We start from the raw sequence: 72,089 nt of genomic DNA on the forward strand, positions 1-72,089 counted from the left end.
ATGTTTCCATCTGTGGTCTTCTGGTCTCTTTAGGTGTGTCTCCTGCAGTGTCTCTACATCATAGTGGTGATCGAACAGATATTTCCATATATTTTGTCTTTTGAGAGGTACGTTGAGAACTCTTACGTTCAAGGACACTATATTCATCATCCTAAAGTAATGCAACCGTTTTCTTCACATTGGACAGCGTTGGATCCCTGTCTATGTCTTTTAATCCTGTCCCCAGTTCCTCGCCCCCACAGCCAGAATTACCGTCCCTATACTTTGTGTTCCCTCTCTTTTTTAAGCTCTCGTGCCACCCTTCTATTTTATCCATGTGGTATGCAATGCTTATGTATCTCAACTCCCTACCCATAACCAACTTGTGGGACAATAACTGTCCCAACTTAACTCTACTCATTTGGTGGTTACCCATTAACGTGGGCGGTTTGGACCTGTCCACCACCACGGCTCTTCGCTTGCTGATACATGTCAGGGCACTAGAATCTTCATGACCCTGCAGAAATCTATAAGTAGTGACGTAGAGTCCCTCTTTTCTTAACACAAGCACTGAATCATTTCACCTTAAACAGTTATATCACAGTCTCTCAATCTTAGTCTGCCCTAAAAGAGAGGCAATATGTAGTGTAAGCTCCCAGTAGAGGCATAGGCACGAAATGGCAGCTTGTCAAGTATAGTCTGTCGCTTCTTTGGATTTCGCAGTCGTCGTTGGGTGTGCCACTGATTTTTCTTTTCTAGTTTATTGGAGGTCCCCGGGTGCGATTTATGGTCATCTGCCATGTCTGGGTGTGGCAACTCCTGGAGGTCTAGCATATCCTCCAGGTCTGTTACATGTTATTCTTTATTGTTGGGAGCAAAGAATAGTCTGAAGGGGTATATCCAGCGGTATCTGATTTGCTTGTGGTGCAGTTATTCTGTTACCTGTCTGAATTGTTGAGGACGTTGAAGGGTTGCTTACGTCAAGTACTGATACAAGGTGCAGTTGAATCCTTGATACGTGATCACGTCTTTTTTTTTGGACTGCCTGCAGTTTTTCTTCCTTCACTTTAAATGAATTTAGTTTGACTATGACATCTGTGTACCGGGTCACTCGCCTGGGGCTGATCTCCCCCCCAGTGGCATCACTCTACCTTGATGTTCAAGTGTAAGTAAGTAGTAAGTAATAGTTTATTAGCATAGTTAATTAAAACCATTGCAATTCCTCCATAAAAACACCAATATACACACAATACATTTTTCACCACTTGAATAAAATTACATCTACATAAAATAAGTGTTCTATTTTATATTTCCTATTAAAAAACGTGAGATTTAGTATATTTTAATGAACATTAAAATAATATTCAGATTGTTTTTCATGTCCTCTAAAAGTTTAGCAAAGGGACGAATTCCAGTATTCCCCCTTTCCGCCACCTTACAAAATTTGATACTTTTTAGACAACTGGTAAATAATTCTGCTTGATTTAATAACCTCTAAAAACATAACGAAGGGTCGAATTTCTGCAACTTTTTTTCTACCTCCTTCATGTACTTCACCAAGCTACAGTTCAGCTGCGGGTCACTGGGTGCAAAACAGGCAAGAACTGCCTGTCTTCTTGAGCGTATTCCGCGCTGGTTAAATTGGTATTTCAACAAGCGTTTCCTTCCACCAACAGCTTATCACAGGAGCACAGCAAATGTTGCATATCTTCAGGCGCCATGCTGCATAAACGACAGAGGGAGCCCCCGTTAACCTTCAGCCAGTGTGGGAGATGGCATACGCAAGGTAACAGGCCCAATCTATACTTAAGTAACTTCATTTTATAGTTCTTGAGTACCCGAGGTCAAGGTAGCTCTGTTGACCTTGTTTAGAGTAGGAGTTTAGGATAATCCACCCATGTGACCTCTTGGCAACACACGCTTTATCTTCAATCCATGAAAGGTGTTTTATTGTTTTCTTTACTGATCTTCTGATCGTAGTATGATTAGTAGGGGTATTCCACAGCTCCTGTAACCCTAGATTCACCAGGCTGTTTTTCAAATACTTGGCGGATGGGGATGCCGGATTCCGCTCTAGTTCTGACCATAAGTAGCTGTTTGGGGTTCCTTTTTTTGCCTTCTGGACTTTGTCCCAAGTAGTTATGTAGGTACCCTGTCTTGCCAGAGACTGCTTCTGGCCTCCAAACTCCAGCCTGAGTTGAGCCGGGGAAGTATGTTTTGGCAGGCTGAAGATAGTCCTATATGCCGCTGCCACAGTTCTATCCAGAATCGCTGCATCCCTTCCTCTCTGAACTTCGCTTCCATAAGTAATTGATGTTGAAGTGATCTTTGCCTATAATTTCTCCAAACAGGCCCACTACAAAAACCTCTAGATCTGATCCCTCTGCCCCCTCCTCCAGGTTCTGGATTGTTATATTATCCCATCTGGACCTATTTTCAAGGTCTTTATTTTTCAGTAGAGCTGCGTGGAGTTGAGTTTGGAGGTCTTTTACTGCTTCAAAGTTTCCGTCGCTTTTTGCTCTAGATCAAGAGTTTTTGCGTCCAGACCATAGTTTCCTGGTGTCTATGGAGTCCACGTCCAGTTGCAGAACAGCCGTGTGACCGATTAGTTCTGCCTTTAGTTGGTCGTTGGATGCTGCCACATCCTGCTTGAGCTGCACAAAGTTCTGCTTTAAAGTCTCTAAGAAAGGTCCCAATTCGTCTTTGGTCTGGGCCTTCTTGTGTCTTCCTGCTTGAGAGCGTCTTTTTTCAGTTGGGTGAAATAGATGGACACCCCTTTTGAGGATTTCTTAGGTGGCATATGCGCTGACCCGTGGCCTCCTGCTGATTTCTGCTGGGGGAATTTCTCCTGATGAGTATTTAAGCTTGAGCAAGGAGCTGTATCGGTTGTCTCCTAGGCCTGTTTCTTCTAAACATTCACCATGCATGGGTCAGGCGTGGGTTTGCCTGCTTGCTTTAGAGCTGCTCCATCTGACCCCCTTTCTTAAGCTGTCAGGCTTAGCCTTTTTGTTTTGTTGTTTTGATTTACCTCCCTGGCCACATGGGGTACAGGGTGGGGTAGCTTCTCCCAGTTGTTCCTTTATTGAAGCATTGTGCAACCTCGGGCCATGGCCACCATTTTCACGTCAGGCACCGGCCAGGAGTCTTCTCCACGTATCTCCTCAATGCCTCTGCCGCTTTCAAAACCCACTGTGTTCTCCCTCCCACAGGGACCTGTCTTGCTAAACCCTGGAGGATTCCTCCTACAAAAAAGGAACCCCTTCTAAAGGTTGTATTTAAGGTCTGGGAGAAACGGGGGACAAAAAAGCAAACAATATGTCAAAGGCAACCTCCCACCTGACCTCTATTTCTTAGCTCTTTAAGGGCTACGATCGCTCCTCTGAATTACTACTATATTATCTGAGACATACGCAATTTTACTTTATAAAAAACACCCACCAATTGTCTTTGCTATAACACGATTTTTAAACGGTATGTGGCACATCCGAAGGGCCTATTTAAAGTAGATTCCAGGGGGAGATAAAAATCCAGGAATTTTAGTAGGACAAGCAATTTTGTTCCCATGCCCTGGGCATTTTATTGTAGTCCTATATTTTTATCTTTGAAAACATTTTAGAATGCATTCCATGACAGGATGGCTGCTTTTATTCTCTTTTTAAATTAGTTATGATAGTACTATGTATAATTTTTACATCCCTGACGTACTCCCATGCATTGTGTGTTTTTTCCCCCTCTCATTTGTGGGACGATCATTGTAAAAAAAGATGTTTGTTTGTTGCCCCAATTGTTAATTAATTATAAGTGTATATCATCTGTTTTATTGTTTGCACTTTTATAGCCCTAGCGGACAAAATAAAGTTAAATAAATGGAAAATGGAGAAAAAAGTGTGTTATTTTCTTTTGAATTATTTTCTTTCGAGTTATTTCATTATTAGTGTACAAAAAACATTTAAAACCATATATATTATAAACACTGTTTTCCATTTTTCCTTATTTAGACATCTTTTGTACAATTGCAAATATCATAAACATTTTGAACATTAACTATAATTTTTCTTGATAAAACCCCTCACACTTGATCACATACTCATGCTACCTCTTACATCCACATTCAATCTCTTACAAACCAGCCACACTAACAACCCACCCAAAAACACATACAAAAAATGGTCAAACAAGGGACAAAGATGTTGAAGTCTTTGTGACCATGTTGTGGGTTGAGTACAAACATAAACAGGTCGACATATGTTTCGGTGGTCTTTAACACGTTTTATCCACCTTCTTCAGGACCATACAATTTGACTAATTTTAGGCAAGTGGTAGGGGTATAAACGGAACCAATCTGGAAATCTTCGAAAGCACCACTGCTTCATTAATCAATGATGTAGATGTCACATCAGTGGGGTGTGTAACCTCTTCTATAAACAAGACCTTGAACCTTTAATCCCCACTGATAAAGTAGAGAATTCACCACACCGTTTCTCTTCAGATAACTATTATTAGCCAGGTAGTAATAAGTCCTTTCACTCATTAGGGACAATCCTCAGACCCTGTTTGTAAGTTATTTCATTATCTTATATCAAAGATTATAGAGTCATATCGACTCTGACCTATGTCCACTGTACACGATTGTGATTACCCAATTCTCCTAATGCCCAGTCTTTGTTCATTTTAAATATGCTGCTGGTACTTTACTCGGGTGCTCCAACATCAGGTGCCTACGTCGCGCTAACTGGCATCAGGATTCCTTACCACTTTTGTTGAAGCATCATCTCTGTTGGGCTTCCTACAACGCTGGCTCCTCTGCATCACTTGCGCCTCCGTTGTTCAGTCGTTTACGTCTCCTCCGGTGCGTTATCGAGTCCCGGGTGTTAAGTCGACTTTTCAGACTTTACGCTTTGATTATTTTCTACCAGGGGAGAAGTGGTCAGGAGGGGGCCGCTGCACGGCAACTCCTTCTCGTGCCGGCCCGCTCAGCTATTTTGACTGCTTCTGGGTTGCTCGTCTTCAAGTGTGGATCAACGCTGACTGGCTATTATCCAGGCTTTTGCCGGTCCTTTGTCAGCCCCTGGGCATTCCTGTGAGCAACCCGTGCCTTGCACTATTACAGGCCAAACATATTGATATCACAATAGGTGCTGCAGTCCACAAGTGGCATTTAATTTCCGGGTCCTGAGCTCATTTCTACGCCATATACTAGGGACCTGTTGGTAAGTTAAATATGTCAATAAGGGATAAGAAAATTTGACCATGTTTTTATATAAACAATTTTATTAATATAAAGAAACAATCATTGGGCATATAAAAAGCATTCCATGCATGCAGAGAGAGCGGCAAATCAGAGAATCTCATACATCACATATTTAAGAAGACAGTGCAGTTGTAGCAATCAGGCATTTCCACCCCCCTCCCCGGAACCCCGCCCCCTCCACCTCACGCGGAGTCGATGTCGCTATCTAGCTGCGGTGGCTCGCATATGAATCCTCTATATTCCTTCCATGCACCCCAGATCTTGACCCATTTTCACGGACATTTGCGATTCAGATACACTGTCCGTTCAGCCACCATCGATGAGTCTAGATCTGAACACCATCCCTGAGCACTGGCACCAGAGGAGACCCCCAGAATCTGGCTATATTTCTTTTAGCATACATAATACTCAGTGTGGCCCAGTCCTGCATGGAGTGAGTGAGATCATTGGGCTCCCAAACATTTAGTAAGCAACATCTCGGTTCCGGGACCAGTGAGTCTTTCACCACCTGTAATATGGTACGCACAACCTCAGCCCAGAAGCTGGCAATCCGAGGGCACTCCCAGATGGTATGATAGAATGTCCCCTCCTCGCCGCAGCCCCTCAGACAGTACTTATGTTCAGCTTTCCCTATCTTATGGAGGGTGACCCTAGTGTAATAAACACTGTGTAGAATTTTCAGCTGTATTAATCGGAGCCTAGATGGTATGGCCACCTCTCGTGGAGAGGAGAGCGCAGTCTGCCAATCTGACTCGTCAAACTCTCCCACCTCCGTGGTCCAGGCCGCCCTTAGCTTCAGAGTGGGGTCGGACATGTTATTGATGAGTTTACGATAAACCAACGAGGTCGCCTTTTTGGGCATGTGCTCTGTCAAAAGCCTATCTTCAAGTGAGGTAGATTCAGGTAATTCATCACCAGGTTGAACAAGTGACCTCAGGGCGTGACTAATTTGTAAATATCGGAATCGTTCCGTTTGCGCTAGATCATATTGATCCATGAGTTGTTCAAATGAAAGGATGGCACCCCGCCTCCAGAGGTCTCCCACCATGGAGATACCAATCAAATCCCAGGCCTTGAAACCATTACTGTTGCATAGGCGGCCTAGTCGGCATGACGACCAGAGTGGCGTCATTTGCGTTAGCATGTCTTTACATTCAAGGCGAGCCGGGGCTAAGTACCACAATCTCACCGTGTGGGCCGTAGGGCCAATCAAGGCCTCAGCACTTTTTTGTCGTAAAGTGTGGTCAGCACAGCGCCACGGCCTAGGTCATACCTGTCCGCCTTAACCGCTGGTTCAGTGTGCAGAGCGTGCAGCCACTGGTTTATGATCTTCAACTGGGCCGCCCAGTAATATAGTTGAATATCAGGAAGTGTTATTCCTCATCAAACCAGCCCCTGACCAGTTTATGTTGGGAAATGCGCGCCGGTTTGTCTCCCCACAGGAGACCGGAGACTAGTGCGCCTATGGACCTGAAGTATTTAGGGGGCACAAGAAACGGAGTATTCTCGAGGATATAGAGCAGCCGGGGCAGAGTCATCATTTTAAACAACGCCGCCTTTCCCAGAAGGGTCAGCGGTAAGGTATGCCTGTGTTGTACGTCAATACGAAAATGTTCGAGCGGGGGCGCCAAATTATGGCGATAGAAGGCCTCCTGGTGAGGTGTTACCGAGATATTTAAAGGGCCCGTCAGTGATCACCAATTGACAGTCAGTCGGGAGCTGTGGTTGGGGGCCTTTAAGGACAAATAGAACAGACTTGGACCAGTTAATAGTATACCCGAGGCTCACCCATTGATTTCACAGATGTTAAGGAACACTATGATCGAGCGTCTGGACATGGTTAAATACAAAAGGATATTAACAGCATATAACGATATGCGGTCCTCCCAAGTCTCAGTCCAGCTGAGTCCTTTAATCATGGGGTCCCACCGTATCCATGCTGCCAGCGGCTCAAGGTCCAGGGCAAAAAGCAGGGGCAACAGAGGGCACCCCTGACGTGTGCCTCAGCCGAATTGAAAATCCCTGGAGATATGGCCATTAGCCACAACATGCGCTAGAGGCTTAGTATAAAGCAGCTTCACCCACGCACAGAATTTAGGTCCGAAGCCAAGATGGCAAAGAACCGCAAATAGATAGGGCCACTCAACCATGTCGAACGCCATTCGGGCATCCAGGGAAAGGATCACCGCCGGTTCCGGAAGACTCGGTATCTGTGCCATCACCGCATGGACCCATCGCAGATTAAGGGCAGTATTTCTGTTTGGCATAAACTCAGATTGGTCCGGGTGAATCAGCGTCTCTAGATGTGGGGTCAGCCGGTGGGCTTTCATTTTTGCCAGTATATTTGCTTCCGCATTCAACAAGGAGATTGGGCGATATGATGTGCACACGTCCGGGGGCTTGCCGGGTTTCGGTATAGCAATTATTGTGGCTGTCCGCTGGTCCCGCGGCAATTCCCCCTTACTCAAACTATCCAGAAACATCTCTAGAAGATGCGGAGCTGTTAGGTCAGATACACTCTTATAGAATTCTATAGGGATCCCGTTAGGACCCAGGGCTTTGCCCGATTGTAAAGAATGAACCGCAGCAAGGACCTCGTCCTTCGTGAAATCAGATTCTAGAAGAGAGGCCTCGTCTTCCGACAAAGAAGGCATTTTTATGTCTTTAATATAAGTTTGTGCTTCTTCTGTAGAAATGTGGGAGGTGGGGGTATAGACTTTTTCATAATAGTCAGCTAAGGCATCTACTATGTCTGTTGGGGTGGTGACTACGATGTCTGCTGGGGTGCGGAGTTGCGCTATTGTCCTCTGGGCCCTTTACTTCCTTTCCAACCAGGCCAGGAGCTTCCCTGCCTTATCCCCTACCTCATAAATAGTGTGCTGCGTGCGTTGGAGCCGCTGCCGAACCCGTTCCTGCTTGTATTCAGTGAATTCAATTCGTTTGAGGCGCAGCTGGCGCGCGATTTCCTCAGTGGGGTCGTTTTCGTGTCGTGACTGTAGCACAGCCAGGTCAGCCTCGATCGTCTGCAGGTCATCGTTTGCCACCCGCCTGTGACCCGTTATCGAGGCTATAGCCTGTCCTCTTAGCACCGCCTTGTACGCCTCCCACAGGACACTTGGCGATTGTACCGATTCCGTATTTTCTTGCAAGTAGTGCTTTGTGACTGTAATCAGTTCCTTTCTAATCTGCGGGTTCTGTAAATAACCCGGGGAAATCGGAAAGATACGTCTCCGAGCCGCAACATAGGAGGTAAAGGTCATGGTGACCGGGGAATGATCGGAAATACCTCGCGGGCCTATAATTGTCTCCATCAAGTAAGGTAAACTGTCAGTGGTAAGGAAAAAATAATCAATGCGGGAAAGACTATTGTGAACCCCTGAATGAAAAGTGTACCCGCGATCCCCGGGATGTTTGAACCTCCACCCATCCGTGAGGCCCAGTGCATCTACAAAGCCAGCCAGTCTCGACTTACCCGTCCCCGGTGTCCTGCAGAGGTGGCGGTCCAGCTCATCATTCAGAACTGTGTTAAAGTCGCCCCCTATTATGAGCTCTCCTTCTGGCAGTGTCAGTAAAAATGCACTAAGTGCAGGAAGCGCAACAGCATGAAGGGCCGGTGGTACATATACTGTCACCACATTAAATTTCCTCCCCTCCCATAGGCATGAGAGAGCAGCAAACTGTCCCTGCGTGTCTTTCCAAACCTGTTGCACAATCAAAGGGAAGCGCTTGCGTATTAGGATGCCCACCCCTCTGGAGCACATTGAAAACTCAGAGTGCACTACCATTGTGTATCCCCAGTGGTCCAAAGCTTTACAGGTCGAACCCACCAGGTGCGTCTCTTAAAGCAACACCAGTGCCGGGGCTGTACGGCGTACATACCGCAGCACCAATCACCGTTTAATTTTGTCCCCCAGCCCGTGCACGTTCCAAGTAAGCAAGGTCATAGGAGAGACCGGGGCCAGCAGGGGGCGTTAACATCTGCCGTAGTGCTCACCAATTCCGCTTCTCCCATCATAATCAAAACATCTCTGTGAACCAATCTCCACAGCATGTATCTTAGCAAACAGACCATTGAAATGCAGCCCAAAACTTGAATTAAGAACAAAACTCAGCAACCCTCCCCCCCTTCATCATTACGGTCATAGTTTGTATATTGTCATAGCGAGCAATACCACCGCCCCTCCTTTCCCTTGTAACATCCCTCTTACTCCCCTCCTCCCCCTCCCTGCTCCCCTGCCTGTGGACCCCAAACTGCCCACCCCCCAACATGGCAGAGTGCCTATATCCCCCCCAACCATGCTAAAAACGCAGAGGTGAAGCGAGCCCCTCTGCCCGTGGCAGTCAATAGTGTCAACAGTAAGATACAGCCTTCAATCTAAGATAGAACTCTTAAGAGGGTCGGGCCCCCGCCATTGGCACCTCGTTGCTTGTGGGCCGATGTTAGGCCCTGAAGCCTGGGCCTTGATTTCTGCCCCGCCCCTGGGTCATCACCGTCACTTACGTCGGGGCCCAGAACCGGCGAATGCAGATCTCGGCTTCCTTCACCGCCCCACCACCGCATCCAGGGGTCCGGGCCTAGAGGAGCCGCCAGCCAGGGGGAGGGGGGTCCGCAGGGAACAATCCGCGGCGGCGCTCCGATCAGGATGCTGAAGCCGCCATCTTGCACACCCGGCACCCAAACCGTCCAGGCGGCCGATCAGTGCCTCCAGGGGGCAACGGCCCCTCAAACACTTCCCCGGAGCCTCCGCGAGTGGGCCAGCTATCCAGTCGGGCACTTTGGCTGAAAAATAGTCCGGGACTGCAAGCTGTAGAGAGAAATTGCGCCACGGGCCTGGCAGAGCTCGCCTAAGCTGCGGCCATCACTCTCGGCCGCTAGCCACGCCCCCCCATGACCATGTTTAAAGAGAGAGCATCAGCACTTTTCTCCTGTTTAGCAGGTGTACAGTGTTCAATAACCAACACAAATAGGATCCATAAAAAGGCAAAAAAGCTGGGGTGACCATGCAGAAAAAGGCAGATTTTCTACATATTCAAGTCCCCTGCACTGCATTGTGAATGGTCTCTGTCATGTTTTATGTAAGCCATGTTTCTAAGGTCCGGATGACAATCCTTTTTTTAGGTAGCAAACAGAAACCGGAAAAAGCATTTTACTATGAACAAAGACCTATTTTGCTATTTGGTAACCTATTACCGAATTGGAAAATGGGTTCGTGATTCGGAATTGGGAAGGGGCGTGTTAAGGGAGTGACTTCCTATTAGTCACTCGCAGTGGTATGTGTGAATGTTTTGCAACCGAAATGCAGTCGCAATACATTCTCATTGTTCCACCCGCTTCAGGTAACCCATTCGCAAACTGGAAGGAGTACCCAAAGGACTCCTTGCCCTTTGTGAATGTTTATAAAAACGTTTTTTAGGAGCAGGCAATGCTACAGCTACATTTTTGTTATGCTGTTAGCAAATGGTATTGCTGCCTCTATCAAAGGGTATTGACCGTTCCTGTTTTGATGCATGTGCCTGTGGCTCTGTATATTTGACTGGGAAGAATGTCAATAATCAAACAACAATGACAACAATAATCTTTATTACTTTACCCTCTTCAATGCAGGGGTCCGTGCATCCCAACAGATGGCAGCAAATGACCTCCAAAACATGAAGAAATACAAATCAGAGATTTTGGCAGTTAGCAGCAATTTGTGCATGGATCCGTCTGTGATTGCTGGAACCATTTCTCGTAAATCCCGTGCCGGTGCTACCCTGAATAATGGATGGGGTAATGGAGGAAATGCCTTTGGTTTGATGCAGGTAAGCACCATCACCATCACAGCTGAGGCATGGCGTTCCATATATAATCCTCATCGAGTATTGTGTCTCAAATGTGTGCTTGAACTGGTGATATCGAAATGTAGTACCAATGTTGCTTTGTATTTTAGATTGGCAAAAGCAACAACGAGATCAGAGGTGCTTGGAACAGTAGCGAACATATTTCCCAGGGTACAGAGATTCTAATCAGCATGATCAAGTCAATCAAGAAAAAGTTTTCAAGTTGGTCTGAGAATCAGCACTTGAAAGGTCTGTATCAACACACCTGGAGTTATTTACTACTGATCGCCTTCAGTCTCACTCCCAATCCTTAAACCCCCTCAGGACTCTAGGGGTAACGACTTTCTCGAAAATTGTGTTTCCTAAGCAGTGAAGTCTGCACTTACCTCTGAAAATAAACCTAAGTGAGTTGTGAGACCACTGCTTTATGGTCCTTGAACTAGAAGGGTAGTATTGCAGGGTGGATGGGATTTTAAGCGGTGCAGATTGTTGGTGCAAACTCAAGTACAAGCTGCACTGCAGTGGATAAACCTTTAGTCCCAGACTGAGTCATGACTCAACAAATCAAGAATATATCAATGATAGTTTAGCAATTAGGCCTCACGGTGATAACAGAGAGTGGTAGATTTGCAAACCATGAAGGTTTATTAGCAGATTAGCGAAGATGCAAACACACATCATTTAATGTTGTCAAAAATCAGTAGTGAATAAAGTAATATATAAATTAGTATGATTCAAATCAATTCAAAATAGCAAATACAAAGACAAAGGGCCAGTTGTACGACCCGTTTTTGCATGCGGAAACAGGTTCGCAAACCCGTTTGCGCATGGAAAATCATCATGGGCCATGTACAAAGCCTATTTAGCGGGTCACTAAATAGGTTTTGCGGCATTCCCTTCCAAATATTGAATCTCAAAACTATGTACTAATGTTTTGCAACCGAACATTCGCAATTACCACCTACTTCAAGTAGGTGGTAATACATTCGCAAATGGGAAGGGTTCCTGAAGGGACCCCTTCCCCTTTGCCAATGCAAGTGAAAATATGTTTTAAGGACAGGCAGTTGTCCAAGGGGACCCCTGCGTGCCCTAAATAAATGAAACAAAAACATGTAATTTTTTTTTTAATTACATCCTGTTTTCCTTTAAGAAAAACTGCTGCATTTTTTGAAAAAACTGCTTTATTTCTAAGCAGTCCCAGACATGGTGGTCTGCTGAGCCCAGCAGGCCACCATCCCTGGGAGGGCCTGTCATTCCCAATGGGCTCGCAAATTGCAAGAGGCTCATTAATGTTAATGGGCCTCGCAATTTGCGACCCCATTGGAAATCGCAAACAGTGTTAAACACACTGTTGTACATTTTATTTTGCACCTCACAATTTGCGACTCGCAAGTCACAAATTGTGAGGCGCAAAATAAAATGGTCGTACATCTGGCCCAAAGTGCTTAAGGTTTTTGTGAGAAATTGGAGTGTTGATTGACTCAGATGTTGGCCCAGATCAAGCAAAAGCTGTAAATCCCTGGCAGGGTGAACCACAAGAAGTCACTAAATTAACTTTTGCTTAACCCTGGGTAGCTTGACACAAAAAGCAGTCAGTTTTAACAAAGAGGCAATGTATACGGTTTTTATGCAGCACAAGAACAGTAATAAAGTAAAAACTCAACACAAAAAAATACGTCACCAATTTTGAAAAAGAGAGTAAATTTTAATAAACTATTGACACAAAAACAACAAAACTCCTATCAGTAGAACCAGAGTTATGAATTTCGCGGTTAGGAAGTCACGGAAGTATTGTTTCACATGCGACAAAACACGTGTCGGCCAGTTTTCTTTTGGCTCTCAACTGAAAATTAAAGGACTGAATATTTCTCGACGCTTCAGAAGATAATTTTCTCATCTGTTGCCTTTTATATTGTAGTTCATGTTTATACCGTCATACTGCTCACTTACTATTATGTGTGCCTAGGTCAGTGATTAATGTCATATTGTGAGGGTTTTACCCACACTCGATTGGGGGGTTATAGGTCTTATCCCCTCGCCTAGTTGCATCATACTGATCTCATATCCCTTCGGATTTCTACATATATTAAGCAGAGCACCTAGAAATTTCCCTGACCACTAAAAATCCTTCTTTAGAGTGTGTCTACTTTTATGGAAGTCAAAAATCTCCAGCAGGATATGGGCAGGAATCTGTAGTAGAAGAAAGTTCCAGGAGACCAGCGTCCCATTTAGCGAAGGATCGCTGAACAGGATTTGATGCTGTGCAGAAGAACGTAGGGAGCTACCACAAAGTCAGGCCGACCCGCGACGCACCTAAGGTGGATCGACAAGCAGGGCTGTCCCAGTCTTCCCTTGGTCTCAGAGCAGTTTTTAGCCAAAAATGTCCAAAGGTTGGTATGTTGGCTATCAGGGCACATTTAGCACCATCACAACGGGTCCAGGACTGAAGGGGAACCATTTGGGGGATTAGGACTCACTCAGGCTGAGTCCAGGTGCGGATTCAAGATCGTGGGGGCCTGTTATATCCCTGTAGCTGTGAAGAGGAGGCCAGAAAACTGACCCTTGGAGTCACTCTGGTAGTCCTGGGTTAAGGTGACAAAGCAAAGCTCAGGCAGCAGGGCGGGCCCTTCAGGGTTCAAGGCAGGCTCCAGGCAGCAAAGCAGTCTTCCAAGTGCAGCAAAGCTGTCTTGCGGAGTACATAGCAGGACACAGCAGCAAGCAGTCCTCTGAGAGTCCTTCCACAGGTCCAGAAAGAGAACTGAAGTGTGGGTCTGAGACCCATATTTTTATATCTGCTGCCTTCTTTGATACGTGAGAGGTTTCTAGAGGTTTCACAATTAAATGCTTAGAATCACTTGACTCTCTTGCCCTAGCTCCCAGGTGGATGTAAAGAAAATGTGGGGGTGACAAACCCTTTGTGTGAAGGCAGAACACTGCCTATTCAGTTGCAAGTGGGTCTGTGCCAAGCTCCACCTCCATCCTGGCAGCACATGGCCCATTCAGGCACACCCAATTCCTCTATTGTGTTACTGCCTAGGAGGAATTCATAAAGGCTAACTGCCAACTACACCCAGTCATGTGACACAGGGTAGGTTTCAGGGACCAATGGGCTAAGGGTAGGAAAATTCCTACTTTTAAAAGTGACATTTTCAAAATTGCAATTTACAATCCAACTTTACCATTAAAGAGGATTTTTAATTCCAATTTCATAGATACCAAACATGAAATGCTCATCTGTCCCCAATCAAAAGAAAGCACTTTTTAAATGCAATAAGGCAACCCAATGTTATCCAAGGGATGGCTAGATCTCACAGTAGTGAAAAATTAATGTAGTTGTTTTGCACTACCAGGACAAGTAAAACTTAAAAGTACATGTCCAACATTTTAATTGCAATACACTCTGCTATATGGGCCCCTTATTGCCTACCTTAGGGGTGACAAATTCAATAAAGGGGAGTTTAAGCCTTGGCAAGGGGGTTATATTGCCAAGTCAAATTGGTATTTTAAAGTTACATCAGGCTGCAATAGTAGGCCTGAGACATGTTTTAAGGGGCAACATAAGCAGGTGGCACAATAAGTGGTGCAGGTCCATTAATAGCATTTAATTTACAGGTCCAATATATATAGCATGGCACTTTACAAGGGACTTATAAGTAAATTAAATGTGCAAGTCAAGTGTAAGTGAATATTGCCATGTTTAGTGGAGTGAGTACAAGCACCTTTAGCACTGGTTAACGGTGGTAAAGAGTCCTAAGGCTAACAAAAATGAATTTCAGCAAACTAAATGGTGGGGAACAGACCAAAAGTTTGGGGTAAGGCTGACAGGTATCACAGTTTTCAGAAAGCAAATCAAGCAGGCACAGCTTTCCATGAAGGGAAGCTCCCTAATATGCTTAGCTAAGAAATCAGGTACGTTGGGGATACATCAAGCTGAAGGTGTCAGGAAGTAAAGCCTCTAAAAGGCAGAAACAAATAAAGATTCAGTCAAGTAAGTGAGAATGGATTTGGGCAGAAGTCTAAATCTTTGAGCAGGAGCAAAGGAGTATATCTTCGGAGGACAGTGGAACGGGCACCAGCATCCAACTAACTCATCATTGCATAATCCCATGAAGAGAACCAAACAGGATCAAACATCCCATGATATCTCTGTGTCGGCCCTCTTTCCAGCCATCGCACAACTGAAGTTTCTGCTGCATGACCTTTAAGAGTTATCTCGTAGAGCATGATACATCATGGCCAGCATTTTCTATGTACAGGAACAGCATTTCAGTTTTTAGCTCACCATGGAACACATACCGATAAACATTCACACATACACTGAGACAATAAGAATACAGGTCTAATTAGATCATACTCTTGAAATTTGTCTCCTGAAATGAGAGAAAGGGAAAAAACTGTAAAGCAGCTAAAAGAACATTTAATTTTAGAGTGAATCATGTAAACTGAGGCCTACATTAACAATAGTCAAATTTAACTTAAAAATCACACTCTACATATATATATATAAATGCATGCGGTTCAGATGAATCCAAAGTTGTGCAAATATAAAATTGTGGCAAGGCATCAACAGTAACGTTGATAACTGGTTTATTAGGGCCTTGGGTATTAAGGGTATTATGGGTACCAGGTCGAAGATTGCTAGTGCCGTATCCATGTGGCATGTTGATCCTCATTTTCTGAATCCGAAAAATTCTATGGGGCACATTATCAACAAACTGCGATAAATATCGCAGAGTGCGGTTAGCACGTTTTTTTCTATTGCTGTCTTAGTGCGTTATTATCAACGCTTATCTCAAAGGTGATAAGAAATCCAGCGATAGACTGCGACAATGCTCATTAGCATGTGAAATCCAGCGATGATTTCACAGCGCTAATGAAAAGCTTGGTCATAGACATTAATGCTAAGTCAGGTTTTATTCAGGCATTAGGATTATGCAATAATGGGGGCTTAGCGCGCCTTTCTCTTCGCTTTGCGGGTCCGGATCAGCGTTGATAATACAGCGAAGCTTGGTTCAAAACGTTATTCAATGGAGTTATTGTAAGGAACGCCTACTTTGCATCTGATTAGTGATGTATATCGCTAAGACGGGTAGCGTTAGAAATTCGGCTGCTAACATGCGCTGATGCATGTTAGCGCCGCCTTGTTAATAGGGGGATACTTTAGCTGCAAAAAGTGCCGCTAAAGCGGCGATACTGCCCTTGATAATATGCCCCTATGTGTTTTCCTCTGCAGGAGATTAATTTTGCAACACCCTTGAAAGAGCTCTATATTGTTTTGTCTGTTGCAGCGGAACAAAGTGCTACACTCTGCTTGGCGATAAAGGCAAAGAAAAAATCTAACTTCTATTCACATGGGAGACTACTATTAAGATGACAAGATCATAACACCCCTAGTGGGTGGTGCCAGATGATTTAAAGTGCGGGGTACAGGCCTTTGCATCTCCACACCAGTGAGGAGAATGCATAATGGCTCTCCCTGTGTAAATCAGTGTAGGTTCGCCTGATTGAGACCTCAGATTGCAGTTGGTGTGCATCCCCACACATCCTGTGCCCTTAATTCTACCAAAGAAGCCAACACTCAGAAAAAGCAGCTGATTGTGCTGGTTGCCACGCGACTATGGCACTCCTGAAGGAAAAGTAGTTTCAATCAATTGGCTCGCTCTAAATGTTTGGGGGCAATTGTGAATGTGAATGGTCAGTGTGCTGGAGCCCAATTACTACTAGATTGGATACATAAGCGGGCCTATTTGCATAACAAGTTCACATTTACTTGCAAAGGCTATGTGCACCTGCACAAACAGGAAATGTGGGACCAGAGGCAGAACTTTTGTCTAGCTCCTCAGGAGATCAGAGCAACCCAGTGTCTAGCCATAAATAGTTTGGAAGGATGGAAACTACCAGGCCTGGAAAAATGACTTGCAATCCTCTTTGGGCAGCATGACTCCAGTGTGAAGGCTCATGTTTCTCAGTACTTGTTTTTACATCTTTGATCCCCATGCAATTGAGGTGGGCCTCCGCATGAAGGCCTGGGTACTTCCACAAATGTCCCTGCTGCTGCAATTGCCTGAAAACAGGACAACCCCAGAATTAAGTTCAGAGGACCTTCGGTATCAGAGCTTTATCTTTGCAGCTCATGAAGCCTCTGGACCAAACCACGTCCCAAGTCACATTTCTGATCTCGTGACCATTGCATTGATACTTGCAGTGGTTTTTCATTCCCACCAGAATCTATCAGTATCCTAATTGTTGAGGTCACCCTGGGATACCTAAGTATACAGAGAAGCTGTACCACAAAAACATTGATCCCATCTGCCAGCCCTGTGATAAATAAACTACACAGCATATTAGATTGCTGACAAAATATTGTTTGTCTTCTGTGTGTGCCTTAAGACCTCCTCGCAGCACCCACACCCTGAACCGACACAACAGTTCTGGTTGCATTAGCCTGTATCTGGTACCAAGGATTGTGAATGCCAAAACTCTCGAACCTCAGTGCTCCCAGTCATATCAGCATTGCACCTATCTTGAATGAGTCCAAGCTCCTCACACATCAAAATACGTAAGATTTTACAAAACTGAATCCTGACAGCCTCTGCGTGCACATCTATCGTGCAAGGTTTAGAATCTCTTTACTATAATGCCGGCAGGTAGCATTCAGAGAGATGAGTACTCAAAAGATGACTTTATTTGCCACAACGTTACTGAACGATGCATTTTAGGATACTTTCATAAGGTTTGCAAGATCTTCTCCGGATGGACCGGGAGCGGTGTTAATCCCGTAAGGATGTTAGCACTCCACACCTGAGCCTGGTCAATAAAAAAATCCATTCAACATTATTTAAAGCGCATTAGGCTCCACAAAAAAAGCGGAGAATATTGTAGTATCAAACTATGAAGGTTTATTAAAAGTTATTAGTTTACAGAAGGCACAAATCAGTTTAGCAGGGATGTAATATGGTGCAATCAAATTAGATCAAATTTGACAATGCAGAGGATTGTCTCATAAGGGAAGACCAAGGAAAAGTCAGTCAATCTCTCTGAAAGTGCACACTAAAAAGCTCTTACTCTGCTCTGCTCTTACCTGTGCTAAAACCCCATAAACGTTAACGTCTTATACACCTAAACGCAGTTTCAAGAAGACTATCCAATCAGGTTAAAGCAAAAGGAAACAATTACATTCTCAATATGTTCTCGAGGTTTATCACAATACAAGCTTTTTTCTGCGCCCTTCAAACTTACACTATCTGTAACTGGCTAAGATACCTGGACTAGTCTGCACACTACTGGTGTCTCTTGAATGTGATTTTCATTAATACAACATTCTATGATAAGAAAATTCGATGCTTAGAACTCCAGCTTGCCTAGAAATAAAGTGTTCACATGTGATAAGGCAAAGATGGCAACTAACAATAACACATTTTGATATTCAGGCCTACATTAGCTGCAGTTAAACTAATGGTGAATAAACAGCATTTCTCTCTACAAATAGCAATGGAAATCATTTAGAGGTCGACAGGAGTGGAACTGGAGACCCCTTGCTTGACTTTTCCAAACCCTGGCACTGCTTTTGCAACCCCTGGCCTCAGAGGTTGCAACATCAGTGCAATAATACAGGGACAGGTTTTTTGGGGGTTGTTGGCGCCTTAGCTTTTGTCTCCGGCCCTTTATTAGTTACAATAAAAGTGAATAATAAGTTATTATTCACAATTAGTGTAATAAAAGATGGAGCTCCAGAAGCTGGAACTAGACTTTTACTGGCAGAGTAGGTAAGAAGAGCAATGTTGTCGTTTGCATGTTTGTGGGTGAGAGTTTGTGTGAGCCAGCCTATATGTGTGAACGTGCATATCTGTATGTGTGAGCATGTGTGTGTAGGTGAAAGTGAGCTGGTAAGAGTCAGTAACAGGTAGTGAGTGATAATGAGCGAGATTGAGCCTCAGTAAAGGAGTATGACAGAGTCAGAGTGAGTTAGAGTAAGAGTGACAGTAAGCGAATGTGCGTATGAATGAGAATGAGGGAGTATTAGAGTGAGTCAGAATGAGTGTAATTGCGAGTGAAAATAAGTGAGAGTGCAAGTGGTTGTGAGTAAGTGACAAAGAGTGAGTGAGCGACACTATGAGTGAATGTGAGTGAGCTAGTTTGAATGAATTACAGAGAATGAGTGTGTCAAACTGAGAATAAGTGAGAGTGTGAGGGAACAATGGAGTGAGAGTTTGGGAGAGAGTGAGTGAATAAGAAAGTATGAGTGCGTCTGAGTAAGAATGAGTGAGTATGAGCAAGAAAGAGTGAGTGTGAGCGAGTGAGAACAAATGAGGGCAAGTGAGTGTAAATTAATGAGAATGAAAAAGAACGAGTAAAAGTCAGTGAATGTAAATGAGTATTAGAAAAAATGTAGTATTATGCTTGCAAATTATATGTTTGACCATAGCATACGGAAAGTCATTTTTGCCTTACAGAGTCACCCATGGCAAAATGCTAGCACTGGTATGAAGCAGGTGATTCTTAGCATGACAGGCACCGGTCACAAAATACTGGTAATGGAATATTGGAGGTAATTCTTGGCATAATGAGCACCTATGGAAAAATACTAGTAGTGGCATAGAAGAGGTATGCCTTAGCATATGGGGTACCAGCTGCAAAGTTCTGGCACTGGCATAGGCTATGTGATATTTGACATTAGGGCATCCATGGGATATAAGGGGAGCCCATGACAAAACACTGGCCTGGCATAATGGAGATAATTATTCTCATATAGGGGTAGTCAGAGCACATTTTGAAAACAAAATGAGCGTCAGGTTTCATTGGCTCTGCAAACCGTGAAAGGACTTGAATATTTAATAAGAGCCCCTTCGGAGCTGGGGGCATTTTAGCAACTGTGTGTGAAAAGTGTGCTTTACATGCACCATATGACACAGTATGTTTCTAAGCCCTTCTAGACGAGGTCTGGCACACTCACTTCACTTGTTTGTCACAAATTAGGACAAGTAATACGGCCCACCACTTTCAAAGATTACAGTGGCATCCCAATATATGTGGTATCTAGCACAGAAATGTGTCTGTGTTGCGTTGTTATAATCAAACAGTTACTATGATACCTTCTATTTACTTAACATTTTGTTTACTGTATTTTGGTTACTTGATCTACAAAGCCCTGCAAAAGTAAGACTTAAATCCTTGTCCTCGCTACTCCCCGGAATCTGAAGCTTAAAAGAAGATTCTTGCATTCCATTAATCTGCACAGTCCCTGCAGTTAACAGGCAATAATTTACCCTTACACCTGAAACCACTGCAACCTGGACAACTAACCTGATTATCAAAGAAAGAGCTGCAGACACATTTGATCACTTTCTCACGATAATTCAAATACCTGCAGCCTTCCTTTTCCTGCCCCTTTTTCTCCCTTTAAGGATCTCCCTTTACGCTGTAACCTCTAACCCCATTTCAGACATGGCTATATGCAAATCAGTCTGACCCTGTGCCTCATGGGAACAGTCCAGCCCGAACTGCCAAGCCATGTCTTCCATGGACCGGAAACAAGCATCCTGGGACCGGTTTCGGATTCATAATCCTCATCAGCCAGGCTATCTTGAATCGAGTGGCCAAGTGAGCAAGGGACTCACGTCTGAGCATACCCTGCCACACTTAGGGCGAACAAAGCGAAACAAAAGGGGATGATGGACGGAGCGTTTGAACAAATCAAACACTCACCCCCAGTCAACTGATCTGGGTCTAATCCATCACCATTCTTTAGCCCACTCAGCCACCCCATTTCAGACATGGCTATATGCAAATCAGCTGTACAAAAGGGGGTGGTGATGGACGGAGTATCTGAATCAATCAAACACTCACACCCAGTCAAAAGATCTGGGTTTAATCCATCACCGTTTTTTAGCCCACTCTGCCACCCCAGTTCAGACATGGCTATATGCAAATCAGTCTGACCCTGTGCCTCATGGGAACAGTCCAGCCCAAACTGCCAAGCCATGTCTTCCCTGGACCGGAAACAAGCTTCCGAGGACCGGTTTCTGGCATTCCAGCCGTCTTCAGCCCGGCTTGCTTGAATCCAGTGGCAAAGTGAGCAAGGGACTCACGCCTGAGCATACCCTGCCACACTTATGGCGGCCAAAAGCGGTACAAAAGTGGGTGGTGATGGACGGAGCATCTGAATCAATCAAACACTCACACCCAGTCAAAAGATCTGGGTTTAATCCATCACCGTTCTTTGCCCACTCTGCCACCCCAGTTCAGACATGGCTATATGCAAATCAGTCTGACCCTGTGCCTCATGGGAACAGTCCAGCCCGAACTGCCGAGCCATGTCTTCCCTGGACCGGAAACAAGCTTCCGAGGACCGGTTTCTGGCATTCCAGCCGTCTTCAGCCCGGCTTGCTTGAATCCAGTGGCAAAGTGAGCAAGGGACTGACGTCTGAGCATACCCTGCCACACTTATGGCGGCCAAAAGCAGTACAAAAGGGGGTGGTGATGGACGGAGCATCTGAATCAATCAAACACTCACACCCAGTCAAAAGATCTGGGTTTAATCCATCACCGTTCTTTAGCCCACTCTGCCACCCCCGTTCAGACATGGCTATATGCAAATCAGTCTGACCCTGTGCCTCATGGGAACAGTCCAGCCCGAACTGCCAAGCCATGACTTCCCTGGACCGGAAACAAGCTTCCGAGGACCGGTTTCTGCATTCCAGCCGTCTTCAGCCCAGCTTGCTTGAATCCAGTTGCAAAGTGAGCAAGGGACTCACGTCTGAGCATACCCTGCCACACTTATGGCGGCCAAAAGCGGTACAAAAGGGGGTGGTGATAGACGGAGCATCTGAATCAATCAAACACCCACACCCAGTCAAAAGATCTGGGTTTAATCCATCACCGTTCTTTAGCCCACTCTGCCACCCCAGTTCAGACATGGCTATATGCAAATCAGTCTGACCCTGTGCCTCATGGGAACAGTCCAGCCCGAACTGCCAAGCCATGTCTTCCCTGGACCGGACACAAGCTTCCGAGGACCGGTTTCTGGCATTCCAGCCGTCTTCAGCCCGACTTGCTTGAATCCAGTGGCAAAGTGAGCAAGGGACCCACGTCTGAGCATACCCTGTCACACTTATGGCGGCCAAAAGCGGTACAAAAGGGGGTGGTGATGGACGGAGCATCTGAAACAATCAAACACTCACACCCAGTCAAAAGATCTGGGTTTAATCCATCACCGTTCTTTAGCCCACTCTGCCACCCCAGTTCAGACATGGCTATATGCAAATCCATCTGACCCTGTGCCTCATGGGAACAGTCCAGCCCGAACTGCCAAGCCATATCTTCCCTGGACCGGAAACAAGCTTCAGAGGACCGGTTTCTGACATTCCAGCCGTCTTCAGCCCAGCTTGCTTGAATCCAGTGGCAAAGTGAGCAAGGGACTCACGTCTGAGCATACCCTGTCACACTTATGGCTGCCAAAAGCGGTACAAAAGGGGGTGGTGATGGACGGAGCATCTGAATCAATCAAACACTCACACCCAGTCAAAAGATCTGGGTTTAATCCATCACCGTTCTTTAGCCCACTCTGCCACCCCAGTTCAGACATGGCTATATGCAAATCAGTCTGACCCTGTGCCTCATGGGAACAGTCCAGCCCGAACTGCCAAGCCATGTCTTCCCTGGACCGGAAACAAGCTTCCGAGGACCGGTTTCTGGCATTCCAGACGTCTTCAGCCCGGCTTGCTTGACTCCAGTGGCAAAGTCAGCAAGGGACTCACGTCTGAGCATACCCTGCCACACTTATGGCGGCCAAAAGCGTTACAAAAGAGGGTGGTGATGGACGGAGCATCTGAATCAATCAAACACTCACACCCAGTCAAAAGATCTGGGTTTGATCCATCACCGTTCTTTAGCCCACTCTGCAACCCCAGTTCAGACATGGCCATATGCAAATCAGTCTGACCCTGTGCCTCATGGGAACAGTCCTGCCTGAACTGCCAAGCCATGCCTTCCCTGGACCGGAAACAAACTTCCGAGGACCGGTTTCTGGCATTACAGCTGTCTTCAGCCCAGCTTGCTTGAATCCAGTGGCAAAGTGAGCAAGGGACTCACGTCTGAGCATACCCTGCCACACTTATGGCGGCCAAAGTGGCAGTTCGGGCTGGACTGATCCCATAAGGCACAGGGTCAGACTGATTTGCATATAGCCATGTCTGAACTGGGGTGGCTGAGTGAACTAAAGAATGGTGATGGATTAAACCCAGATCAGTTGACTGGGGGTGAGTGTTTGATTTGTTCAAACACTCCGTCCATCATCCCCTTTTGTATCGGTTTGTTCGCCCTAAGTGTGGCAGGGTATGCTCAGACGTGAGTCCCTTGTTCACTTGGCCACTGGATTCAAGATAGCGGGGCTGATGAGGATTATGAATCCGAAACCGGTCCCAGGATGCTTGTTTCCAGTCCAGGGAAGACATGGCTTGGCAGTTCGGGCTGGACTGTACCCACGAGGCACAGGGTCAGACTGATTTGCATATAGCCATGTCTGAACTGGGGTGGCTGAGTGAACTAAAGAATGGTGATGGATTAAACCCAGATCAGTTGACTGGGGGTGAGTGTTTGATTTGTTCAAACGCTCCATCCATCATCCACTTTTGTATCGCTTTCTTCACCCTAAGTGTGGCAGGGTATGCTCAGACGTGAGTCCCTTGTTCACTTGGCCACTGGATTCAAGATAGCCGGGCTGATGAGGATTATGAATCCGAAACCGGTCCCAGGATGCTTGTTTCCGGTCCAGTGAAGACATGGCTTGGCAGTTCGGGCCGGACTGTACCCACGAGGCACAGGGTCAGACTGATTTGCATATAGCCATGTCTGAACTGGGGTGGCTGAGTGAACTAAAGAATGGTGATGGATTAAACCCAGATCAGTTGACTGTGGATGAGTGTTTGATTTGTTCAAACGCTCTGTCCATCATCCCCTTTTGTATCGCTTTGTTCGCCCTAAGTGTGGCAGGGTATGCTCAGACGTGAGTCCCTTGTTCACTTGGCCACTGGATTCAATATAGCCTGGCTGATGAAGAAATGTAATCTTCATTCTCAGGGAATACTTACTAATAAAAAGAAATTGGCACAGAAGCTGAAAATATGAAAAGACATCCTTATTAAATTTAATAAGTGAGGCCACGTCACACAGAAGCCGTAGCAACTGAATGAGGTAGTCTGAGGAATACTGAGAACAGAGGCCTTTTATATGCTCTCAGGGTTACAAACTTCAGCATACAAGTAAGGGGCAGTCCTAGCTTTTGCAAGCATGCAAAATACCTAACATTCCTTCTTGCACAAGCCGGACAAACCCATAATAAAAGGACCACAACCCATATCATAAACAGACCATAAAAGAAGGAACAGAAAACAGATAAGGGGTGTGTGTGTGCATACCAAACTCTACAATGTCCTGTGCTTTGATCCTCAATCTTGATCAGCTAAAGGGCAGGAACTGGTTTAACAAGGTCGGCTTCAGGTAACAGGGTCAGTTCACTCAGGTCAAACAGGAGTCAGCACAAACTCAAGCTAAGGTCTACATGTCCTTAAAAGACTTGTTTCAGCCACAATCATGGCCTATGTGAGGGCAACCACAAAATGGCTGCCATACACAAAATGGAACCCACGGGTTCAGAATTCACAGAACCTCAGCCCCTCCTTTTGCCCTTACATAGGCAATCACTCAGTCTGTATCTGAATCGATGTCAATATTATCCGTTATTCCCTTCACTAAGGCATTATTACTCGAATTATCTTTCATGGAACGCAAGGGATAGACTTCGTTGGCATAAATAAACATCGTCTGATATGCCCATACAGACCCATTGTAACTAAATGACAGAACCAAATAGGGAATACCTCTATCTGTAGTATGTGGCATAAAACCACACACCCAACAATTTGTGGTGTTCATTACTAACTGGTGTTGATGCAGAAGCTGTACAAAGGAATTATTCACAAATTCCGACCTTCTAATCTGCTCGGGTTCAGGTAAGATATGAAAAGAATGCAAAGAAGTAGTAGTAGGAAAAGACATAGGTTGGGAGGTGGGTGCAAAAGTCAATTGGGTAGTGAAAACAATCCCACCCATCGGAGACAACATCATGCTTAAAAACACTAGAAACCACGTTTTTAAGAACATATAGACAACAGGAGAAAGTAATGACCACTATTACAAACAAAATTTATTGTTTTTCACAACCCTAAGCCGAAAGCAAATCCTAAAATTATCTAGTAACATTTTTATGGCTCTATGGCTCCTATGCATTTCAGTAACTTATTATATGTTCAGGTGAAACAGTGGTGATCCTCATCAATGCTCTGAGGTGAAAAGGGGATACTCTTCCACAAAGAATGGATTTTATTCTGCTTTTCCTAAACAGAATACTACTTTAAAACAATGCCAGTAAAACCATAATGATCAGTCTCCTCAAACCCATTTTATGCAATCACACGGAAACCACTTGTGAAACCAACTATGCTCAGAGTCCGTTCAAAAGCCTCTCAGGCTTCTATTGTCCATCATATCTGCTCCAGTTGTTGCATGGGCCTCTTGATTCATGCCTCCCATGAAAAATAGTGTTTTTCAGTATCCATTGGAGTGCCCTCCTGGCAAACACTCACAGCTCATTTGAAAGTCTCAATGTCTCAAGGCAGTGCACCGATATCTCTCCTCTGCGGCAGGCAGTACAGATAGTGTGCTCTTCATTGATCAAGGGCACAGATCATCTTATGCAGATCCGGGTCTACATTCTCAGGCTCCAACACTCATTACTGAGTGTCAGAGAACGCTCAGGCTGCTCTTTCATGGGCACCAGAATGTAGTGCCTTTTTCCAATCTTGGATCCTCCGGTGCACTGCACTTCCGTTGGAGCAAAGGAAAAGGGGTTGTGTGGCCACAACTCAGGCCAAGGGACTCAAGGGACTGCACACTGTCAGAGGTTACAAGTACATGACAGGCGCTCTTTTGCACTGAAATTCTGATTCTGCGATGTCCAATGCCGTCTGATGGAGCGAGTGCGATGCTTTAAACAGTTCATTGTATAACAAGGGGACTGAAAACAGGTGGCCTGCAATCTTCAAAGGAGTGGCCATACGCCATGGGACAATTCTGCGTTGAAATACACTGTCATTCTCAAAGGTAATACAAAAACAAAGGCAGTAGGCAAAACAGTGCCTCTAGGCTCTTCAATTGGGTTTCCGTGTGAGAGCATATCCTTCACCATCTAAGGGTAGATAGCGACATGGGAATTCTATCTGAATAGATGTCCTCACACATAGTAGCATCGTCTAATGGGGTAAACACATTTTATCTCAATGATTACATATAGGTGTTCCTAAATTCCTTTTCGAGAACATCTCAAAAGAAAAATCGCATAATACAGATTATCAGGGAAAACAGTCTGGTTATACAAAAGGGAATTATACATAAGATGGGGGTCCATGGTACATTACTGCAATCTGAAAGTGTGAACCTGAATAATTCACCAACAATAAAGAAATGGGCTAACTGGTGAAAGGAATATGGAAAAGGGAAAATGGGACTAGGACACAGCTAAAATCCCCAATTACTAGGCACGATATGACATCAATCAGGGGAGAAATGTCAAAAGAAAAATCTATAGGAAGAACAAGAATTACTCAGGTGATAGTCAAGTTTGTGACACAATACCAAGAGTATGGGTTATACACAAAAAGTCAAAATAGTACACAAATTTAAACTTTACCGCTGGCCGCTACACTATATACGGTAATCTCGCTAATGTTCCAGTTCCTTTTTCAGGGACAAAAAAATTAAACCTTGTTTCCTTTATGGTACAAGGCCATACACTATTTAGGAAGCAGAACAAAACTGACTAATGTAATATAAAAATTAGGTCACCGTGCACAAAAGTCACAGATCTATAATTTATCCTTACGTCCAATTCAGGATACATCATTTTAGGGCTGCCTGTTCCTTAAGGGGAGGGGCAGTATGTGACTAACAGCATGTGACACACTCTGATTCTGTATATCTCTTTTTTATTTTCCTTCAAATACCATTAAAGCCAAATTTGACATACACTGATGAAGTGTTGTCTGTTTTTCTGTGAAATTTAGTGTCAAAGCAAATCTACCCAACTGTTTGCAGGATACACATTGTCATGTATATCCCTTCACAACACAGGTAAACTTGTAATAGTATTATAAGCAGCAACATAAAACAAAAACATGCAAAAAAACGCACAAAACGGACATGTCAAGCCAACAGATATACTCACTGTATATCAAGCACAAAAAGCATAGACAAAACAATAGCATATATAAATGAGCGGTGACGCACAACACCAGGTCATGTACTAACAATATTCAGGCCTGCTTAATTTGTCAGGTTTAAAATCCTCACCCTCCTTTTGACAGCAAATCACCAGGTAGTGGAGATTTGGCTGTCAAATGCAACTTACTGTGTGTCACTTCTGACACACAGGACCAGCAGGAACAATTCATAAAAGGATAAAATGCAAGAATATGTCAAATGCACAAACATTTCTTTTCAACGAAATTACGCAAAAACACATCTCTTTTCAACCAACCAAACTCACATGTCTTGTCAGCCTTAAAATCACCCAGAACAATCCATGAATGATCTGTGAGCAGAAGCAAAAAGAAAAAAATACACAACGCACAAAAGAGAGACATTTCTCATGACAAACAGACATCAATTATAACTTTTAATCAGAAGACAAAACATGATACATATTAACAGACACAAAAAAAATTCCATTACTTAACTGTTACCATCTTGTCAGTCAGCTTGCAACATGAAGCCCTTTTAACTTTCCAAAAGTAAAATTCTTTCACTGACACTCTGCGTGTCCCGTGCGTCAACACCCTTTGAGGCCCTGCTTTTCCAAGCAATCATTTCTCCATCTGTTTACACTTACTCCTAACTCCCACCTTACTGACCTTAAGGTCAAAATCTGCCTTGCGGGCTCCTCAGCCCTCTATCTCTTCCTCACTCTTAAGGCTGAAAAAAGAAAAAAAAACTTCCCAACTCTTTCTAACCTGCAATAACCAACCCTATTTAAAACACATGATATATATATTACTCCTGTTAGGGGCTACAATTTATTTCTATACTTATATTATTAAAACAGTTACTGTGACTAATTCGCAAAACATAATAACATAACACCATCTTTAGAACAGATGTTTGCTATTACCCTATGCAATGGTACTCATTTCAGCAACATTAAATGAATCTCACTGGGCCATTTAAAAGCAAACCCCAAATGGGGACAGTCTGCAAATTTGTATTACACCTAAATGTATGAATTTACTGAAGCCTAAAGCACTTTAAAGCTATCATAAATGGCAAGAATGCTGTTTTAAATGGTCTATTTTACCCAAATTCGACTTTGATGTTTGGGGCACTTAAAAATAAATATCCTATACTTGTGATACATATTAATCATCCTCAGAATGTTCTTTACAAATTACAGAGATTTCTAATCAGACATATCCCATGTAAATCTTTAGAAAAATGAGTTTTGTACACCTGTGCTAAGTGAAATTCCATATGCTAATGTTCTCATTATGTGGTATAGCACAACTTAAATTAAATTTTAATGCTAGGATGTCATAGTATGAGCATTAAGCTTCATGAATAGTAAAAAACGAATTTTGTAGCACTTATTTTTAATAATTATTTTTCATAATTAATAATTTTTTTAATAAACCCAATTAGTTTTGATAATTCCACATATAAGAGCAAGCTTCATCCCTTGCCTATCATTTTTAGACGCATTCATTTATAAGCCCAAGCACAGATGCCTAACTTGAAAGATGACAAAATGTTTGCGCCATTTGTTTCATTCTAAAAAGGACATTTTTATTTAGGAACAGACCCAAGAATATGCTTACAAAATGTTGCTTAATAGACTGAAAACATCAAGAAAAACCACAAACAGTTATTGAGCTCATTTCAGACATAATCAGAAAGGGGTCAAAACACTCAGGACACACAATACAGCGCGCTTTAGCCATGCATCTCGTGAATAGCGCCATCGCTATGTACTTACAGAAGTTGCACTAATGGGAAACCCACATAGACATTTAAACACACATTTAACCCACAAATCAATACTCAGGACAGAAACCAAGGACAGCCCACAGACTGTACTTAAACCAAACCATTTGTAAATACTAGTTGTAAGTCATATTTACAAGAAACGCTTCTCAATTGTGTTTCAAAAAGACTGCAAAAACAGCCCAACAGACTGATGTATGTCCAAGAAGCGAAAATACACTCAATTCACTAGCTTTTGCTAGCAGAACACCAAATAAAATCGCTCTGCATATCTTCCTTCATAACATTGCGCAGAACAAAGGATCCTTATATGTATTATGTCATATTTCAATTCCCTGGGGATACAAAATCACCAAGGAAGAAATATGTTTGTAAATCTAAACCTATTTAGATATTCCCTTTAGGGGGGCCGGCTAATTTACTTCACATCACACTATGGTACCTTCCAAAAAAGCAACACATTTTTCCATGTGAGCTTGAGAACAGGCATGTCAAAAAATACTGCGGAATACGCAAGTATTATAATCAAAATGGTGCTTAAGGTACTTTTCGTACGTGCACCGTTCAACTAAACCAAATGGAGAAATATCTCCTCATTACCTGCCTACACAAATTGCAATTTGCACATCCAAACCTATACAAATCCAAAGTTGGCCAACACAAATTCCAAAGTTCCAAAGCTACAGTCCCAAATTTGCTAAGATTAGGCATCTTATAGCTCACTAATCTAGCTTCAAACTTCAAGGGGTTATCTTTACCAATACACTCGCAAATATACGAGCCCCTCGGCTTTGGTAATTTGCAATAACCAAATCAAAAACCAAGAAACCAAACCCCTCGGCTTTGGTAATTGCAATAACCAAATCAAAACCAAGAAACCAAACAAAGTCGTGGGAGCGACCCACTTGTACTTCTTATTCTTACTAATCAAAAGGTTATCCAAATTCTAACGGTCAAGTTCTACATGACCTAACAGTCTTTTTTAGAATGCTAACGCCAAAAAGGTTCTCAGTCAGGAGTGACATCATGTGGAGGATCAAAATCAGGAAGATCAGAAATATACTGGGCTGCAGAATCAAAGAATCTCCAGAATCCCTGTGCACAGAGTACCTCCTTAGTAGAATCCTGTTCTGTCCTCCTCAGTAGATTTCAGTCCTCTGACCAGATCACTCCCACAGAAAGTCACTTCTCTGATGAAGCCCACGTTGGCCGCGCCATTTGAAGAACTGTAATCTTCATTCTCAGGGAATACTTACTAATAAAAAGAACTTGGCACAGAAGCTGAAAATATGAAAAGACATCTTTATTAAATTTAATAAGTGAGGCCACGTCACACAGAAGCCGTAGCAACTGAATGAGGTAGTCTGAGGAATACAGAGAACAGAGGCCTTTTATATGCTCTCAGGGTTACAAACTTCAGCATACAAGTAAGGGGCAGTCCTAGCTTTTGCAAGCATGCAAAATACCTAACATTCCTTCTTGCACAAGCCGGACAAACCCATAATAAAAGGACCAAAACCCATATCATAAACAGACCATAAAAGAAGGAACAGAAAACAGATAAGGGGTGTGTGTGTGCATACCAAACTCCACAATGTCCTGTGCTTTGATCCTCAATCTTGATCAGCTAAAGGGCAGGAACTGGTTTAACAAGGTCAGCTTCAGGCAACAGGGTCAGTTCACTCAGGTCAAACAGGAGTCAGCACAAACTCAAGCTAAGGTCTACATGTCCTTAAAAGACTTGTTTCAGCCACAATCATGGCCTATGTGAGGGCAACCACAAAATGGCTGCCATACACAAAATGGAACCCACGGGTTTAGAATTCACAGAACCTCACTAATGAGGATTATGAATGCGAAACCGGTCCCAGGATGCTTGTTTCCGGTCCAGGGAAGACATGGCTTGGCAGTTCGGGCTGGACTGTTCCCATGAGGCACAGGGTCAGACTGATTTGCATATAGCCATGTCTGAACTGGGGTGGCTGAGTGAACTAAAGAATGGTGATGGATTAAACCCAGATCAGTTGACTGGGGTAGAGTGTTTGATTTGTTGAAACGCTCCGTCCATCATCCCCTTTTGTATCGCTTTGTTCGCCCTAAGTGTGGCAGGGTATGCTCAGACGTGAGTCCCTTGTTCACTTGGCCACTGGATTCAAGATAGCATGGCTGATGAGGATTATGAATCCAAAACCGGTCCCAGGATGCTTGTTTCCGGTCCAGGGAAGACATGGCTTGGCAGTTCGGGCTGGACTGTTCCCATGAGGCACAGGGTCAGACTGATTTGCATATAGCCATGTCTGAACTGGGGCGGCTGAGTGAACTAAAGAATGGTGATGGATTAAACCCAGATCAGTTGACTGGGGGTGAGTGTTTGATTTGTTCAAACGCTCCGTCCATCATCCCCTTTTGCATCGCTTTGTTCGCCCTAAGTGTGGCAGGGTATGCTCAGACGTTAGTCCCTTGTTCACTTGGCCACTGGATTCAAGATAGCCGGGCTGATGAGGATTATGAATCCGAAACCGGTCCCAGGATGCTTGTTTCCGGTCCAGGGAAGACATGGCTTGGCAGGTCGGGCTGGACTGTTCCCATGAGGCATAGGGTCAGACTGATTTGCATATAGCCATGTCTGAACTGGGGTGGCTGGGTGAACTAAAGAATGGTGATGGATTAAACCCAGATCAGTTGACTGGGGGTGAGTGTTTGATTTGTTCAAACGCTCCGTCCATCATCCCCTTTTGTATCGCTTTGTTCGCCCTAAGTATGGCAGGGTATGCTCAGACGTGAGTCCCTTGTTCACTTGGCCACTGGATTCAAGATAGCCGGGCTGATGAGGATTATGAATCCGAAACCGGTCCCAGGATGCTTGTTTCAGGTCCAGGGAAGACATGGCTTGGCAGTTCGGGCTGGACTGTTCCCACGAGGCACAGGGTCAGACTGATTTGCATATAGCCATGTCTGAACTGGGGTGGCTGAGTGAACTAAAGCATGGTGATGGATTAAACCCAGATCAGTTGACTGGGGGTGAGTGTTTGATTTGTTCAAACGCTCCGTCCATCATCCCCTTTTGTATCGCTTTGTTCGCCCTAAGTGTGGCAGGGTATGCTCAGACGTGAGTCCCTTGTTCACTTGGCCACTGGATTCAAGATAGCCTGGCTGATGAGGATTATGAATCCGAAACCGGTCCCAGATGCTTGTTTCCAGTCCAGGGAAGACATGGCTTGGCAGTTCGGGCTGGACTGTTCCCATGAGGCACAGGGTCAGACTGATTTGCATATAGCCATGTCTGAACTGGGGTGGCTGAGTGAACTAAAGAATGGTAATGGATTAAACCCAGATCAGTTGACTGGGGTTGAGTGTTTGATTTGTTCAAACGCTCCGTCCATCATCCCCTTTTGTATCGCTTTGTTCGCCTTAAGTGTGACAGGGTATGCTCAGACGTGAGTCCCTTGTTCACTTGGCCACTGGATTCAAGATAGCCTGGCTGATGAGGATTATGAATCCGAAACCGGTCCCAGGATGCTTGTTTCTGGTCCAGGGAAGACTTGGCTTGGCAGTTCGGGCTGGACTGTTCCCATGAGGCACAGGGTCAGACTGATTTGCATATAGCCATGTCTGAACTGGGGTGGCTGAGTGAACTAAAGAATGGTGATGGATTAAACCCGGATCAGTTGACTGGGGTTGAATATTTGATTTGTTCAAACGCTCCGTCCATCCTCCCCATTTGTATCGCTTTGTTCGCCCTAAGTGTGGCAGGGTATGCTTAGACGTGAGTCCCTTGTTCAGTTGGCCACTGGATTCAAGATAGCCTGGCTGATGAGGATTATGAATCCGAAACCGGAACCAGGATGCTTGTTTCCGGTCCAGGTAACACAGGGCTTGGCAGTTCGGGCTGGACTGTTCCCATGAGGCACAGGGTCAGACTGATTTGCATATAGCCATGTCTGAACTGGGGTGGCTGAGTGAACTAAAGAATGGTGATGGATTAAACCCAGATTAGTTGACTGGGGGTGAGTGTTTGATTTGTTCAAACGCTCCGTCCATCATCCCCTTTTGTATCGCTTTGTTCGCCCTAAGTGTGGCAGGGTATGCTCAGACGTGAGTCCCTTGTTCACTTGGCCACTGGATTCAAGATAGCCTGGCTGATGAGGATTATGAATCCGAAACCGGTCCCAGGATGCTTGTTTCCGGTCCAGGGAAGACATGGCTTGGCAGTTCGGGCTGGACTGTTCCCATGAGGCACAGGGTCAGACTGATTTGCATATAGCCATGTCTGAACTGGGGTGGCTGAGTGAACTAAAGAATAGTGATGGATTAAACCCAGATCAGTTGAATGGGGTTGAGTGTTTGATTTGTTCAAACGCTCCGTCCATCATCCCCTTTTGTATCGCTTTGTTCGCCTTAAGTGTGACAGGGTATGCTCAGACGTGAGTCCCTTGTTCACTTGGCCACTGGATTCAAGATAGCCTGGCTGATGAGGATTATGAATCCGAAACCGGTCCCAGGATGCTTGTTTCTGGTCCAGGGAAGACATGGCTTGGCAGTTCGGGCAGGGCTGTTCCCATGAGGCACAGGGTCAGACTGATTTGCATATAGCCATGTCTGAACTGGGGTGGCTGAGTGAACTAAAGAATGGTGATGGATTAAACCCAGATCAGTTGACTGGGGGTGAGTGTTTGATTTGTTCAAAAGCTCCGTCCATCATCCCCTTTTGTATCACTTTGTTCGCCCTAGGTGTGGCAGGGTATGCTCAGACGTGAATCCCTTGTTCACTTGGCCACTGGATTCAAGATAGCCTGGCTGATGAGGATTATGAATCCGAAACTGGTCCCAGGATGCTTGTTTCCGGTCCAGGGTAGACATGGCTTGGCAGTTCGGGCTGGACTGTTCCCATGAGGCACAGGGTCAGACTGATTTGCATATAGCCATGTCTGAACTAGGGTGGCTGAGTGAACTAAAGAATGGTGATGGATGAAACCCAGATCAGTTGACTGGGGGTGAGTGTTTGATTTGTTCAAACGCTCCGTCCATCATCCCCTTTTGTATCACTTTGTTCGCCCTAGGTGTGGCAGGGTATGCTCAGACGTGAATCCCTTGTTCACTTGGCCACTGGATTCAAGATAGCCTAGCTGATGAGGATTATGAATCCGAAACTGGTCCCAGGATGCTTGTTTCCGGTCCAGGGTAGACATGGCTTGGCAGTTCGGGCTGGACTGTTCCCATGAGGCACAGGGTCAGACTGATTTGCATATAGCCATGTCTGAACTGGGGTGGCTGAGTGAACTAAAGAATAGTGATGGATTAAACCCAGATCAGTTGAATGGGGGTGAGTGTTTGATTTGTTCAAGTGCTCCGTCCATCATCCCCTTTTGTATCGCTTGGTTCGCCCTAAGTGTGGCAGGGTATGCTCAGACGTGAGTCCCTTGTTCACTTGGCCACTGGATTCAAGATAGCCTGGCTGATGAAGATTATGAATCCAAAACCGGTCCCAGGATGCTTGTTTCCGGTCCAGGGAAGACATGGCTTGGCAGTTCGGGCAGGGCTGTTCCCATGAGGCACAGGGTCAGACTGATTTGCATATAGCCATGTCTGAACTGGGGTGGCTGAGTGAACTAAAGAATGGTGATGGATTAAACCCAGATCAGTTGACTGGGGGTGAGTGTTTGATTTGTTCAAACGCTCCGTCCATCATCCCCTTTTGTATCACTTTGTTCGCCCTAGGTGTGGCAGGGTATGCTCAGACGTGAATCCCTTGTTGACTTGGCCACTGGATTCAAGATAGCCTGGCTGATGAGGATTATGAATCCGAAACTGGTCCCAGGATGCTTGTTTCCGGTCCAGGGTAGACATGGCTTGGCAGTTCGGGCTGGACTGTTCCCATGAGGCACAGGGTCAGACTGATTTGCACATAGCCATGTCTGAACTAGGGTGGCTGAGTGAACTAAAGAATGGTGATGGATGAAACCCAGATCAGTTGACTGGGGGTGAGTGTTTGATTTGTTCAAACGCTCTGTCCATCATCCCCTTTTGTATCGCTTTGTTCGCGCTAAGTGTGGCAGGGTATGCTCAGACGTGAGTCCCTTTTTCACTTGGCCACTGGATTCAAGATAGCCTGGCTGATGAGGATTATTAATCCGAAACCGGTCCCAGGATGCTTGTTTCCGGTCCAGGGAAGACATGGCTTGGCAGTTCGGGCTGGTCTGTTCCCATGAGGCACAGGGTCAGACTGATTTGCATATAGCCATGTCTGAACTGAGATGGCTGAGTGAACTAAAGAATGGTGATGGATGAAACCCAGATCAGTTGACTGGGGGCGAGTGTTTGATTTGTTCAAACGCTCCGTGCATCATCCCCTTTTGTATCGCTTTGTTCGCCCCAAGTGTGGCAGGGTATGCTCAGACGTGAGTCCCTTGTTCACTTGGCCACTGGATTCAAGAAAGCCTGGCTGATGAGGATTATGAATCCGAAACCGGTCCCAGGATGCTTGTTTCCGGTCCAGGGAAGACATGGCTTGGCAGTTCGGGCTGGACTGTTCCCATGAGGCACAGGGTCAGACTGATTTGCATATAGCCATGTCTGAACTGGGGTGGCTGAGTGAACTAAAGAATGGTGATGGATGAAACCCAGATCAGTTGACTGGGTGTGAGTGTTTGATTTGTTCAAACGCTCCGTCCATCATCCCCTTTTGTATCGCTTTGTTCGCCCTAAGTGTGGCAGGGTATGCTCAGACGTGAGTCCCTTTTTCATTTGGCCACTGGATTCAAGATAGCCTGGCTGATGAGGATTATTAATCTGAAACTGGTCCCAGGATGCTTGTTTACGGTCCAGGGAAGACATGGCTTGGCAGTTCGGGCTGGACTGTTCCCATGAGGCACAGGGTCAGACTTATTTGCATATAGCCATGTCTGAACTGGGGCGGCTGAGTGAACTAAAGAATGGTGATGGATTAAACCCAGATCAGTTGACTGGGGGTGAGTGTTTGATTTGTTCAAACGCTCCGTCCATCATCCCCTTTTGTATCGCTTTGTTCGCCCTAAGTGTGGCAGGGTATGCTCAGACGTGAGTCCCTTGCTCACTTGGCCACTGGATTCAAGACAGCCTGGCTGATGAGGATTATGAATCCGAAACCGGTCCCAGGATGCTTGTTTCCGGTCCAGGGAAGACATGGCTTGGCAGTTCGGGCTGGACTGTTCCCATGAGGCACAGGGTCAGACTGATTTGCATATAGCCATGTCTGAACTGGGGTGGCTGAGTGAACTAAAGAATGGTGATGGATTAAACCCAGATCAGTTGACTGGGGGTGAGTGTTTGATTTGTTCAAACGCTCTGTCCATCATCCCCTTTTGTATCGCTTTGTTCGCCCTAAGTGTGGCAGGGTATGCTCAGACGTGAGTCCCTTTTTCACTTGGCCACTGGATTCAAGATAGCCTGGCTGATGAGGATTATTAATCCGAAACCGGTCCCAGGATGCTTGTTTCCGGTCCAGGGAAGACATGGCTTGGCAGTTCGGGCTGGTCTGTTCCCATGAGGCACAGGGTCAGACTGATTTGCATATAGCCATGTCTGAACTGAGATGGCTGAGTGAACTAAAGAATGGTGATGGATGAAACCCAGATCAGTTGACTGGGGGCGAGTGTTTGATTTGTTCAAACGCTCCGTGCATCATCCCCTTTTGTATCGCTTTGTTCGCCCCAAGTGTGGCAGGGTATGCTCAGACGTGAGTCCCTTGTTCACTTGGCCACTGGATTCAAGAAAGCGTGGCTGATGAGGATTATGAATCCGAAACCGGTCCCAGGATGCTTGTTTCCGGTCCAGGGAAGACATAGCTTGGCAGTTCGGGCTGGACTGTTCCCATGAGGCACAGGGTCAGACTGATTTGCATATAGCCATGTCTGAACTGGGGTGGCTGAGTGAACTAAAGAATGGTGATGGATGAAACCCAGATCAGTTGACTGGGTGTGAGTGTTTGATTTGTTCAAACGCTCCGTCCATCATCCCCTTTTGTATCGCTTTGTTCGCCCTAAGTGTGGCAGGGTATGCTCAGACGTGAGTCCCTTTTTCATTTGGCCACTGGATTCAAGATAGCCTGGCTGATGAGGATTATTAATCTGAAACTGGTCCCAGGATGCTTGTTTACGGTCCAGGGAAGACATGGCTTGGCAGTTCGGGCTGGACTGTTCCCATGAGGCACAGGGTCAGACTTATTTGCATATAGCCATGTCTGAACTGGGGCGGCTGAGTGAACTAAAGAATGGTGATGGATTAAACCCAGATCAGTTGACTGGGGGTGAGTGTTTGATTTGTTCAAACGCTCCGTCCATCATCCCCTTTTGTATCGCTTTGTTCGCCCTAAGTGTGGCAGGGTATGCTCAGACGTGAGTCCCTTGCTCACTTGGCCACTGGATTCAAGACAGCCTGGCTGATGAGGATTATGAATCCGAAACCGGTCCCAGGATGCTTGTTTCCGGTCCAGGGAAGACATGGCTTGGCAGTTCGGGCTGGACTGTTCCCATGAGGCACAGGGTCAGACTGATTTGCATATAGCCATGTCTGAACTGGGGTGGCTGAGTGAACTAAAGAATGGTGATGGATTAAACCCAGATCAGTTGACTGGGGGTGAGTGTTTGATTTGTTCAAACGCTCTGTCCATCATCCCCTTTTGTATCGCTTTGTTCGCCCTAAGTGTGGCAGGGTATGCTCAGACGTGAGTCCCTTGTTCACTTGGCCACTGGATTTAAGATAGCCTGGCTGATGAGGATTATTAATCCGAAACCGGTCCCAGGATGCTTGTTTCTGGTCCATGGAAGACATGGCTTGGCAGTTCGGGCTGGACTGTTCCCATGAGGCACAGGGTCAGACTGATTTGCATATAGCCATGTCTGAACTGGGATGGCTGAGTGAACTAAAGAATGGTGATGGATTAAACCCAGATCAGTTGACTGGGGGTGAGTGTTTGATTTGTTCAAACGCTCCGTCCATCATCCCCTTTTGTATCGCTTTGTTCGCCCTAAGTGTGGCAGGGTATGCTCAGACGTGAGTCCCTTGTTCACTTGGCCACTGGATTCAAGATAGCCTGGCTGATGAAGATTATGAATCCAAAACCGGTCCCAGGATGCTTGTTTCCGGTCCAGGGAAGACATGGCTTGGCAGTTCGGGCAGGGCTGTTCCCATGAGGCACAGGGTCAGACTGATTTGCATATAGCCATGTCTGAACTGGGGTGGCTGAGTGAACTAAAGAATGGTGATGGATTAAACCCAGATCAGTTGACTGGGGGTGAGTGTTTGATTTGTTCAAACGCTCCGTCCATCATCCCCTTTTGTATCACTTTGTTCGCCCTAGGTGTGGCAGGGTATGCTCAGACGTGAATCCCTTGTTGACTTGGCCACTGGATTCAAGATAGCCTGGCTGATGAGGATTATGAATCCGAAACTGGTCCCAGGATGCTTGTTTCCGGTCCAGGGTAGACATGGCTTGGCAGTTCGGGCTGGACTGTTCCCATGAGGCACAGGGTCAGACTGATTTGCACATAGCCATGTCTGAACTAGGGTGGCTGAGTGAACTAAAGAATGGTGATGGATGAAACCCAGATCAGTTGACTGGGGGTGAGTGTTTGATTTGTTCAAACGCTCTGTCCATCATCCCCTTTTGTATCGCTTTGTTCGCGCTAAGTGTGGCAGGGTATGCTCAGACGTGAGTCCCTTTTTCACTTGGCCACTGGATTCAAGATAGCCTGGCTGATGAGGATTATTAATCCGAAACCGGTCCCAGGATGCTTGTTTCCGGTCCAGGGAAGACATGGCTTGGCAGTTCGGGCTGGTCTGTTCCCATGAGGCACAGGGTCAGACTGATTTGCATATAGCCATGTCTGAACTGAGATGGCTGAGTGAACTAAAGAATGGTGATGGATGAAACCCAGATCAGTTGACTGGGGGCGAGTGTTTGATTTGTTCAAACGCTCCGTGCATCATCCCCTTTTGTATCGCTTTGTTCGCCCCAAGTGTGGCAGGGTATGCTCAGACGTGAGTCCCTTGTTCACTTGGCCACTGGATTCAAGAAAGCCTGGCTGATGAGGATTATGAATCCGAAACCGGTCCCAGGATGCTTGTTTCCGGTCCAGGGAAGACATGGCTTGGCAGTTCGGGCTGGACTGTTCCCATGAGGCACAGGGTCAGACTGATTTGCATATAGCCATGTCTGAACTGGGGTGGCTGAGTGAACTAAAGAATGGTGATGGATGAAACCCAGATCAGTTGACTGGGTGTGAGTGTTTGATTTGTTCAAACGCTCCGTCCATCATCCCCTTTTGTATCGCTTTGTTCGCCCTAAGTGTGGCAGGGTATGCTCAGACGTGAGTCCCTTTTTCATTTGGCCACTGGATTCAAGATAGCCTGGCTGATGAGGATTATTAATCTGAAACTGGTCCCAGGATGCTTGTTTACGGTCCAGGGAAGACATGGCTTGGCAGTTCGGGCTGGACTGTTCCCATGAGGCACAGGGTCAGACTTATTTGCATATAGCCATGTCTGAACTGGGGCGGCTGAGTGAACTAAAGAATGGTGATGGATTAAACCCAGATCAGTTGACTGGGGGTGAGTGTTTGATTTGTTCAAACGCTCCGTCCATCATCCCCTTTTGTATCGCTTTGTTCGCCCTAAGTGTGGCAGGGTATGCTCAGACGTGAGTCCCTTGCTCACTTGGCCACTGGATTCAAGACAGCCTGGCTGATGAGGATTATGAATCCGAAACCGGTCCCAGGATGCTTGTTTCCGGTCCAGGGAAGACATGGCTTGGCAGTTCGGGCTGGACTGTTCCCATGAGGCACAGGGTCAGACTGATTTGCATATAGCCATGTCTGAACTGGGGTGGCTGAGTGAACTAAAGAATGGTGATGGATTAAACCCAGATCAGTTGACTGGGGGTGAGTGTTTGATTTGTTCAAACGCTCTGTCCATCATCCCCTTTTGTATCGCTTTGTTCGCCCTAAGTGTGGCAGGGTATGCTCAGACGTGAGTCCCTTGTTCACTTGGCCACTGGATTTAAGATAGCCTGGCTGATGAGGATTATTAATCCGAAACCGGTCCCAGGATGCTTGTTTCTGGTCCATGGAAGACATGGCTTGGCAGTTCGGGCTGGACTGTTCCCATGAGGCACAGGGTCAGACTGATTTGCATATAGCCATGTCTGAACTGGGATGGCTGAGTGAACTAAAGAATGGTGATGGATTAAACCCAGATCAGTTGACTGGGGGTGAGTGTTTGATTTGTTCAAACGCTCCGTCCATCATCCCCTTTTGTATCGCTTTGTTCGCCCTAAGTGTGGCAGGGTATGCTCAGACGTGAGTCCCTTTTTCACTTGGCCACTGGATTCAAGATAGCCTGGCTGATGAGGATTATGAATCCGAAACCGGTCCCAGGATGCTTGTTTCCGGTCCAGGGAAGACATGGCTTGGCAGTTCGGGCTAGACTGTTCCCATGAGGCACAGGGTCAGACTGATTTGCATATAGCCATGTCTGAACTGGGGTGGCTGAGTGAACTAAAGAATGGTGATGGATTAAACCCAGATCAGTTGACTGGGGGTGAGTGTATGATTTGTTCAAACGCTCCGTCCATCATCCCCTTTTGTATCACTTGGTTCGCCCTAAGTGTGGCAGGGTATGCTCAGACGTGAGTCCCTTGTTCACTTGGCCACTGGATTCAAGATAGCCTGGCTGATGAGGATTATGAATCCGAAACTGGTCCCAGGATGCTTGTTTCCGGTCCAGGGAAGACATGGCTTGGCAGTTCGGGCTGGACTGTTCCCATGAGGCACATGGTCAGACTGATTTGCATATAGCCATGTCTGAACTGGGGTAGCTGAGTGAACTAAAGAATGGTGATGGATTAAACCCAGATCAGTTGACTGGGGGTGAGTGTTTGATTTGTTCAAACGCTCCGTCCATCATCCTCTTTTGTATCGCTATACTCATAATTGAGGCTTGTTTTAGACTGTTAGACTGAACCATAAAATTATTATTTTTGGAGAGAGGCTGAGGAAATTATACACAAAACATTAATAAAAATCGGCAGCTAAATATGCTCTCCCTCTGCATAGGAAGGAACCTGTTTTTGATTTCAGGAAATATCCACATTAAAGATAAAACGTTTAGTTTCTCTCACCTAGATAAATGGTATTTTAATCACTGTGGATATGTCGTAGCAGACCTCAGCCAGGCCCGCTAGTGCAAGGGGTTCGCCCTTCTGTGCACAAAAGTCCGCAGACTCCAAAGGAAAAAGTTGGCACGGAAACTGGAAATACAAAACATAATGTTTATTACACCTCATGAGGTGGTGCTAAAATTCAACCAGTACCCTTCGGCACATCGAGAAGTAGCACAATGGGCTACTGAACACATGGTTTATTTATACCCACACAGGGGCTCAAAAGAAGGCGGTACAAAGCATAAGAGCACATTTTATGTCCATACATGGTAATATTGAGAGGCACAATCGATCAGTGGGTGGAGCTATCAGTCGTAGGGGTCTCGGCGAACACATTCCAATCTAAGGCCAACCATTAACAGATGTAGGCCCTAACGGTCAACGAAGAACACAAAGAAGCTATTAATAGCTTGTTGCTGGGCAGTTTAGAGGCCATGAGCAGAAAGGTAGGACAACGCACATGGTCGACACGAGGTAGCATGCGGCAGACAAAATGGCTGCCGTGGATTCAAAATTATTATTATTATTCTTATTAGATTTTGTAGAGCGCGTAGTCACCCGTAAGTATCCCAGCGCTAAGATCCAATCAAACCAGAGGGACGCCCGGGGCGGGAGGGGGAGATCAGGGGAACAGGTGCGTTTTTAGCCGCTTCCTAAATCGATGCCATAACCAATGTCAAGATAACGGAAAAACCTAGATGTCTTTTGCTAACGCTCAACCTAATCGCCGTTTTATATACAACAGATGACCCTTTATGCTATTTTGGGGTAATCTGTGCTTTCATCTCGTATATCTATGCACATTATATTGGTCACTTCTTTATCCAAGGTCTCTTGTGCTTTTGCGGCATTCCTTCTAGATGATATACAGGCAGTTATACACATGGAACATAACATTGGGCCACAATGGATACACATACAACAGGTGAAAATCACTGCAATTACGATACATAGAATAGTCAGTAATTTCCAACCCCAGGCAGAGATCAAAGCCCAAAACCATCCCGCAAAAGTCTATGTGCCATTTTTCTCATGAATATCAGAAGCGATTTTATGTAGTTTAAGAATTGCCTCATATACAGAAGGTGAGTTATCTGGGATGAAAACACAACAACTACTTCCGATGACTTTACATGCTCCTCCTCTATCTGCTAACATTACATCAAGGACCATCCGGTTTTGGAGGGTTACAATTCTGGCAATTTGCAACTCTTCTGTAATATTTCCTAAAGCTACAGCAGTTTCATTAGTGACAACTTCTACAACTCTAGTTAATCGTAGTATTTTCCTTCTATTTAATGCAGCACCTACAAAGGGAAATAATCCTAAATTAAAATCAAGATATTGCTGTAAGCTAGTGTCGGTTTGGTCCACATCATCAATTCGAATTGTCTGTTTGTAGCGATTCATAGAAATAATTCTAAACATTTTAAAATCTCGATGATACGAAGCAGGTGCCAGAAAAACAGGGGGTAATAGAAAAGATACATAACATGTACCAGACCACCCTATAGGTAATCTGTGATATCCATGTCTTCCACATACTAAATACGTGTTATGTGACGCTAGAAAAGTACTGTCATTTATTCCATCCATATTTAATACAACAACACAGTCACTAGACCCAACTGGAATTCATCCAGTACTTTGTACACATAAATTTGCTTTTGTCCGTGTTACAGTAATTACAGATTCGTTGCTCGTAGTAGAGTCTCTCGTGTGGGTGAAAACATAAGGCGTAGAAGCATTGTCCGGTCGTTATTCTTCCCATTCCCATATAGTTCCATTCGCTTGGGGATACCCATGTTCATCTTGATAACACTCTTTATTCAGATGAAAGAGAAGTCCACCCACTGCAGGTTTTCTGTTCGAAAAGAGAAGAGTGTACCAGGCTCGACAAGAACCATTATGCGAAAAAGGAAGTGGAATAAACGGTGTTCCACCTTTCTTTTGATGAGCTGGAAGCATGCCACATATCCAACAATTTGTAGTATTTGTGGCATTGTGAGTGTGGTGGAGCATTTGAACAAAAGTATTATTCAAGTAAGATTCTCGATGCTTATACTCATGATAAGGAAGAGTGAAATCCTGGTGCTCTTCCGGAATAGGAGTAGTTGGAACCACCACAAACCCACGAGCAGGAGTCACTATCTCAACGGACCAAGCGATCACTGCTATAATCGTCAAAACAACAAACACACCTAATACTCCTAAAATCTTTTTCTTAGTAGTATTCATAGTCACAAGAGTCATCTTCAAACTAAAAAATAGAAAAAACAAAAATAGTCAATGAGCTCTTTACTCTGGGCAGACGTTGGTTTCTTCGCCACAGACCAAGACAGGTGTCACTACACTACGCAGGGCTGATCCCCCTCCCTTGTCATATCGGCTCTCCGTTTCCACTACCCAGAGCGGTTGCTCAACCAGTCTCGCAACAAAAAGAAAACTATAGGAATCACTTTCTTGAACTCAAATTGTATCGCGTTGCTCCAGAAGTTGTCTGGTCCGGGAAGAACTCCTCAGATCCGTCAGGTGATACAGCAGGGCCTTTCTCCGCAGTCAGGATGTCTCGATGATCGGTCAGCGCAGCAGGTTCCACCAAGGTCGGCAAGACCTTCCGGCAGTGGATGCTGTGCACCCAATTCCGTTTGTTGGTGACACGAACTGCCGTTCTCGTAGCGAGGAGTAACTGTTCCGGTCCACGCCACCTTGGTTCCAAGCTGCTTGACCTCTCGAAGGCTTTTATCATGACATAATCACCAGGACGGAGTTCATGGCCTTGACCTTGGGATTTATCGGGGAGCGCTTCTCGAACCTGTTGATGAATAGAAACAAAGCTATCAGTTAATTGTGCCAAATAGTCATTCATTAAAAACACAAGGTACATCATACACAGAGCTTGGTTTTGGAACTCCCCAAATATTCATCGGCCGTCCAAATACCACCTCATACGGGGTGAGACCCGTTCTAGAATGTGGTACTGATCTAATGGACATCTATGCCAATGGTAATGCATCTGGCCAAGTCAATTTCGTGGAGGCTACGATTTTCGGGATTTTTAGCTTCAGAGTAGCATTGTACCTTTCCACCAATCCTGCTGATTGTGGATGGAACACAGCATGAAACTTTTGCTTGATTCCCAATCCTTTCAGAACATACTTGATAACTTCCCCAACAAAATGAGGTCCGTTATCATTCCATAGGAGTCTGCAAACACCAAATCTGGGGAAGAATTCTTTCAGTAGCACCTTAGCAGTAGTAATCGCATTATTGTCTTTCGTGGGGTATGCCTCAATCCATTTACTGAAAGCACAAACCAAAACTAGAACATACTTTAAATTATTACACCGCTCAAGCTGGATATAGTCCATTTGCAGGACTTCAAAAGGTGCAGTTGGTGTAACAAAACCTCCAGATGGAACTCGCGTTCCCTTTCCAGGATTGTATTGCAAACAAATCAAGCAGGACTGTACTACTCTTTTAGCCGTGTTAACAATTTCTTGATGCTCCCACACTTGCATAAGCATTTTCGTTATTGCGGAAGCTCCAACATGTGCTAACCCATGTGCCATCTGGACCATAGGCTGTACGAAAGCTATACTCAGCTTCCATCAGTCCATCTGCGTATTTCTCCAACAACCTTCGTCATCTAACTCTCCATATTTTGACCACTATTCACGTTCTTGGTCAGAGGCTGTATCTCTCGCACTTCCTGCCTAGCATCGTGCCACCTTTCAGCTTGTGATTTCACTACATACATAGAAGTAGTGTTCCTGTGCATGGCAGTTTCACGTGCTACATGATCTACAAAGGCATTTCCCTGACCAATTTTATCTGTTACTTTCTTGTGTGCACTGCATTTTATGATAGCTACTTTCTTCGGATATGTCAATGCAGTCAAAAGATTATGCACCAAATCTCCGTGCATTATTTGTATTCCATGAGATGTAAGAAAGCCTCTTTCCTTCCAGAGTAGGCCAAAATCATGTGCTACTCCAAAAGCATAGCGGCTATCCGTATAAATGTTCACGCACAACCCAGCACTGAGCTCACATGCTCTCGTCAGAGCTATCAACTCAGCTGCTTGGGCTGATTTCTGTGGTATGCGAGCTGTCTCCACTATTGTTTCAAGTGTGGTAATTGCATATGCGGCTGAAGTCGTACCATCCGGCAACTTCAGGCAAGACCCATCAACCCACAATTCACCATCCACATCTGGAAGGGGCGTATCCTGTAAATCAATGCGACCCTTTGTCTGTTCCTCAGTCCGAAAAATACAATTGTGCGTTTCTTGTGACTGAGGCTGGGTCGCCGGATATGGCAACAAAGTGGCTGGATTCAGAGTTGCACATCTCCTCAATGTAATGTGAGGAGCTAGCAATGTCAATTCATATCCTGTAAGACGAGCACTGGTCAAATGCTGCGTTTTCGTCTGATTTAAAAGGGCATCAACAGCATGTGGTACTAACACTAACAATTTGTGTGACAAAACTATTCCCTCACTCTGTCGAATTGACACTGCTGTTGCTGTAACTGAACGAAAGCATCCAGGTAATGCTCTAGCAACAGGATCCAGAACTGCTGAGTAGTGAGCACACAGGCGTTGCTTATCGCCGTGTAACTGAACCAACACTGACAATGCACATCCGTCTTTCTCATGTACATAAAGTGTGAAAAGTTTCGTGTAATCTGGTGTACCTAACAGTGGTGCTGAGCAAAGGGCTTGTCGTAGTTGTCGAAAAGCACTTTCACATTCTTCTGTCCATGGGAGAGGTACTGGGGTATCTTTCGTCAAAAGTGCTAACAATGGTTTAACAATGTGTGAAAATCCCAAGATCCACTGTCTACAAAAGGAAGTAAGACCCAAAAACGCACGTACTCCTTTCTGTGTGGTAGGAACTGGTGTATCTAAAATTGCTTGTATGCGGTCTGATGTCAATGCACGTCCCTCCTTAGACAAAAGGTGACCTAAGTAGGTTACCTTTGGTCTACAATATTGCAATTTCTTCCGAGATACCTTATGATGATGTAAGGCAAGAAAAGAAAGCAAAGAGAGTGTACATTTTTCACACTTTTCTGGGGTGTCGGCTGCCAACAAGATGTCATCGACATATTGGATGAGAGCCACACCTTCAGGCAACACAAACAAATCAAGTTCCCTTTTCAATGCTTGACTGTAAATACTCGGACTCTCAGTATAGCCTTGAGGAACTCTACAAAATTGGTAAGATCGATTATTCAAAGTGAAACCGAACAAATATCGGCTATCAGGATGAATAGAGATCGAAAAGAAAGCGTTCTTCAAGTCTATCACAGAAAATGTAGTAGCAGCTGGGGGAACCAAAGTAAGGAATGTTGTGATGTCAGACACCACAGGATACTGTGGTATGACAATCCTATTCACCTCCCTTAAATCAATAATGAATCTGTAAAGACGCTTATCAGTATCTCTCTTCAGAATTGGAAGAATCGGGCTATTGCAAACATTGAATGGAACTTCCTCAACAACCCCAACCCGGATAAGATCATGTACAATTTGTATGAGTGCTTCTTCTCCCTCCTGTGAAATCCGGTATTGTGGCAATCGGGGTAACACAGCTCCCTCCTTAACACTGATCTGAACTGGAGGAATTACCATCTGACCCACATCAGTATCTGATGTAGCCCAGAGGGACTCAGGAAGAGTGGCCAATGCAACGTCTTCTTTAACAAGACAAATTCTGTCAAATTCGGAATAATTATCATTTAAAATGACTCGTACCCCTTCAGGAGAACATCGTATCGTGGCTCTAAAGTACTTCAGCATGTCAAGGCCTACAATATTGTCTGGTGTATTAGGGGAAAGCAAAAATGGGCATGAAGCACTGAATTTATCAACATGAAGTGGAAGTGGTTGTGACAATGGGCTAAGGGAAGGTGTTCCATCGAAACCTATTGAAGTAATAGTCGTGCCAGACAGGGGAGCCCTCAGAACCAATTGTTTAGATAAAGCGCTACGAGTAGCTCCTGTATCGACCAGAAACCGATCAGTAGAACCCAAAACATGTGCTGTAACATAGGGACCCGTCTGATCTACTGGAACTTCAATTGATTCCTTACCCCATCCTAGGCAATCCTATGCATGAGCTGAATCGTACAGATCAGGCTGAACATAATCGGACATCTGATATTGATTTCGCCTATCAAAGGTGTTCTGTCTATACTGTGGGCGTACATTTGCATCAGATCAAACACGATCATTCACATTTCCCCGAGCATCTGAAGATCCTGAACCATTTCTCCCTTGGCCCCGCCCACGAGCATCCTGTGGGGGACGCAATAATGGGCAATTACGCATCCAATGGCTGGACTGCTTACAATATGCACATTGATTAATATTCAAATTCGTACGAGTGTAAGGAGTATTGAGAGATGTTCGTCTACCTCTATCATAGTTTCTATCAGGGCCCCTATCATAACCTCTAGAAGGCGGGCCATATACCTGGGCCATCATAACTTTCGTTTTTAACTCTTTAGATTTCTTGTCCTCATTCCCCTTAGCTTCCGCTTCTTGGCGCTCATAATACTGAGCCATCGTTAAAACAGAGGCCGGAGAGGAGGTAGTCCAAGAACTCACACTAGCTTTTAAACAGCTAGCTATCCCTGGTAACAAATTCGTAACATATTTATCAACAAACAGATGTCTGCCGGTATCATCTGTTAAAGATTGGCCGCTAAAATCATGAAAAGTTTCTTCAAAATGTGTGAAAAAATCTGAAACCGATTCATCTGCCTTTTGCTTACAGGACGCTAACATCGTCCAATCAATCTTTTTAGGGGGAATAATCATTTTAAGTTTAGTCAAAATGGCTGCAGGAAGATTCAATATTAACCGATGCGGCTTTTGGGCGGGTTCTCTATCGACATCCAACTGTTCAAGATCTTTCCATTCAGCACCCAAAATAACACGATCGTCAATCTTACGAACTGTTCGCCACATGTCTGGGGGTAAAATTAAACCGAAAAACAAATCTATATCGCGTAAGGTCATAGTGCAAGAATTTAAGGCGCCTTCAACTTCCTCATAAAAGGCCGCCGGGTTTTTACGCGGGTCAGGCAACGCCTTTTTAAGCGCCATTACATCTGCTCTATTCCACGGAGTGTATACCCAATTATAAATAAAATAACCCTTGGAATCAGCAGAATTTTTATCATCATCGTCTCCCTTTCCTATAGGAGGAACATACAAGGGTGCGGCTTCCCGCATAGGTTTCATTTGGGCAGATTTTATCTTATCTGTCTCGGAGAGAGAAGACGGCGATACTCCATTCGGATTAGGCTGTGGAACGCTGTCCGCATTCTTTTTCTGCTCCTTCAGCTGGGACGCCTCATTTCGTAATTTAACCAGTCGTCTAATCGCGTCTGGTACCTGAGAAAAAACAAAAGAGCCATCACGTAAGAGTCTATGATCATTCGCTATATCAGTTGGTTCTAACACCGAAGAGTATTTCCGAAACATTTCTATGACTTCTTCAGCAAATATCTGCTCCTTTTCTGACCAATCCTTTATGCTAGCTAAGATATCGGGAGCAGAATGAGTACTACGCTGTGCTTTACGAGCAGCCTGCCGTAGTTCGGACAAACGTTCAGCTGATAACATGGATCGAGTATCCCGCGTTTTCTGTTGCTCCGAGTCAGAGTCAGAGCCGTCTCCGGGCGGAGCGGTTGGAACGGCATACGGGGTGGAGGTCGATCTAATAACAAAAAATCATCTTGTGGTTTATTAAGGACAGGATAGAGAGGCTGACGGACAGGATATTGGCCAGATATCTGTAATCTACGTTCCTTATACTCTCGCTCCTGTAGTTCTTTTGTTTCTTTCTTTCGCAACTCAAGCGCTTTCTCATACACACTCTTTCGCTGCTCTTTTTCAATCAACGCTTGCTCACGCTTTTCTTGCTGCCGTACTTCTTTCTCCCACATTCGCAAACTCTCAAACATATCACGCCTAGATTTTTGCTCAAACAAACATTGCTCCACATACTCAACCTTTCGCGCATCAAATGACCCATGCAATGGCCACCGTAACTCAGGATCCTTTTTGGTATATTTGTGCCACAACGTGCTGTACATTATGGCAGAAAGACCAAACTTCACATACATATCTCTATTAGGTGTCCCCTCGGGGGGAGCCGGCTGTGATTCTTCAAGTCACAAACTGGTACCCTTACAAAAGCAGCACAACCTTCGATGTGCGCTAAAAACAGGCATGTCGAAAGAAATAGCGCAAAATATACACTATTTATAGGGAAAGAGCGCTTAAGGTACCTTCTTAGTACATCGCGCTATACAAACAAAGTTTGAGGAAAAGTCCTCGCATTACCTGCCTATATTAGCTGCAGTTCATATATTTCCCAAATACATATCCAAATCCAAGTAGACTAGTCTGATTTCCAAAATACAAATATGCCACGGTAAGCGTTTCCTAAAACTATCTTACCACTCAAGGGCATCCAAATTCCAAGACCTACAACAGGTGCCGCAAAATGGCTCTTACCAATCATAGGCTGTCCAGGTTCCAACTGCCAAGTTCTAAATTCGACCAAACGGTCACTGCACGGCGGACCAACAGAAGAGATCTCAGTCGGGGACCGGCGCCTCCTGGATGGTCGGATCGGAAAGTAGGGAAGAACCGCCTCGGGTGCCAAGACTCGGGTCTCCTCTGGCAGCGATCGCTTCCTCAGCGAAGTTCCGAACCGTCGTCACGACCAATCCTTCGGGCATCCGAGTCGCCGATGAGCCCCACGTGCCGGCGCCAATTTGTCGTAGCAGACCCCAGCCAGGCCCGCTAGTGCAAGGGGTTCGCCCTTCTGTGCACAAAAGTCCGCAGACTCCAAAGGAAAAAGTTGGCATGGAAACTGGAAATACAAAACATAACGTTTATTACACCTCATGAGGTGGTGCTAAAATTCAACCAGTACCCTTCGGCACTGCGAGAAGTAGCACAAAGGGCTACTGAACACATGGTTTATTTATACACACACAGGGGCTCAAAAGAAGGCGGTACAAAGCATAAGAGCACATTTTATGTCCATACATGGTAATATTGAGAGGCACAATCGATCAGTGGGTGGAGCTATCAGTCGTAGGGATCTCGGCGAACACATTCCAATCTAAGGCCAACCATTAACAGATGTAGGCCCTAACGGTCAACGAAGAACACAAAAAAGCTATTAATAGCTTGTTGCTGGGCAGTTTAGAGGCCATGAGCAGAAAGGTAGGACAACGCACATGGTCGACACGAGGTAGCATGCGGCAGACAAAATGGCTGCCGTGGATTCAAAATGGATGCCATAACCAATGTCAAGATAACGGAAAAACCTAGATGTCTTTTGCTAACGCTCAACCTAATCGCCGTTTTATATACAACAGGTAACTCGTTTTTTTAACAACTTTAAACAAGTTTCGACTGCCATTACATTATATCACTTATGTCGCATCAGGCTTATACTTATATGCACAGGAGGGCATATAGACCAGCAAACGGTGGGAAGTCATTATCACAATTGAACACATTCCGTTCTTTAGTCTGAGTCTTGTAGAGTAATAGTTTCTAATGCCTCAACCCAGGTAATCACACCAGTTCTGGTAGGTGTGGTATTGTCCCGTCACTTGTGATGTAGGTGTGAAACGGGGTCCATATCTTGTCAAATGTGGGCAATGTATCCATCAGGGTGTCTGTGAGGCACTCTGTTGCATGTATTGTCCATACCGTCACCACTAGTTTATCATTGGTAAAGAATAGTTCCTCCATTTCTGGGCTATCATATGCGGGCTACTAGTAAGAGTGGGGCTATTAAATTTTCCTCATCTCAAGAAAGGGGGTGAAGTTTGTCCACCTTCATATGGCCTAAAATAGTTATTTGTGTCAACTAAGGAAGCTCAATGTTTGTGATTCCCTTTATGAGTTCTAAAACTTGGCCCCAAAATGTCTGGATTTTTCAGCATGCCCACCACATATGGATAGAAGTCCCCCGTCAATGACGACCCCTACAACAACTGTCGGAAGCATCACATGTCGCTCTCAGATAAACTGGGGTCATGTACCAGGACCGTAACATTAATTTGAAAGCATGTGACCTGCGTTGGAGACGTGGGGAGGATTTCTTCTCTCTAACACATATTTGGATCCTGTCAGCCTCGATCAATGTGAGGGCAAGGTCCGTTGACCATTGTACTGTGTACGTTAATTGTGTTAAGGAGTAGGTCTGTCTAGGGAGTAATAAAGATGCAAGAGTGGCTTCCTAGTGTCTCTATCTGTGATAATATCCTCTACTCCTGTCATCTCCCTTCACCAAATTCTCTCACTCTAGGGAATCTAGCCCAGTGTAGGAGTTGTGTGATATGGTAGAGGTCCTTGAGTCTGAACTTAAAATCGGCAGATAGGTCACTAGTCTTCGGAATGCCATTAGAATAGAGGTAGCCAAGACAGAGCAGGTCACTTCACTGCGGAAACTCTTGTAACACCTTGGCTCCCCCACTGTCTCACAGGTTTTGAACAGGCAAGCCTGAAGCATCAAAGACCCTTTAGTTAACAAAAGGTCACTGAAATTAGTACTATCTTTGACCATCAGAGAGAGGGATTTGGGCCCTAGATCATGGGAATTTTAATGTGAATGTTCATCCAGTCCAGTGTTCCACTGAAGGTCTGAGCGACATCATATTCAATCACCATACGGGTCAAGTTAAGTCGTTAAAGACAGTCTTAGTTTTGAGTAGAAACTGATGTGTAATTGTATATAGGCATGTCTCATTTAAACACATTCGCACAAACAGTGGAGAGCCACCTGTTGGCACATTGAGGGTATTGCAATGAGTGAGGAGAAATGGCATAGCGGATCGAGCAAGCCATTGAATTACTCTCATTCTTTCTGAATGCCATACCCTCTTTCCTCCTATGTTATGTTATGTTACTAGTATTTGTTGAGTGCATGTACACCAGGACGGGTTATTGACGCTTGGGTAACAGAAGCACTGTGCACTACTCACAGTGTTTAGCCATATGCTAGCTTATAAAGCCATGTTTTTAGTAATTGCCAGAATCTCAGGTAGCTAGGGGTGTCTCTTATCACAGGAGTTAGGGAGTTCCAGATGAGAGGGGCCAGAACTGAAAATCTGGAAACTCCCATATTCGTCCTTTTAAATGTGGGAATTGTGAGAAGGTTCATGTGGATGGATCTTAAGTTATGATTGGGAATATGTTTTTGAATTTGTGCTGATATGAAAGCTGGGTTTGTTCTGTGAAAGGATTTAAAAATGCTGTAGCTTGTCTTGAAGATGGTCCTTTGTTCTATAGTAAGTCTTTTATCGGAAGGGTAATGTGACAGTGTCTGAGTTGATGGAAATTTAACCTGGCTGCCTGGCTCTGGGCCAAGCGAACTCTGCGCTTGAGGCCTTTTGAGAGGCCCGGGTAGGAAGAGTTTGCGTAGTCTACCCTAGAGATGACCAGGGCAATGACTACTTGGACAAGGGTCTCAAAGTTAAGGAATTTCCTGATTTCCTGAGTCTTCGGATTTGTAAGAACCAGGAAGAAGTGACGGGTCCTAGCTGAGGCTTGAGAGAGAGATCCTCATCAATGAGGACTCAGAGACTTTTTACTGACTCCTTGGGCTGTGGGGGAATGCTCATCACTGGGGGCCAAACCAAGGGAACCGAAAATCATACTTGTTTCTGGTTATGACAATTGTGGGCCCGATTCACAAAGGTAATCTGATACAAAATCCTAACTTTACGACTTTCGGTATTCACAAAAGGTATTTAGGAGAAGTAAAGTTAGGATTCCTAGCTTTACTAATCCTAAACTGAGACAAAATCCTAACTTTATGACTTTCGGTATTCACAAAAGGCATTTAGGAGCAGTAAAGATAGGATTCCTAGCTCTGCTACTCCTAAATGCCTTTTGTGAATACCGAAAGTTGTAAAGTCAGGATTTTGTCTCAGATTACTTTTTGTGAATCGGGCCCTTCGTTTTTTTCAGAATTTAACCTCGGATAAATGCTGTTCATCCAATCACAAATGAATAGCATTGTGTTTTGAAAGGTTCCTGTGATTCAGATGAGTTCTTAATCGTAAAGAGTAGCCACATGTCATCTGTGTAGTTGTAGATTCTAAAGAATGGAGCAATCAGCAAAAAAAAAAGCTTATACATTCCACTGCACATTCTCTCACCCCAATCTTTTGACATGATTGAGGAGAATGGAGAGAACTTCTGAATGCACCAGAAAGATGAAGAAAAAAGACCAGAATGACCCTAACCCCTTGTGCAGACCTGCTTGGGCAGCATCTAGTAGGCCACGCTCTTCAGTAAACGTGTACAGTTGCAAATGTACCGTGATTTGGTGAGTTTAGAAATGAAAGGAAAAAGGATATTGGAAGGAAGATGACCAGAGGTGTGGGATCAGCCTTGGGTTTTCAATAGAGTTATGACAATGGCATGCCCACTCGCACCCTGGACGCCACCATGGCCAAGCAGTACATGGTTCATGCCCCTTTCTTCTGAGGAAAACAATTAGATCAGGAGCAAGTACAGGTCTTTACTCCATAAACCGTGGCTAGTCAATACTGTCTCAGCAACATTAGAGGAAAAGTCGCTCTCCACCTGTGTGACCTAGATAAGAAATAGAGCAACCTGCACTCAATAACGGGTGCATTATTTAAATAATTAAAAAATATATTTTGTGTGTGTTAAACAAACTTGCGGAAAATGTATTAAGTTTACTTCTGCGTGTTTTATTTACTTTTAATTGTAGGTGGAATTGCTGCATATAATGCTGGGCCTGGAAACATCAAAAACTACGCAAACCTGGACAATGCCACAACCGGCCGTGACTATTCCAATGATGTGGTGGCTCGCGCACAATATTTTAAACAAAGTGGATTTAAATAATTACGTGGAACACCTGCCTTTAAAAATGTATACAGTATGACTCTTTTACATGAAAATGTTTTGAAAAACAATTTTGTCCGAATTCAGTCTAATAATCATACTTATGATGAATAAAAATAAAATACAGCGTAATCTTTAATTATTAACTCTGTCCACCAATGAACATTCCATCTGCATTATTGACGTTGTGGACAAATGGAATTTAATGCTATCTCTGTGTGTTTCAACAGTGTCGGAATGTTATTTTAAAATAATGGCTACAGAAAAAGTTAACATCCTGCGACATGCGTAGAATTATCACTCTGCAATCTAACCTCCATATTTCTTTTTCACAAACACTTTTGGAGCAGGAATGTTTGCAGTGATTCAGACGATTTACTGAAAGACATAATCTTTCAATCGTGCCCTGGAACTGGTTACTCACAAAGGAACACAAAGAAAAAGATTATCAGCAGATAAAATGCACATTTAGAAGGACTTTTCCACAATGATACTCTATTCCCCTACGTGTGAGCCACCACTGGCACGGTTTTTTCGAAAATTTGGAAAGTGGCATTTGTTCAGCTCTCCTGACTTTCCACAATACATTCCTCCTTTTAATATTCATGCATATTTTTATTAAAAATGCATGGCTCACAACACTTCCAATCGTTGTACTTGGGAAAATTGGAGTCACTTAAATACATCAAATACATCAGGTTTACTTAAGAAGACAACACAAAAAATGAAATAATTTCGTATTAATCATACAGCCACCATTATACTGTCCGTGAAAGTCATTCATAAATTCTTCATGTACAATGCCCTCACATATCCCACAGGGTTTGGCTAGCATTTGCCGGGTATAGAACGAATTTTTTTAATGTTTTGGTGCTGTTGGGCATGTGGAATATCAGGTCACCTTGACACCATAATCAGGGGTTGGATCAATTGTGGTGACAAATGATCACACTACAAAATAGCTCATCTAGAGTCATTACCACATTGACTACATTGAAATATCCCTGATCTGTTTGGAGCATAACGTTGAGAAAAAGAGAAAGAGAGTGTGTCTGACAGACAGTGTGCGAAAGAGAGACAAAATAAGCGACAGAGAAAAGGAACAAGAAAGTGAAAAGCACACTTCAGTACAATATATATTATAAATTGACAACATTTCTTAGAGAGCTGGTATTCTATACTATTAATGGACAGTATCTGCACTTTTTACTAAATGTTGAGTGACTAGGTAATTACAAATGTCTCCTATGTACATCACCTACAATGACCAATCATGCACAGATGCTGCGCATCTTTAATGTAAATATTGCATATTTAAAGATGCCAGCAAAAGGCCTGTATTGTCAACAGTCGTCTGTATAAAGCCAAGATGCATCTATTCATAATTGACATTTTCTCGAAAAAATATGGGAATCTCAAAACTGTAAGACGAATTCATGCAATATCTCTCCCTCTCATTCCCTTATATCACTCTTCTTCCAGAGATACCCTGCAGATGCTCAAACACCCTCAGCTGGACATTGGGACTGGCTCACAGACACCCTTGGCTAGAGGTTAGATGGCCCCAACACACCCTTGGAAAATCCAAGCCAGCATGCAGTTCCACAGCAAAAGACCTCTCGCAGTCAGTCCTCCAGAGACCTTCAGCCTGCATTAAGATCAAATAACCCAGAGAGACCCTTTTACCACCCAAAAGGCCCTCAGACAGCCTTCAGGCAGTCAAGCTAGTCCTGAAATACCACTAGTTAGCTCTGAGAGATTGTCAGCCTTTGATCACGGACAAGAAGATAGCAGAAATGAAACCCTCATACCATCCAGTGACATCATGTCCTCTGGCACTACCAGTGGGTCCTCAAATACCCCCAGACGTGACATCATTCACTCCCCTGTCATCTTCAGCCACAACTGTGCTGGCCCTCAGAGGTGCTTAGTCTCTTTCTGACACCTGATTCAGTCTCGAATTTCCCAAGGCAGATCTCTGAGACTATCAGCCTACCTTCAAATACCAATCATCAGATGCCCTCAGATTCCACGAGTTTGTCCATAAACGTGCCATTTAACCCATGAGCCACCCCAGTTCTCCTTCACACACAATCAGACAGTCTACAGAGGCCCTCTCCAAGCCCCCTAGCCTTCAAACAAGGCCCAAAAGAAGACTTTACAAAGGAAAATCTACTTTGGGCCCTTATTGAACCTCAATAGTGTTACCATTGAATTCATGAAATTGACTAGAAAGGAAAGCTCTACATTTATGGTAATTCCTGCGTCTGACTATCACACGCCTGGCCTGTGCCTCCTAAAGTCCATTGGTTTTGTGGCAGTATCAATCACAAGACAGGCCTATGTTTCTGAAAACCTGCTACAGATGAGTGTCTCATATGCAAGTGTGCTCTAAGTCATGCTTCCTTTCTATTTTTTAACATACCCACTGCCCTCCTAGTTCTCTTATAATTACCCCTATTACCCTTACTTTATTGTCTACTTGCCCAATGACATGAGAGTGACTTTCAGCCAATCCTAATGTTTTAGCCAACAAATCTACTGCACTTTAGGACAAAAACATGTGACTGGCTTAATGTCATTCTCATGTCAAAGTGTAAGTTGACCGCTATGCACTTGCAACTAGTCCAAAACTACCACTCCCTTAAAGGGTCTTTACAGAGACCAAAGAGGCTGAAACGAGTTTTCATTATGAGAAAAAACAAGCAACTTGATGTGTGCAGTGCCTGAACAAAGAGAGGAGAAGAAGAAAGTAGATTGCCTTATGTGCTAAGAACTTGCCTCACGTAGACCAGGCCGGCAGATCCAGCTGTGACATTTGCTGCTGTGAGCTTCGGTCTGCAAGCTGATGCAAGTAAGCAGTTTCCAGCATTTTGACTGAAATCCATTTGCACCCAACACTGCTGAACTAGCTGGGAACAACCAAGTCACTAATCCGCCTACTGATCCCCCTCTGCTTTAGTGGTGAGTTGCCTCCCCACCTTCCTTGCTGTTCTGATGTGTTCTACTCCATGGCACTTTAAAACTGATGCATGACCTACAGCACACAACCAACATGGGTTGAACATTTAGCTGAATGCTCTGAGCTGTGTGCACAGACAGACATCATGTTTAGGCTCCATCACACAGATCACATTTCTGTCCTAATTTATACAGTTACAATATTCGAATGCAGCTTGTGAACAAGGTCCAGGAGGGACCGAAACACGTCCAATTGTTTTTTTCTTAGAAGCAACAGGACCTTGTTTTGTGTGTGTGTGTGTGTGTGTATGTGTATATATATAGGTAGATTAGATTGATATTAACCTACAGCAAAGAAAATCAGCACATCATGAACACAAATGAACAAACATTGGAACATACTATGGGAAATATGTGGAACTGCGATGGGATTGATACACAGAGGAGATCATGCTTTGGCTAAGATTTATCAATGACCTTTTCATAATTTGGAATGCCACAACTGATGAATTATTGGAATACTTTAACATATTGAATATTAATGAAGTGGGTCTAAACTTCACGTGACACAAGCACAAAGATTGTTCAGTATTTAGACGTACAAGTATGTATTGAAGAGAATCAGGTGAAAACCACTGTACATCGAAAACCAACTGACACTAATAGGATATACTATAGATCAAGCTTCCATCAGTAAGCATTGAAGAAAAGTATCCCATATGGGGTGTTTTTAAGGATGAAACGTAATTGCTCAGATGAGAAAGAATTCAAAATAAAAACAAAGGAAACAGGAAGGCAAAAAAAGAGCTGAGGCAATTACTCGAGCACAGACCTCGATGAATAAGAAAAAGAACAAAATAATGAAAACAATGGAAGAAGACAAGCAAAAGATTGTATTGATATTAACCTACAGGAAAGAAAATTAGCAAATCATGAACATCATGAACAAACATTGGACCATACTAAGGAGAGACCCAGATATTGGGAACAGCCTGGAAGAAAGATTGAATGTGACATACAGAAGGGCCCCCTCATTGAAAGACGAATTGGTATACAGTCATTTTACAAGGCTGAAAATTGAATCATGGTTAGAACAATATCAAAGAAGATTCAATAAATGCGAAAATTCAAGGCATGCCAAATAGGAAAAAACATCAAAGAAATTAAAAATTTCAAAGGAAGAATGTTTATGATTGATGAAAGAAGTAACTGTGAAACTACCTATGTTGTATATATGCTTGAATGGCAATGTGGCCTACGGTATATAGGGAGCACAATCTGCCCATTAAAAAAGAGAATTTTAGAACATATCCACTAGAAAATAATGACATGAATTATGCAATGCAAACACAAGGAGATGATGGGTCGAGCGCTGAAACTTTTAAGACACTCACCCCCAGTCACAGATCTTGGTTAAATCCATCATCATTTCTTAGCTCACTTCGCCATCCCAGTTCAAACACAGCTATATGCAAATCAGTCTTGACCATGTGGCTCATGGAAACAGTCCAGCCCGAACTGAATAGCCATGTCTTCCCTGGACTGGAAACAAGCATCCTGGGACCAGTTTTGGGGTAACACCCTTCATCAGCCAGGCTAGCTTGAATCCAATGGCAAAGTGAGCAAGGGACCCGCGTCTGGGCATACAGTGCCAACTTATGGCGAACAAAGCAAACACAAGGAGATGATGGACGGAGCGCCATAACATTTCAGACACTCACCCCCAGTAACAGATCTGGGTTGAATCCATCATTATTCTTTAGCTCACTTCGCCACCCCAGTTTAGACACAGCTATATGCAAGTCAGTCTTGACCCTGTGCTCATGGGAACAGTCCAGCCCAAACTGCAAAGCCATATCTTCCCTGGACCGGAAACAAGCATCCTGGGACAGCTTTCGAGGTAGCACCCTTCATCAGCCAGGCTAGCTGAAATCCAGTGGCAAAGCGAGCACGTGACCCACTTCTGGGCATACCCTGACAATTTAGGGCGAACAAAGCAAACACAAGGAGATGATGGACGGGGCACTGAAACTTTTCAGACACTCACCTCCACACAGATCTGGGTTGAATCCATCATCATTCTTTAGCTCACTTCGCCACCCTAGTTCAGACACAAACAGCTATATGCAAATCCCTCTTGACCCTGTGCCTCATGGGAACAGTCCAACCCAAACTGCAAAGCCATGTCTTCCTTGGACTGGAAACAAGCATCCTTGGACCAGTTTCGGGGTAACACCACTCATCAGCCAGGCTAGCTTGAATCCAGTGGTAAAGTGAGCAAGGGACCCACGTCTGGGCATACAATGCCAACTTAGGGTGAACAAAGCAAACACAAGGAGATGATGGACGGATCGCTGAAACTTTTCAGACACTCACCCCCAGTCACAGATCTGGGTTGAATACATCATCATTTTTTGGCTCACTTTGACACCCCAATTCAGACACAGCTATATGCAAATCAGTTTTGCAATGACAAGGCAAATTACAATACACCAAGGATATAATTGGCAAACAATGAAGTCCTGGGTAGTTGACACAACACCTTCCAGTGAGAGAGGCGGGGACAGAACACTCAAATTAAAACGCTTGGAGTCTCGAATGATTATAAGATTCGGAACAAAAACAACCTTACGGTCTGAAAGGGGATGAGGAATTATATGTACATCTGTAGACATTGCCAGTGGATATTATAAACATCTCCATTGAAGGGACACTAGACGTACAGTTTATATACGAAATATTCAGGAGAGCTACATAGGAAAAGGTTTGTGACTATTGGCACTTAGCCAAAAATACAAAATGATTCCACTATATTTCCACGTAAGAATGGTTTGGTGTTGATGTAGACACACAACCGACCGGGCACAATGCCATAAATAGCATCTAAACTGGGGAAATACACATGTAGAAATTCCCTATAAGCTATTTTGTTGAGGTGATACAAAGATCATCAATTAGGCACTAGTCTGCCATCATACAAAACGTAAATTGGGTAGAAATAATACACATGTTACAACACCTAACAAGTAATATTGTGACAACCTGCCTCAAGCATCCAAAAAGGGGCTTGTAATGAGGTTGATATATAATACCATCCTTGGTGATACTCACAATACGTGTTTTCTAAAATGGTTAAACTACTTAATACATTAGATTATATGGTCATCAATCTCCTATTAAGAAAGTCACTAGTCACTTGTGTACTGTTAGAGTGTCACAATATACTTGTGTAATGACACTTGTTGTTTGTACAAAACGAAATTCTCACACATTTTAAAAAAATGATTGCACTGCATGTCCCACAACAACTCTTTAAGTGTCATGTGGGTATTCATGTATACATTGAAAGTAAAGATGGACTTAATTAACCACATTCAAGACTATATATATATATATATCAAAGTGAGAGTTGTCCGTAAGGAGCAGGTCACATCCACCAAGCAGGGTTGGTGTGGTGTCGCAGATGCAGATTGTTGGACTTTGCCCTTTTTGCAAGGTCATCCCTGAACTTTTTGCCTTCCTCCTATATTTTGTCTGACCTGCTGTTGGCTATTTTATGACTCTGGGCACTTTACCACTGCTGATCAGTGCTAAAGTGCATATGCTCTCCCTATTGTAAATTGATTTATTAATTGGTGATTCCATGATTGACTATTTGGTTTACTTGTCAGACCCTAGTACAGTGCACTGAGTGTGCCCAGGGCGTGTAAATTCAAATGCTGCTAGTGGGCTTTGCAGCACTGGTTGTGCCACCCATAGAAGCGGCCTTGTAAAATGTGTCTAAGTTCTGCCATTGCAGAGCCTGCATGCAGTCTGGTACTGTCATTCTGACTGGGCAAGTGCACCCACTTGCCAGTCCCTAAACCTTCCCTTTTCCTCATATTAGTCACTCCTATGGTAGGACCAAGGGCAGGGTGCATTGTAAGTATAAGGTAGGACACGCCCTGATGTGTGTGGCATGTCCTACTAGTGAATTACAGCCATTTTCGTTTTTCATTATTGCAAGGCTACCTATTTTCCATAGGCCAGAATGGGCTGTTAGATTATTATATGTTTATAATCCTAACAGACTCAGAGAACATGGTAGAAATTCGACTTTAGTATGCCTGGACTCAGAATAATAAAATACATCTTTTAGTGAAGTTTATTTTAATATTCTGTGTTTTCAAATACCACTTTTAGAAAGTAGGTATTTGCTTGCCTATCCATTTAAGCCTGCCTCTGCGAGGTTGTGTATTCCTTCGTCTTGTTTTGTGAGTGACAGGGCTGGGGGATTCCAAGAGACAGGCTGGGGCAGCCCGGTGTTGAATAGAGAGATCTGCATCTAAATGGGAGGGAGGAGTTGCACCTGGGACCTGGATAGGACTGTGCCCACCCCCCACAGTTCTGGCTCCACCCCCTGTGGTGAGTCTGATGTCTCTGCCCTGCACACTGAAAGGAGAGAAGGAAGACTGTCAGCAAAGTGCTCCAGGGTTGTACTTGCCTTCCACAATGCTGGCTCCACCCCCTGTGGGGCATTTGATGTCCCTGCCCTGCAATGTGAAAGGAAAGGAGAAGTCTGGTAAACAGAGTGCTTCAGATCTGGTTTGGATTGGGCACAGGCACTTCTCCCCTCAGAGAACAAAGGATTTTGGGGTATAAATATTGGGACCCTGATCCCAAGAAATTAGATCACTTCTGGACTTAGAAGATGAAACCTCTGCTGAGGAGAGGAGCCTGAAGAAACTGAGGAGAGCTTATTCCCAAGCTGAAGTGCTGCTTGGGGGATTGGCCTGCAGTGGTTGCCTGACTGCCAGAGAGGAGAAATAACTTTTTGTACTTTACTTTCAACTTGTGAAAAAATCTCCAAGGGCTTGGAAGAGAGCTTGCCCCCTGACCAAAGTCTCAGGACCAGTAGACTTCAGCAGCCTTTGTGAATTGCTGCTGGAAACGCTGTTTCAGTGGCTACAGAGGCAGGGAGCTGTGACCGACTCTCACCACCAGCCTGGTGTCCTGTAGGCACCACATCAAGCAACCTCGAACAATGCAAGCTCTGAGCTCACCGACTCCGTCCTGATGCCGTCACCGAGCCGTTGCCCGCACTGCGACTGGGGGACACCCCAAAGTGCAACGCCTCGCTACAGGGACTCGTACTGGTCTGACCAACGCGGTCACTGCTGCTGACTCCTGTGAATGCACCGGAGTTGGGCACCGCCTCGCACGCTTTGCGACGCACCACCCGACTCGCACCGCTGTCCGGACTCATCGACGGCAGCTCCCGAACTCCGGCGCTGTCGCCGCACCGCAAGCTGCAAGCACCGCATCAAAGAACCGTCTTGCCTTGGAACACATGCCTTGGATCCACCGACTCTGCCAACAGGCTGCTGCCTGCACCGCATCGAGGGACAATGCGTCCTGCAACGCTTCCTTTGTGCACCGCGACGAACACCGGAACGCGCTCGCTCATCCGTGCCAGCCGCCTCAAGTAAAAGGTACTGTGACTGAGTCTGTCGACATTTGAGTGGGCCCGTACCGACACGGTCCGCTGAATTTGCTAGACTCTTTGTTATTTCAACAACGCTGTAGCCAGACCTGGCTACCGACTCGCACAGAACCTTGATTTAAGCCTTTTAACCAGAACCCTTGAAATCTAATAGTACTGTGGATTCTTTTTGTCGTTTATTGGTCGTGTGGTAACTCTATATAAAATCTACTCATTTTTGTTATAAAACCTTGTGTGGTGTCCATTTGTAATGTTGTCACTGGGTTACTGTATGTGGTCACAAATGCTTAACTTACAATGCCTCTGAGATAAAGCCTTGCTGCTCGTGCCAAGCTACCAAGGGGGTGAGCAGGGGTTATTTTAGGAGTGTAATCCCCTTAGCCTGACTAGAGGAGATATTTGTCACAAGTACCTACCTGTGCCAACTAGAGACCCCCAATTCTAACACAGATCCATGTTTAAATCCAAGCCGGGACACCTCCCTCCATAAAAGGAAACTCAGGAATGCACTCAGTGTTTCAAAAGTCAAGTGAATTTATTGCTGCAATGCGTTTTGTCCTGAAGAGGTCTTTGTCACAGCTGTGACAAAGACCTCTTCAGGTCAAAACTAGTTGCCGCAATGAATTCACTTGATTTTTGAAACACTGAGTGCGGTCCTGCGGTTACTTTTATGGAGGGATGCATATATATATATATATATATATATATAGATACATATATAAATAAATATTGATCAAGGCAGGGATCTGCCAAAACGCGTCGTGACGATATGGCAAGCACAAGAATAAATATTTAAAATTGCACTGAATCTGGGTCTTCCTCGTCTTTCAAGTTTGTTAAGCAGGACGAGCCTTGCAGCATATATATATATATATATATATATATATATTCACTGAAAAAACCATAGGTTATAGACCATATATAGTTAGGAATTAGCATTTAAAAAACCTTATTTTACTCACACAAAACCATTGAAATTCCATATATAGTTAGTTGCACTAACTATATATCGCGCACCCGCAATCCACTGCTGATCATGTCACATATTACATCATTCATGACATGGTCAGTGACATCACTGATGACATCACTGATGACATCTCAAATGACATCACTGATGACATCACTGATGACAACATCCAGTGACTGTATGTTTCTGTAAAGTTAAAATATGTCTTACATATTGAAGAATGAGTGGATGTATAAGTGTCTGGATGAAGAATTTATTAGGTGCGTGACTGACTGTATGAGTGAGTGATTAAATGTGTCTCACTGAATGCATGGGTTAGTGACTAAACTGTCTTAATTTGTGCATCATTATGTCTGTTGTTCTGTAAACTGCTGCATGTGTTGATCATTAGCTATACGAGAGGCTATATGTGTTATTAATTGGTTGCCCAAGTATTTCTATGGGAGATTGAGTTTGTGTGGGGGTGGCTGGAAGGTGTGTGACTCTGTGCATAGATGTGTGAGCAGTTTATTCACTAGGTGTATGAGTTCAAGAGTGCATGTGGAAACAGCTACATGGGCAGTTGACTGTGTGCATGAGTGTATTGATGAGTGAATGGATATCTCAATGCTACATGTCATAGTAAGTACATATGTAAAACACAGTACATGTGAGAGTTGGCATATATAAATAACTATGCATGAGAGCCACTGAATGAGTGAGTGGTTGTATCGATCATTGTGAACTTGTATCAGGGATTGTATAAGAGAGTAAATATGTGTTAGTATATGTTTCAATAAGTAAGGTGTGTTTAACTGTATAGTTGAAGAAATGGAGGTGAGATTGTTTCTTTGCATGACTGACTGGGTGTGTGAGTAACTCCATGGATGAGTGTCTGTATACACTGAGTGTATCTAAGGTTATATTAGAGTCTGAAGAGGTTTATCGTATTAGCACAAGAATGATGTCAAATGAGATGTCATCAGTGATGTCATCAGTGATGTCATTTGAGATGTCATCAGTGATGTCATCAGTGATGTCACTGACCATGTCATGAATGATGTAATATGTGACATGATCAGCAGTGGATTGCGGGTGCGCGATATATAGTTAGTGCAACTAACTATATATGGAATTTCAATGGTTTTGTGTGAGTAAAATAAGGTTTTTTAAATGCTAATTCCTAACTATATATGGTCTATAACCTATGGTTTTTTCAGTGAATTTCAATGGTTTTTTAATAGCAAATATCATAAGCTGTCGAATGTCAAGTACGTGGTAAGTAAAAACATTTTCGTGTTTATGCACACTGATCTGCTTTGAATGCTGCCCCCCACCCCTCATTTCTATTAGGAGTACTCTCTCTTTGCAGATAGTGAAGGGTAGTTAACGCAGGCCTTTGCCCCCGTTGTAATCCGTCGTGCCTGCTTCTCTCTCCATTTGATTGATTGTTCTCTTTGGTTCATTCTCTATTTACAAACAAGCACAGAGTCGCAATACTCTGTTTAGTCTTTGCAGATAGCTAAAAATCGTGTAAAAAAACAAAAGGAATCGAGCAAAATCAGTAGGCCACTAATGGGATCTCTTTTTGACCTCCCTAAAATAGAAAGATTAGGAACAACCTGTTGATAATACCAATGTGTATGTACATAAGCGGCGTTCATTTGTGTTCACAGTACCCCTTGTTGATTGTTTGAATCCAGCATTGAATTGTTCGAAGTTGGTTCTCTTAAGAATCTTCTCTGCCTGCAAACGAGGAAGAATAGGAATATTCTCTCTCCCTTTGCAGATAGTGAAGGGTAGGTAACGCAAACCTTTAACACGTCGTGCCTATTTCGTTCCTCATTGATTGATTGTTTCCCCAAACATTGACTGTTTGGGAATTGGTTCTTTTTGGAGGTATTCCCTGTTTGCAAATATACGTAGGAAAATCTTTGCAAATAGTGAAAGGGTACGTAATGCGGACCTTTCTCCCCCGTTGTAATCTGTCATGCCTATCTACTCCCCACTGATTGATGCACCTGTTTCACCCGGACCATTTACTAGAGATACGTCATCTGGCCCGACCAGAGAGCACCCCTAGTGAAAAGGACATATGCAATAATAACGAAGTGATCACTGTATCCTGTTAACAGAAACTTTAGCATGAAACAACCTGGAAAGAAAAGAATAGGAAAACAAAAATCAGTAGGCCACTGAAGAACATGAACTTTTATTAAACAACGAACAAAGAAACGATAACATAACGTAATGATAAAACCTATTAATGTCCTAGAAACAAGAAAACGTTAAAATATGCCAGTGGTGAGAGACCAGAAAAACAGTAAGAGAAACCAAATCACCCCTCGCTGTCCCACCGCCTGCCACGCCAAAAAAATCGATAGACTAGGGAAAATGCAAGTCAGTAGAACATCCGCCCCCACTCTGGAAACTTCCAAGGTGGGGCAGGGTTGCGGCTACGCCCAGCCGGGAGCAGCCCATATAAGGCGGGTCCTGCTGCCACGCCTCGGCCAGGAGATCCTAACGTAGGGTGTAGCCGGAGGAGGGGCCGAGGCCAGCGGGACCCGGCCAGGGGATTGCCTTTACAACGCTGAAGAGTTGCAGGGGGGGGAATGTCTCCTCGACCCTCCCCTCTCTCTCCCAGTCCGGCCGCGGTGGCCCTTGACAGTTTCAGGTAGTCCCGCCACATGCTCTTCCGGTCCGGCCACAAACGGTCGGGGGGCCGAGGCCGACGGGATCCGGCTGCAGCTGATAAACCAAGGAACCCGTTCATGGGGCCAGAGCCAGGGGCGTCCGGCCGACATCCACCGGAAGCCCGGCCCGAAGACGGACGGGACACTTCTTCTTTCTTGAATAATGGCTGCGACAACACTGGGGGGGGATGTCTTGCACATGCCTCCGACCCCCCCCCTCGTCCTCATCGCCTGGTCCGGCCATAACAAATCTCAAGCGAGACGCCGTGGGGTGCACTGGGAGGGAGAGACGGTGCGAACAGGCCTCTCCCGCCTCCCCAGGTGGAGGCTTCCCAGCTGCACCCTCAGCGCTCCAGGCGCCCGGAAAAGGGTTCTTCCACTGTGGCCATGCTGCAACATCTCGCCCGGCAGGGTGGAGCCCGTCCGCTCATTTGACCCCGCGATCGCCAGTAGCTACCGAACTCTCAAAATGGCAGTCGACCTGGCAAGAGCAGGCCCAGCATAAAGAAATGGCCCGGTCACTGGTTGACTCCACCACCGTAGTCCTCCACGACCTTGAAGATTCTAGAGGAGCCGCGGGAGTCTCCGACCCCCGATGGGGAATGACTGCCATGATCGCCCGTGGAGTGACGAAACTGTATCCGCGGGACGTCGCCGCTCCCATGCTGGCGCCAGCCTCACTTTGAATTACTAGAATCCTGCAGACCTCAGTTCCGGTGAAAGCACAGTGTGACCCGGTAGGAAAAATTGTTGCACCCCCTCCCCTTTTTGACTGATAGTTCAAACCACCGATCCTTTCCTTTGCCCTTTTAACGGAACTTTGGACTGCCTCCCCCTCTTTTACATTTTCTAGAGAAAACAAAACATTAACCACTACATTAGCATAGCAGTTGACACCAGAACTGTTTTCAAATTGAAAACCAACAACATCTTCAACAGAATCCTTTTTGTTTCTGCTGTGACCCTGCTACAGCACAGGCATTGTCCCCAGCAGTAATTCTGCAATGCCGGTAAGAATAGCTGTGGTGTCTACTGGACTCACTCACCCCCGCGGCGCCCCACGCCGTTATTTGCTGGGCGGCAACTTACTAGACATCACTTTCGTGCCATCTAGATTTCAGCGCGTTCTGCTGCCTTGGAACTATTCGCACAACAGACTGCTACTGACGACCCACCCCCAGGCAACATCTTCTGAATTTTCATAATTTGAAAGAACTAGTAACATGTCCTCATCAGGAATTCAAAGGAAATTGCCACGGTCTCTTCGTTGTTTAAATGTTTTTACTGTTTTTGTTTTGTTGTATATATTTATATGTTATTAAAGTTTTATATTCCTACTACTTTGTTGGAGTGCTATATATTTTTAATGTGACACATAATTGTAAAAACTTTGATGTACAAAGAGTCATTCCTGGAATCTTCCGCTTCAGGCTCGGTCCCCTCCCCAATCACAATACAGGATGGTTTTCAGATAGTAGGAACACGTGTGGTGTGACGGATCTCATCGGGTGTGGGCCTTGATCTACTATAACTCCTTTGAAGAGGGGTGATTCTTTACAGCTGGAGCCATAAACTACATCTGCAGGGCTAGCTGATAGCCTGGACAATCGGACACAGAGGAAGAGGAGTATCAGAGGGTGCGGTAGTGAATAGGGCGGAAGGGAGGTGTCGGGCGGGCACAGAGTGTGATTCTCAGGGAAGAGCAGCGCAGATGGGGGGAGGTTTATTGCCCATGCATAAGACAGAGAGCGGGGGTGACCAGTGCCTGGGGAAGATGCTTGCGAGGGTGGGGAGCCATGCTACGAATCGACAGCGTGCAGAGAGTTGGTCTGGTCAAGGCATCTAAAATGGCTGCCGTGCACGACAAAAGTGTGGCATTTCAAAAAAGGCAAGATGGCGCAAGCAATGTTTTTCAACACTTCCTCATTTCCTTCGAATCGAACGTTAACAGACGTTGGTGCATATTACCAAAGTTAAGCGATATTTATCGCTAACGATGCTTACCAACGAATTTTTTACCGCTAAGCATCGTCAGAAATTATCGAAGATAAACCTTGCTATTATCAAGGTTTATCGCAAATGCGATAATAAACGGCCGCAATGCATGAATATCGCTAAAAAGTCAGCGATATTCATGCATTACCGAGCTAATGCTCTTAGCCATTTTATCCACCTCCCATTGGATAACATGGCTAAGAACTGCTCAGGGCAGGTGTTACTTTTTGGAGATATTCGCGCTTAGCGCGAATATCTCCAAAAGTTGGTAATAGGAGATAGATATCTTGCATGTTGTAATGCAAATTATTGTGGTATATGGAACTCATACCATAATCTCTCAGGAAAGCAGAAACTGATCCTTTTGGGACCGCCTGAAAAGGCCTAGGGGGTGAGGGGTACTCTACTTTGCCCCCTTTTCACGTTCCGAACTATTTTATTTTACTCTCTTCTGTAATTACACAAAATAGCAGCGATAAGATGCATCGGAGACACACAGTGAGAGAAAGGAGGCCGGAGATGAAGAAGAGATGTCAAATACACATTGGAGATAATATAGTGGCAGAAGGGAAGTAAATATGAGTAAACTTACCATGTAACATAAAAATGTTGCACTCTATACTATAAGTCTCATTTTATACTACAATCACTTCGCTACAACCTCATAAATTAAAAATAAAAATGAATAATGTCTCAAACAATTTTTGATTTCTAAATATAAATTTATTCTTCAGAATTTTCTAAATTTGAAAGAACTAGTAACATGTCCTCATCAGCAATTTCCTCATGAAAAGTCTGCAATGATGATTCTTGTAACTCTATGGTCTCCAAACATTCGATAAATTCGCCATCAACAGATTGATCAAAAAAATCATTCAAGTCATCTCCTCCTTGTGACAATATTTCATTATTGGTGCTGTCAATTTCAATCAATGTAGTGGAATCATTCAAGTCATCTCCTCCTTGTGACAATATTTCATTATTGGTGCTGTCAATTTCAATCAATGTAGTGGAATCATTCAAGTCATCTCCTCGTGACAATATTTCATTATTGGTGCTCTCAATTTCAATCAATGTAGTGGAATCATTCAAGTCATCTCCTCGTGACAATATTTCATTATTGGTGCTCTCAATTTCAATCAATGTAGTGGAATCATTCAAGTCATCTCCTCCTTGTGACAATATTTCATTATTGGTGCTGTCAATTTCAATCAATCTAATGAAATCATACACGTCATCTCCTCCTTGTGACAATATTTCATTATTGGTGCTCTCAATTTCAATCAATGTAGTGGACAATTCAAAAGAAATTGCCACGGTCTCTTCATTGTGAGCCATTTTATTTTGAAATTGCTTGCTGTAAATTGCAGAAAAAAATAATCACTTTCATTTATCGTTTTTAGTAATACATAATATAAAACTAACTTTATCAAGTATTTAGTATAACAGAAGGACTGCAAATAAATAACAGAAAACATTTTTCAAATTATCTTCAAGTGTACAACATAGTTCCCCTTACAAATTAACAACTCACCTTTTTAAAAGTAGGAGAAGTGTTAGTACTGTGTAAATCAAACACCAGAAATTCACCACCAAAAATTCCTCACAAATGTACCTCAGACAGTAGTATCACAAAATGGCTGTGGTTTCCTCTCATTTGACATATATACATAACCAATTAACTTTCATCACACACAAATACAAAACCAAAGTAACATTTTAATTGGTTCTAAATTTCAACACTTTCAAATGTGTTTTCCCCATGCAATTTTCCATAGGACATTTACATACGTCTACAGCCTGAATGGCTGAACGGAATTACACCAAACTTGGCAAAATGGTACATCAAACCTAAGAGGTCAGGAAGGATCTACTATGCCCCCTTATGGTCATTTGCCCCTTCGCTTTGGCCTCCTCTTGTCTCTCGATCCTACCGAGAGACAAGATGGCGGCCGCTACGGACTGTTTGGAATGTTGACAGACGCCGGAGAACCAATCAGCTTCGCAAAGCTCCGTAACGCGAATAGTACGCGAAGCGGAGCGCTGTTACAGATATATATCTTTTTTTGAACGTTAATTTCTCAAAATCCACTGGAGCACATATATTGAGACCTAGCAAAGGCACATCGGGCTACCAGTCCCTAATATTTTGCCAAGTTTCGTGCAAATCCATTCAGCCGTTCGATTATTGACATTTAGATACGTCTACAGCCTGAATGGCTGAACGGAATTACACCAAACTTGGCAAAATGGTACATCAAACCTAAGAGGTCAGGGAGGATCTACTATGCCCCCTTATGGTCATTTGCCCCTTCGCTTTCGCCTCCTCTTGTCTCTCGATCCTACCGAGAGACAAGATGGCGGCCGCTACGGACTGTTTGGAATGTTGACAGACGCCGGAGAACCAATCAGCTTCGCTTCACAAAGCTCCGTTGCGCGAAAAGTCCGCGAACCGGAGCGCTGCCCGGTCCGCTGTTACTGATATATATCTTTTTTTAAACGTTAATTTCTCAAAATCCACTGGAGCACATATATTGAGACCTACAAAAGGCACATCGGGCTACCAGTCCCTACAATTTTGCCAAGTTTCGTGCAAATCCATTCAGCCGTTCGGGCTAAAAGTGAGGCCAACCGCCCTATGGAAAACTCAATGTTAAAAACACGTTTTGGGACCCCCCTTTTTTCTCGACCCCCCCTGGACGAACCCCCCCCCAATTTTCAGGGGCTGCTCAGAAACAAAATGTGCAATTTTCCTGAAAATTTCAGCCAATTCCGTCCACAAACGCCAAAGTTATTCGACATAGAATTTTCAAAAATCCCATAGAGAAAAAATCCTAACTATATATACCTACTGGCGACCGCCAGTAGGTAATATATATATATATATATATATATATATATATATATATATATATATATATATATATATATATATATATATATATATATGTTGCAAACTTGCTAAAAACTGGAGGGCACTCCCACCAAATCCTGGACGCCGCTGCAGCAAAGAACACGAGACCCAAAGTTCAGGTGAGTAGATTCTTTAATCGGCACCTTCGTCAAATATAACGTTTCGGCCTCCGAAAGGCCTTGGTCACATGACACACAGAGAGCGCGATCAGAATTTAAAGTGCTAGTGCTGTAAATTCACCACATTTCATTGGACATCACTTCGTCTTCAAGAATGCTAACCATGACAGACTGAAAACGCATTTTAAATCTCAGGATAATCCCAAACGAATATCTTTGATTTGCCAAAGTGACTTGTGCTTTAACATTGGGAATCATACCTGTTTCATATCTTCATACAATATTAAAATACATTGAGCTGTTACTCGAAATCTCAGAATGCATTTAACTGGATAATCCAAATTTGCAGAAGACTAAGAACAGAAAAAAATATAATATGATGAAGATACACTTGCTATGATTACTTTCACATGAATCAATCCGACAAATTAATTGCTCTATCAATACAATAAAGCAAGTGATAAATTAATCAACTGTTCCAAATTATAGAAACAAACGTACCCAAAAAGTCACATTCGGAATGTCCAACTACTTGTGTGAAAATCTAGATAACAAAGCAGTGAATGTGTGAACACATATATCAAAAAATATATACATGTGTGTATTAAAATTAATTTCAAAGCTATTTCATAGGCTGATCCCAACCTATGTACCGTTGTTATTTATTAGCTTTCCTTCCAGAACCAACTGTTTGTGTAGGCGAACTAGAGTCTCCGGT

At 44.3% G+C, this 72,089-nt stretch overlaps 1 protein-coding gene across 1 annotated transcript; it reads left to right on the plus strand.

Annotated features, from left to right (window-relative positions):
* Positions 1-1,698: 1,698 nt before the first annotated feature.
* LOC144773874 (lysozyme g-like) lies at positions 1,699-54,258 on the plus strand. Its single transcript, XM_078658958.1, has 5 exons — positions 1,699-1,765; positions 6,749-6,799; positions 10,836-11,032; positions 11,161-11,299; positions 54,122-54,258. Exons 1-5 carry the CDS (start codon positions 1,699-1,701, stop codon positions 54,256-54,258), a joined length of 591 nt encoding a protein of 196 aa, XP_078515084.1.
* The last annotated feature ends 17,831 nt before the right edge of the window (positions 54,259-72,089 follow it).

Source organism: Lissotriton helveticus, chromosome 8 (genome assembly GCF_964261635.1).
Source record: "Lissotriton helveticus chromosome 8, aLisHel1.1, whole genome shotgun sequence".
Lineage (NCBI taxonomy): Eukaryota > Metazoa > Chordata > Amphibia > Caudata > Salamandridae > Lissotriton > Lissotriton helveticus.

What these genes read in the sequence shown, in the direction of transcription:
- LOC144773874 (XM_078658958.1), top strand. Translation starts at nt 1,699, where the DNA reads ATGCTGCATAAACGACAGAGGGAGCCCCCGTTAACCTTCAGCCAGTGT. An exon ending in TGGGAGATGGCATACGCAAG is followed by an intron (nt 1,766 to 6,748) that starts GTAACAGGCCCA and finishes TCGAGGATATAG; the next exon opens with AGCAGCCGGGGCAGAGTCAT. An exon ending in ACGCCGCCTTTCCCAGAAGG is followed by an intron (nt 6,800 to 10,835) that starts GTCAGCGGTAAG and finishes TCTTCAATGCAG; the next exon opens with GGGTCCGTGCATCCCAACAG.